The 72089-nt window shown below is 45.5% G+C and overlaps 1 protein-coding gene across 1 annotated transcript; it reads left to right on the top strand.

Annotated features, from left to right (window-relative positions):
• The first annotated feature begins 12628 nt into the window (after nucleotides 1–12628).
• R3HDML (R3H domain containing like) lies at nucleotides 12629–52760 on the top strand. Its single transcript, XM_073683067.1, has 6 exons — nucleotides 12629–12941; nucleotides 15550–15876; nucleotides 20508–20626; nucleotides 22186–22318; nucleotides 39477–39592; nucleotides 49002–52760. Exons 2-6 carry the CDS (start codon nucleotides 15616–15618, stop codon nucleotides 49132–49134), a joined length of 762 nt encoding a protein of 253 aa, XP_073539168.1. The 5' UTR covers nucleotides 12629–12941; nucleotides 15550–15615; the 3' UTR covers nucleotides 49135–52760.
• Nucleotides 52761–72089: the final 19329 nt, after the last annotated feature.

The raw sequence follows: 72089 nt of genomic DNA, 5'->3' as shown, positions 1-72089 counted from the left end.
AGACCAGAGGGTGAAGAGTTGGCAACAGGGTACCGGATCCCAAGCTGGCAGAGGCTACAGCACACCTTAGCCAGGAACCGGAGGCCGTGGGCAGAATCTGCCACGGCCACCCACTATATCCACCCGGAAGGCAGACCACGCATAGGGTCAGGGAACCCAGAGACAAGGGTTCGCCAACAAGAGGCCCGAGGGAGCCGGACATAGGTGGATCCCTGGTGGGGAAGGCCAGAGACGAGGACAGGACAGAAAGGGAGCTCAGAACCACGCTCCAGAACTACTTGGGGGTTGGCCGAGTCCAGGACCTGGTGGACGCAGCACGGCTCGGGTGGTCACTCAAGGCCGGAGTGACCGGTACAAGAACAGCAGTAAGTAAAGAACCCTGAACTGCACAACCCGACTCTGACTCTCATTACCATCTTCCCTGCACTTCCACAACCACCATCCTCTTCACCTGACCCCCTGAGGCTATACCCCTCCCGTTGGGGGTTATACTACCTAAGCTGCACACACATCACCAGCCTCAGTGGACCCTGCTGCAGCGGCGGCCGTATTGACCGCAATTCAACGGGTGGCGTAGTCGACATAAAGAACTTTAGTAACATCAGTAAGGACTGCCACACACTGAGTTTGACACCCTGGGCACGGACCGGGTCACAGCCACTCGGAGACTACAACCCCCATCTGATCCGGCTCCGGGTAATCCCCTAACAACACTGGCCCAGGGGGCGCGTCAACTTTGGCGTAGTCGGCAGGATAACGTGCCCGCAACAACCGGGTACTGCGTGCCTGAAGAAAAGTACACCGTTACCTTAAAAAGAAGTCTCCTGCCGGTTCCGGAGGGTCCCCGCCATCGGGCCCCATCACAGGTCGTTTCCCGCCGGTTGTCCGCCATTTGCAGCTTTTTCCCGCCATCCATGGAGTTTCCCGCCACTGGGAGACGATTCCCGCCATTTCCGAAGATTTCCCGCCTTGGAAGAGCGGACGCCATTATGGGCGTGCCAGAGGGTGGCAAGAGGTCACCTCCCATCGTGGGCCAGGTCGAAGAATGGCGCCAAAAGCGGAAACCGCGCCCACCAACAGAGACTGTGATGCTGGAAGTGTCCATCAGCGTAAGAGGACTGCCCCTGGAACTGAAGTTGCCCCGGGACCACCCTCAATGTGGGCGGAGACAGAACAAGAGAACAAAGATGGGTGTCGCCTGGAGCAGTCTGGAGAGAGCGCACCCGGAGACGAGAAGCCTGGAGAAGAGTCCAGAGAAAGCACACCCGGAGATGGAGGGAGAGCCAGGCAGCACCGACCCAATGGTCAGGAGCCTGATGCGGGCCGCCACTCCAGGCAGCACCGACCCAGTGGTCAGGAGCCTGTTGCAGGTCGCCACTCCAGAAGGCCTGCTGGAGATCCTAACACAGCTCCCCCGAGACCGGGAGTGTGCACAGACCGCGCTGGAGGGCCTCGCACAGAGGTTGGCCCGGGTGCAACGAGAGACGTTGGCGGAGTGGAGCCGAGAGATGGCCCAGCAGACCGAGACTCGTCAGCGGAGCACGCCACCCGAGACGAGGAGACAGACCGCCTCTGAGGATGGCGCAGGAGGACTGAAGGCCGGAGACGGCGCCGAGAAGGGAGCCGAACGAATGGAGGCAGGTAAAGGGGACGTCACTACCCCGAGCCGGGAAACCGCGTGCCTGCCCCAGCTCCCCGTCGCAGAGCCCGAAGTACCCCCTGCCGTGCCCGTCGCTGCAACGTCACCGCCGCAGACTAGGCCTCAAACGGAAGCCGCGACCCCTGTGACGTCACACGCCTCGACCCCGAGCGTGGCCAAGCAGGAAGTACCATCGGCCTGGTCGCAAGGCCTAGTACCCCCGGGCGACGCAATACCAACAGCGCCCCCTACCTCCGCGGAGCCCCCGGCCTGGTCGCAGGGCCAAGTAACACAGGGCGCCGCCGTTCTTACGGTGCCCTTTACTTTCAAGGTGCCCCAGGCCTGGTCGCAAGGCCTGGTTAACCCGGGCGCCGCTACCACCACGGCGCCCATAACACCTAAAGTACCGCACCTGGGTGAGGACCTGTTCGCCCAGCATACGTGCCCGGATGGGCAGCCCTTCGTATGGCCCCAGGAATACATCCAGCTGGAGCTGCAAAAGGCAAGGGCCATGTGCGAACCCCTGATCCCGGCTCCAAAGCCCATGAAGAGGATCTCGCCCCCGCTAGAAGAGACCCAGTTTGAGTGGGATCCCACCGGAGAAGACCTCATGGGGTTCACTCAGGAGACTCGGGCAGCCGCAGCGGAGCGTGCAGAGTGCTGCCGCCAGCAGCTCGAGGTCTTTGAGAGGGAGCGGAGAGAGAGGCGGGTCCGGGAACAACAAGCCCAAATAAGGAGCGCGGAGCAGAAGAGCCGGACCAGGAGAGACCCCCGTGCAGCGCATGGTCCCCGTACCATCGGGACTGTGATAAAGTTCAATCTGCAGCATGGGTGGGGTTTCATCAGGGATCACCGCACCCCAGGCGACGTCTTCGTGACCAGGAGAGATGTTGAGTCCCACCTACCGGAGGGACACGGAGGTCGTGACCTGTATTTAGGGGACGAGGTCACCTTCACCCGGCACAAGTGTGCCAAAGGACCCTACGCCCTCCATGTGCATCGCCTGACGGAGGAGGAGCTACGGTGTGAGGAGGAGCAAGAGGACCCGGACGGGTCTGAAACTGAAACTGACCACAAAGAAAGAGCAGGAGGACGCCGTCGTTGAGTACGGTAGTGAAGAGACTGTATAAAGTTACCCGTTAGGGTATATGCCATGCTGCTAATTTAAATATGGTCCCCGTTGGGACAAGTGTGAACTGTTCCAGTGTGTCCCATTTCCCCACTGACCGAGGACTGAGAGCGGTCATCCCTTTCCTAATACCTGGCAGAGGACTGAGAGCGGCCATATTCCTTTGTATATAGTTGCGCTTCCTAAAGCGCCCCCTACTGGTTTTATAGGAAAACCGTGTTTCTTCAAGAGACTGTCGCACTTTACCCGGTCACAAGTTGCACCGTGACCGGAGGTACCAGAAGACAAGAAAGTTTATATGAAAAGTTTATGCTGATATATATGATGTTTTATATGTTTTATATGTTTATGTTTATGAAAAAAATTGTATGTTTTGGATGTTGTTTATATCTTACAGCCCGAGGACGTGCTGTGATTTACCAGGGGGGAATGTAGCACCCTGAGGATTCGGCTGCTACAGGGGTATTGCACCTCAACCCAGAGGTGTGATATTCCACTCCCGGGTAAGGATGGAGTGTGGAACTGAGCTCAGTTAGCTGCATGCACTACACACATCCCATTTCCGGAGGACGGACCAATGGTACTCCCACTTAATAATGTGCAGGTACGACCGAGTCTGTCCTTGGCTGGAGTGGGAGGGGGGTGGAACATCCCAGTAGTGTAGGGGCAGATAGGGGGAGCAGCCTGGGTAAAGTTAGGAGCTCATTGGGTGCTGGTCACCTGAGCTCACACATAGAGGGAGTATATAAGGTGGGCACCATCTTAGATCAGGGTCAGTCAGTCAGTAAGTCTTTTGCAGAGCAGTGGAGGAAAGCAGAGGAGCAGAGCAGCCCCAGAGCCAAGAGTGAGAGAGGAGAAAGAAAGACCCAGAGGGGGAGACAGAAGGAACTCCAAGAGCCCAAATTAGACCAGAGGGTGAAGAGTTGGCAACAGGGTACCGGATCCCAAGCTGGCAGAGGCTACAGCACACCTTAGCCAGGAACCGGAGGCCGTGGGCAGAATCTGCCACGGCCACCCACTATATCCACCCGGAAGGCAGACCATGCATAGGGTCAGGGAACCCAGAGACAAGGGTTCGCCAACAAGAGGCCCGAGGGAGCCGGACATAGGTGGATCCCTGGTGGGGAAGGCCAGAGACGAGGACAGGACAGAAAGGGAGCTCAGAACCACGCTCCAGAACTACTTGGGGGTTGGCCGAGTCCAGGACCTGGTGGACGCAGCACGGCTCGGGTGGTCACTCAAGGCCGGAGTGACCGGTACAAGAACAGCAGTAAGTAAAGAACCCTGAACTGCACAACCCGACTCTGACTCTCATTACCATCTTCCCTGCACTTCCACAACCACCATCCTCTGCACCTGACCCCCTGAGGCTATACCCCTCCCGTTGGGGGTTATACTACCTAAGCTGCACACACATCACCAGCCTCAGTGGACCCTGCTGCAGCGGCGGCCGTATTGACCGCAATTCAACGGGTGGCGTAGTCGACATAAAGAACTTTAGTAACATCAGTAAGGACTGCCACACACTGAGTTTGACACCCTGGGCACGGACCGGGTCACAGCCACTCGGAGACTACAACCCCCATCTGATCCGGCTCCGGGTAATCCCCTAACAACACTGGCCCAGGGGGCGCGTCACTATGATGTAATGCTGATAACACAGACTTATTCTCAGGTATCTACTGACTTAAACCCATGGGCCTGGCAGAGATATCAAATATCAGGGTTACCCCTGCGTCAGAGTGTTGAGCATTCAGTTTGGATTTGTAACTTTATGATAGCTTACTACTCCCAAGAAATAATAGGTTAAGGTTAAGCTTGGCTAGGTTCCATCATTCTATGTGTCACATCTCCACCTGAACCTGCTCCTGCGATGTCAGCTTCTGTCACCAGGTGCCATCATATTCATTCTGTGGATGATGTTGGTGATGGAGGTGATGTCATGACCAGAAGCTCTAGATGGCCCAGACTCTGCACAGTCAGAGATTTTATGTTGGCTGGGACCTGTAGTGCCGACCAGTCTAGCAATATAGGTGTGTGCTGTCCAGCAGGAGTAACCAATTCCCTGATGCGGCCAATGGGACAGCAACATGCCCCACTTATGTAAGGTGCCCCAGCGGGGTAGTCATGGGCGAGCTGTGGCACATGCTTGCTCTGGCACCCTACAAAGTATATCCTCCCTCTGATGTGCTGCGGTGTATGTGGTGTTTCCCACTTACTTCTGAGCAGCCAGTCTATTCTGTCTCCAGGGATTTCTCTTATGGAACCAGGGCAGCAATGAATTCAGAGGACACAAAGTTCATAACAATAACTGGGGCTCTACTGGGTAACTGGGAGTATTTACAATATTTACAGGCAGATATAATGGATAAGGCCAAACGGGTTGTCATCTTTCCCACAGGTACTTGATAGAATTTCACCCCTGGTTCCCAACTTAGGTGAAGCATCTCTGTTGCTCTGTTCTCTAGCCCTAGAGAATCTTCCTCACCAGTGACAGTATATCTGTATCTTAGTTCTCTCGACATACTAGCCTTGAGTCCTAACTTCTTCTGCAGCCCTGCAGACAGAATGTGCCCACTGGTCCTCGACGACTCTTTCGAGGTTCTCAGGACGGCTAAGGGGGGGGACTCTTGTGGAGGGATTCTCCTGTTGGATGATCCACTGTCTGAGGTACTAGGCCCATGTCTACCCTAGCAGCCAAAAATAAGGCCTGTCAATACTCTGAGGTACTATACGCTACTGAACTGTTCACTTCCTGCACTCAACAACAGCACTGAGTTTCCCCTTCCTCTACTGGACTGGATTTTCACAGCTAACCCCTTAACTGGACCTAACTGCAGCCCAGAGAGATCCAACTTTTGGGACCACGCTTCTTAATCCCTTTTTAGTGTCAGAGGGAAACTACTTCCTTCACCAATACTAAAATTAAACGCCCAGCATACTGTTAGTAGTTTCCATTTATACTTGCTCTGGTTCTCTTCTATTACTCAACTCCTGTTCAGTCTGGTTCCCATTTTAATCTCGGCCCAGATCTCTATACAGGGGTTAACGAGTAAAGACCAAGGAAATCCCTGTGATCTGGTAGACTGAATGGCTAGCAGTTAGTCTGTCTAAGGAATCCTTATTAAAGGGAACCTGTCACGTCCTAATTGCTATGTACACTGCCCCCATTGCTTTGTTAGTGATGCCATAGCTGACTTTGTCCCTTTAAGGAGGTCTGTCAAAGGGGCGCCTATCATGGCGAAGTTAGGGATGAACCGGCGGTAGTAGCCCACGATGCCCAGGAAGGCTCTGACCTGTTTTTTTGAGAGAGGTTGTGACCAACCCTGGATCGCTTCAATTTTATTTATTTGGGGCTTGATCACGCCTCTGCCTACGACATAGCCCAAATATCTGGCTTCCTCCATGTCCATGGCACATTTCTTTGGGTTGATGGAAAACCCCGCCTTCCGTAGAGCATTGAATATCGCCTGAACTTTGCTCAGATGGCTTCCCCAATCCTGACTGTAGATCACAATATCATCCAGGTAGGCCGCTGCATACTTCTTGTGGGGAGCTAGGATCCGTTCCATGGCTCCCCTCAGCGATATGTCCGGCGGCCATCTTACACCCTTGACTCCGCATTATTTATATGCCTTCTGATATACCATACCATGTAATCACTCTTTAGTCCCATGCAGACCTCATTTCATCTATATACAATGGTGGATTTTCTGCATACTTCACATGGTTTACACCTTTTCCTTTTCATCCTTTCCCTTCCCTCCCCCATTCCGTCTGAGGGCACTTATATATCATCTGTACAATAGGGCGGCACCTGGATACTACCATCGGTATTATACTTATGAATTGACTCAATCCGGTGACAGTACATCTCTGGTCTCTTAGTATTTCATACGCCATTGTGTACGACTTTGATTGTACTGACATACACTATATGTATTGCTTATCTTTGAGATATACTGTTTGTACGTGGTGGTATGTAATCTAATATTTATCTGACATTGTATGATATATTCTAAGTACTGTCTATGTACATTTTCCCCTTTGTGGTCCTCCATTTCTTTGTTGGTGACACTTTGTTCTTTGATTTATAATATTTTAGTACGGGCACTCTTGTGCATGTAGTGCCACTATAATCATTTGTCCAATAAAGGTTTTTTATCCTTCCCAATAATTGTCTTGTTGATTGTTGGACCCAACATTCGGTGCTTCTCTGCTAGCAGAGAAATTAAAGGAGCTGGCTCATAAATAATACAGCAAAATAAGACTTTGCCAGCAATGAATAACCTTGTAAGCCCTCAGAATCCTCCTGGATGGAAAAAGAAGAATGTTGTGAAGAAAAAACGGAGAGTGGTGGTCATGGGGGATTCCCTGTTAAGAGGAACAGAGGCCGCTATCTGCAGACCAGACATAACCTCAAGAGAAATGTACTGTCTTCCAGGAGCAAAAATTAAAGATGTGTCTGACAGGATATCAAGACTCTTCAGACCTACAGATCACTACCCATTCCTGCTAATACATGTGGGGACAAATGACACCGCAAGAAAAGACCTGGAAACCATCTGCAGTGACTTTGAAGACTTAGGCAAGAAAGTGAAAGAATTGGGAGCGCAGGTGGTCTTCTCATCCATCCTCCCAGTGGATGGCCATGGAACAATGAGGTGGAATAAGATTCTACAGGTGAACAACTGGCTACGTCGATGGTGCCGTCAACAAGGATTTGGATTTCTGGATCACGGAATGAATTACCTATACGATGGACTACTTGCTAGAGATGGGGTGCACCTTACGAAGACTGGAAAACATGTATTTGGAAGTCGCCTTGCTACACTCATCAGAAGAGCTTTAAACTAGAACAATGTGGGAAGGGAAGCAAAAGGCCAGAAAAAGCCATACAGCTGACAAATACTATTGAGATCTCTGCTACTGGAAGTGGAAAGGAAGAACAAAGACAAAACAATTTAAATAATAAAAATATGGGAGGAAGAGAAACCAATCACAAACTAAAATGTTTTTATACAAATGCACAAAGCATGGGCAACAAACAAGGAGAATTGGAACTACTAATGCAGGAAAAGGAATATGATGTCATTGGAATCACTGAAACTTGGTGGGACGATACACATGATTGGAATAAAAGGCTAAAAGGATACAACTTATTTGCAAGAAACAGACTTGATAAACGAGGAGGAGGTGTTGCATTGTATGTTAGAAAAGCGTATATCTGCACAGAGATTGAAGCTTCAGAGACTGGAAGTTCTGTGGAAACTGTTTGGGTAAGAATACAAGGAGAGAACAACGGAAAGGACACCATTGTAGGCATTTACTACAGGCCACCTGGGCAAGCTGAAGATATGGATGAACTCTTTATGTATCAAATGACCAAGTTCTCCAAAAAATATGATGTAGTGGTCATGGGAGATTTCAAGTATCCAGACATTTGTTGGGAATCTCTCTCAAGTAAAACTAACAGGTCAAGCAAATTCTTATCCTCTCTTGCTGACAACTTTATCTTTCAAAAGGTAGGGGAGAAAACAAAGGGATCTGCTACTTTGGATCTAATCCTTATAAACAGGGAGGAAATGGTTGAGGAGGTAAAGGTGGCTGGGACCCTAGGAGGCAGCGATCATGCTATTATAGAATTTTGGATAACTAGAGGAGGAAGACATGTGAAGACTCAAACTTCAAGGTTAGATTTTAGAAAGGCAGATTTTAAGAGACTCAGAAAGAGAATAGGAGGGATCCAATGGCTGGATGTCCTTAAGGACAAAAATGTCCAGGAAGGATGGGAAATTTTAAAAAATGAGATTCTCAAAGCACAATCGTTAACAATCCCGAAAAGTAGGAAGAATGGGAAGCATTTAAGGAAACCAGGATGGATGAACACAGAACTTAAACACATGCTAAAAAGAAAGAAAGAAATGTTTATTAAATGGAAAGAGGGAGGCATATCTAAAGAAGATTATAATGCAGTCTGCAGATCCTGCAGGGCACGTATCAGGTTAGCTAAAGCTGACAATGAATTAAGGCTTGCAAGAGATGTCAAAAGCAATAAAAAAGGATTTTGGGGGTATGTCAAAAGTAAAAGAAAAGTCAAAGATGCTATAGGATTTTTACAGGATGAAAATGGAGAAATGGTAAGAGAGGATGTTGAGAAGGCCGAACGTTTTAATTCTTATTTTGCATCTGTTTTCTCTCAGAAAGAAAATGTAACATCAACTGATCTCCACTGTCCTTTTAAAGGAATAGAGGAATCCAAGTTATCTGTAAACAGAAAGATTGTGAGGGAATATTTAGCTAACATAAATGAGTTCAAGTCTCCAGGTCCAGATGAATTACACCCCAGAGTACTGAAGGAGATCGTAGAAGAAATTTTAGAACCACTCTCCATAATCTTTGAAAATTCTTGGAGAACAGGAGAAGTCCCAGAAGACTGGAGAAGAGCAAATGTTGTTCCTATCTTCAAAAAGGGGAAGAAGGTGGACCCAGGGAACTATAGGCCGGTGAGTCTGACTTCTATACCAGGAAAGATCTTTGAACAAATTATTAAACAACATGTATGTAAGTACATGGATAAGAATGAAGTGATTAACCAGAGTCAGCATGGGTTTGCAACTAACAAGTCATGTCAGACTAACTTAATTTCCTTCTATGACAGAATCACTGACTGGGTGGATCAGGGAAATGCTGTAGATATAGTATATCTTGACTTCAGCAAAGCATTTGACAAAGTATCTCACACCATCCTTATTGAAAAAATGACCAAGTATGCAATGGACCAGGCAACTGTTAGGTGGATTCATAACTGGCTTAGTGATCGGACTCAAAGGGTGGTTGTAAATGGCTTCACATCCAGCTGGATGAATGACTCAAGTGGGGTACCACAGGGCTCCGTCCTGGGACCTGTATTGTTCAACATCTTTATCAATGATTTAGATGAAGGAATTGAGGGTAAACTGATTAAATTTGCTGATGACACAAAGCTAGGAGGGATAGCTAATACTAGAGAAGAGAGAGAGAGGATTCAAAAAGACCTAAATAAACTGGAGCAGTGGGCAGCAACCAACAGAATGGTTTTTAACAGGGAAAAATGCAAAGTACTACATCTGGGCAATAAAAATGAAAAAAGCATATACAGAATGGGAGGAATAGAGCTAAGCAACAGTACATGTGAAAAAGACTTAGGTATACTAATAGATCATAGACTGAACATGAGTCAACAGTGTGATGCAGCAGCAAAAAAGGCAAATACAATTCTGGGATGTATTAACAGAAGCATACAGTCTAGATCACGTGAAGTCATTATCGGTCTTTACTCCTCTTTGGTCAGACCTCATCTGGAATACTGTGTACAGTTTTGGGCACCACATTTTAAAAAAGACATAGACAAACTGGAGCAAGTTCAGAGAAGAGCGACCAGAATGGTGACTGGTCTGCAAACCATGTCCTATGAGGAACGGTTGCAGGATTTGGGAATGTTTAGCTTGCAAAAAAGAAGACTGAGAGGAGACTTAATAGCTGTCTACAAATATGTCAAGGGCTGTCACATTGTAGAAGGATCATCTTTATTCTCATTTGCACAAGGAAAGACTAGAAGCAGTGGGATGAAACTAAATGGGAGGAGACACAGATTAGATATTAGAAAAAACTTTTTGACAGGGTGATTAATGAGTGGAACAGGCTGCCACGAGAGGTGGTGAGTTCCCCTTCAATGGACGTCTTCAAACAGAGGCTGGACAGACATCTGTCTGAGATGATCTAGTGAATCCTGCTTTGAGCAGGGGGTTGGACCAGATGACCCAGGAGGTCCCCTCCAACTCTACCATTCTATGATTCTATGATTCTATGATCACAACAACCTAGCACCTATGCACAGGATAGGTGATATGTTGCTGATCTATGGGTGTGCTTTGTAGTACAATATTTGAATGGAGAAATGATTGAGCATTCATTGTCTATGGGCCTGACAGAGATGGTTGACTACACCCAGTACCATAAACAAGACCGTTCAATCACTCAGTGTCCCGTACTCAGGATCAGTGAGGGTCCCAGCAGTCAGATCAGCTCCATGATTAATAACTGATCTTGTGGATAATGCATAAGTTGCAATATTGGGCCTGCTCCTTTGGACCAAACCCATTGCAAGTTTTCTCCATAGAAATAAGCTAATTGCTGGTTTTCTCAGCAACAGAAAACACTGTGTTTTGTTTGTTTGCAAATAAATATCTTTTTATTAGAGTATACAACTCCTGTAGGCTTATGCTGTGAAAAGCTGTGCTGAGCACCACTACAGCTTGGTGCTCGTTTTTTTATTCCAGAGCTGGAGTGGTGCCACTAATCTAAGTTCCCTAGTTCTCTAGTATTATACTTACCAACCACTGTCTTCAGCTGTTCCTGGCACTTCTCCGGTCCCAATCTGCCATCTTTTGACCGAAACTTCTGACTTGACTGCCTCGAAGAAAGGGTAATGGTCACAAGCTCTCTATGTAAGTTTACAAGAACCTCTTTCTGGTTCTCATAGACTTACATTGAGTAGTCACTTCCGGCTCACCCAGCTAACACTGGAGCGATCCTGCAGGTCACAACTTGCAGAAAACTTCTGGAGTCACCGATAACAGATGAAGACGTAGACTTTCATTAGTGACACCACTCCACCGCTGCAATAAAGAAAAACCTGGAGTGGTGCTTTAACTGTTATAGTTTATGTGCATGTAGATGCCCTCTAGTCTGTATTGTATGACTTCTCTAGTTTGTGTGTTCTCTTCCAGTAATCCTCTATGTTATGATGATGCAGATAACGGACGCTGTATGGCTTAAGTAATACAGTTAATTCTCCCCCAATATCTGAGTGCTGATAATTCTGCTGAAAGCTAAAATTCGGCAACACTTTTTTGGCAACAAAAATTGCAAATAGTGGAAAACACTTCTCTAGTCTAATATAAATATGGTAACCATGGAAGGCAAGTGCTGCACCAATTGATGATCATTTTTAGAATTACAGCTTTCCAAGCCCAAATTCAAATACATTCTTAAGGGAAATTAAACAATTTAGCAGTTAGAAGAAAAATGAAATATGAGTGTATGGACTGGCAGAAATATGGGCCAGATAGATGATTTCTTCCAAGCGTCAAAAAAGATGCAGACATTGCCCAGTCATGAAACTGGCTAGTGTTAAATCCAACGAGGACCATATCAGGTTGGATTTTCTGACCAAATACTTGTACTTGAAAAACTTGTTTCCAAAAACTTCTCTATATTGTTTTAGTTAGTCCAGAAAGCTTCAAGGATTCCAAAACCAATCCATTATTTTTGTAATCTAAATGATCCATCATATTCCAGGCAACTCAACATTTTGCCGACCTGCGCCAAGACAGCCTGATGTCTCTAAGCTAAAAAGCCATAGATCATCTGGCTTGAGGGCCGTTATTTGGCTTGTCGAGACGTCGTTCATTTAGTGAATTTGGATCTCGGAATCTGCATGAGCTACTGTCATACTCTAGGTATCTGCAGATGTGATTTGTCAGCCTGGACACAGGACAAGGCACTTCTGGTAAAATGTTCCGATATTGGGTTTGGGTTTTTGATCATCTACCCCCCCAAAAAAATATTAATGTCCTTTCCATTAAATAATCTGTAAAACTTCAAGCTTGGGACTGTCTGATCTGCCAAGGCTTCTCTCGCAAATTTACAGATCCTTCTGTTTCCATTTAGGGGATATTTACAATGATGTTAGGGTCATTTAAGGGGAAACACAATCGTCATATCAAAAAAAAAAAAAAAAAGTTGAAAGCTGTACAACAAAGGATTTAACTTCTTTCTGGTGGAATATTACTGAATTTCTAATGAATCCCAGTCGGCGCTCTACACACTGGGGTTTCTACAGCAGCAGAAGCGTGCTCAGATGTGTGTGTATATATATATGTGTCACTGTTTGCTAACACTGAGAAGGCACTAAATCACCCACCCCATCTCCTCTCCAACTCCAAGAGATTCCCCAGAGGGAAGAGTTAAGATGCAGATTCAGTTGCAGATGCCATCAAAGACTTGTAGGATTTGCCCCAGTTAAAGCTTTCTGCTACTAGTGGATGAGCAGGTTATTTGCTGAGGTCAATCCTCCAGTACTACTGCTGCTGCTAACACTTCTCAGCTGTTCCTGACCCACTGATCCAGGTATGTAGACGTCTCTGCTCTACTGCACCAGTCTGCAGCTATATACATGTGTATATATATTGCATATACAGTATAAATACATATATATCTATGTAGATATCTATGTATAGATATCTATATATATATATGTATCTGTATATATAGATATATAAATTTATATATATATAATATATATATATATATATATATATATATACTGACTGTAATATACTGATTACACTGATTGATACGGATTATACTCATAAAATATATATTAGTCTGTAATATAACGATTCATTTGCTGTCAATCATATTCTTTTAAGTAATGAGCATTTTAAAGATGTGTGTGATATTTAATCTATTTATTCATATATACAGTATATAAAAAAAATCAACATGGTACTTAATTGTTATTTTATCGCATTAATTGAATCATTTTCTTTATGTTTTGCTTAAAGCATTGGATTTTTAAAAAAATCTAATTTAATTTTTTTTTATTCTATGATGGAATTGAATGACGCAGCTTATTAACAAAAATAGCGATTTTGAATTTTGCTTTTCACTTTTCCTGCATAGTTAAATAAACGTTAGCCTCGCTAATAATTGTAATGATAATAATAATGTCATTTAATTTATAGTATTATTACAGAATATGTTTTCATATTATTACTAATTACATTATTACAATTGCATAAATGATTCAATACAATACAAAATGATGATACAAATACGCTATTCTACATTCTAATATATTTTGTATAATTTATTATTAAAGAATACTTCATCTATGTAATGTATTAATGTTAAAGGTGTTCTTCCCAATATGGCAAGTTATCCCCTATCCATGGGATAGGGGATAACTTGCTGATCACTAGGAGTCCCACTGCTGATACTCCTTTGGATCTCTATTATCATTGTTTTTATTACTGTATTAATAATAGATTATTTTTAGCATTATATATACTATAATTTTAGTTTCAAAGTTTTTTTTACTGTTTTAAATGCAAATTTAGAAATAGGAAACTGACAATGTATAATATAATTTTATACTGTATATATAATTACTAAAATTAAATTACTTACCATGCAAATAAATAATATATAAAATATAAATATACTACATTCTAATATCTAATACATAATGCACAACTGTTTTGACTGGCTCACATTTATCATGCAGTTTTTCTATGAAATGCTAACTTTCCTTCTCAAATTTGTAAAGTGATGAGAAAAGTGGTTGTGGTCTGCAAGGTGGTATAGTTGAGACCACATTTAGTACGTGACCACAAGCTGTCGCGGACTTATCTGTGCCAACCTGCGGTGGGCCAATAGCTGCACGCTTGCACGATGCCTTTGGCTCACTGTGGGTGGGCATAATTTCGTCCATTTAGTCAACCGCAGCATGTGACTGCCCCCTTATAGGACAAAAAATGTTTCAAATTTTGGTTCCATCTTGTTATAGACTTCATTTTTTGACTGGTAGCAAAAGTTCATTAAGAGACATGCACATTATAATAAATTGATCACACCAGTTATCTCCTTTAGGTCTTATTCAAATGTCTGTGACTCATGTATGTGTTTTATCCGTGATTTTCTCCAAGATCACATACCTGGTATATTCTATGGAACTGTTCATATGCCTGTCCGCAAAAACATATATGATGGAGAAATGACTGTTTTTGTTCAGAGTCACAAATCAAAATTACCCATACAAGTCTATGGGTCTGTGATAATCACAGACAGCACATGGATGGCATCAGTGTAAAATCCAAGCTTTGTCATTTATTTTTTAAATCAGTGATTTTCACTGATGAAAAACTGACCAAACGCTGATGAAACTCGTTAAGCACTTTAAAAATGGCAGACATTTAAATGAGGCCTTAGGCAATGGTGGCCATGACACTGCTCCCTGACGAAGATTGCTGTATGCTGCTTCTACATGCAGCATAATGCAAGTGAATGGTACCCACAAATGACTACATCTGTGACAACAAAGTTGCAAAAAGTCAGATTTATTTGGTTTTTTTTGCGACTTTCTTGACACAATCAAGGTCTTATACCTTGCAGGATGCATTGTGACTCGATTCACTTGCATTATACTTGGATGTAGCAGCGGCATACAGCAATCTTTGGACATGCGACTTGAATCCTACCCTTACTTAGGACTGCATAAAATACGCCAGTATTAGTAAATATGGACTATTGTAGATCATCTATGTGTGATTTTGCCATAGACAAACCAGATACCTGCTATGTAGACAGTACTGTAGCTATGGTGGGTGCTATGGTTGCAGTTGATTTTGGAGGCACATGGTAGGTGGGAGCCATGTTACAGTTTTTGCTTTAGGTCAAAGTTACACCTCTGTAAATCATATTTGCCAATTTTATGGCAAGCCTTTCTGGGAGGGCAGTTCTTTACGAGCGTCCGATTTTGGGGAATTCTGCGTGCACCTGGGAGATTTGCCAACTCTTCCTGGAGTCTAGAAGGTCTCACCCTTTTCCAGGAAATTTGGCAAAGATTGCTGTACATAGGTTTACGACTTCACTACAAAAAAGAAGTTGTAAAGTACAGTATAAAAGTACAGTCACTAAGATTGACTTAGAGGAGTAACACATTTCTGATTTCCAGGAAAAGGTCTTGGGAAGAGAGAAGTGCGGAGTGATCAGTAGCTGCGGCATCTTCCAGAGCACAGACATGACATTGATACACATCCATCCTTTCCTCCCTGGCTTGCTCCTGTGGATTATACAGCTCTCCCGTTCTTCTGTGCTGGCCAGTGCTACTGAACTGCTGCATCCTTCCAATAGCTCTGACACTGACCTCATGTTTGGCATTGGGATTCCTAGAAACAGGCGGAAACGTTACATATCTCCCAGAGACATGAGCGCCTTGTTGGACTATCATAACCAGGTTCGTTCCAAAGTCTTCCCCCCAGCTGCTAATATGGAATACATGGTAAGTTTTAGATAGGATTCAAAACATGTACAGATGTAGTAGACTTGAGTTTGATAGATACAGTAGTACTCTGCTATATCTGTAATTAAAAAAATAGACCATTTTTTTCTAATCATGGGTAACTCATTTAAAGGGAATCTGTCAGCAGGTTTTTGCTACCTCATCTGAGAGCAGCCTGATATAGGCAAAGAGACCCTGAATCCAATGATGTATCACTTAGATTACTGGGTGCAGCTGTTCTGACACAATCAGAGTTTTTAGATTTAGCATGAAGCAGAGCTGAGAAAGGTAACCCCGCCCACACCATGCTCTGTATATACAATGTCCATAGACAGCAAGGTGCCTATCACAGGAGGGGGCATGTTGGACTAGCATGCACAAGCTGCTGTGTCCCAGCAATGATATGCTCCTGGTGCTAAAACAGTCATTGCAAGCAAACAAAATCACGGAACTTGATAAGAGAGGCATTGCTGAAATCTGTGTTTTAACCCCTACCTCATGCTGTCTTCAGATTACAAAGCAAAAACCTGCTGACATATGCCCTTTAAATGTACTTGCTGTGTATACAACATCTGTAGTTCTGCTTCTGACCACTTGGTGGCAATGCACAATTTTCATTATTATACCACATAGAATGTATCTGAGCAATGCATTCTTGACTATCGCTTAGGAGTAATAGTATATACTGCATATGAGCATTAATTGCTGTGCTTTATGACATGCCCTGAAATGATTGATCCTGATAAAATTCCAGCTAAAACTAGTTTTAGTGCCAAAGGCATAACACAATGTGATTTTCCAGCTGTATGTAAATAATGTATCTGTATAAGAAGCTAATGTACTAATTGGTTTGATTCTTCACAATTTTCAGGATCTCTAATTGCTATCAGTGAGTGGAAATATTTATTGTGCATTGAGTCAGCATCAGGCCAGCCTCTGAGTGTAAAACAATATGAATATTTCTATTCACTGACAGTGAGTAAAGATCTTAAAATGAGTGAAATTGAAAAACAGCTCCTGGAGACAAGTCAGTGTTTTTTGAGAGCATCAATAGTTGTTAAAAAGAGAGCATTACTCCTTATTTCAACTTGAAGTCGGGAGCCTTGAAACCTCCAATCACTAGTTGGTGAAGGGGTGAGGGGTGATTCATTAGACATTCACATAGCCCTGTAGGATAGCATCTGTCCAGGAAAGAAGAAAAAAGGGTCTGCTTGTTCATTGCTTGTGGCTTTTACAGCATGTTATATATGGGCCTTAAAAAGAACATGTAAGCAGGATTTTGTGATGTACAGTATATATATGGCTGTAATGGCGCTGTAACACTGATTAAATTGATATCTTTGGTGAAGAAATCCACTCTGTGGTTCTTCTGTAATCACCATTTTAAGTTTTCTGCTATTTAGAGTTTGGTGCACAGGGGCCGGACTGTGCACTGGGTCTTCTCCTCCCTGTCTGTGATTCCCCGGCCCCTCCACCTGCCTCTGGTCTGTGATTCTCCAGCCCCTCTACTTGCCTCCAGTCTGTGAAGGCAGGCGGAGGGGCTGGGGAATCACAGACCAGAGGCAGGCAGAGGGGCCGGGGAATCACAGACCGGAGGCAGGCGGAGGGGCCGGGGAATCACAGACAGGGAGGAGAAGGCCGGCCCCTGTGCACCAAAATCTTCAAGTGGTGATTAATGAAGAAAAACAAAGTGAATTTCTTCAGTGAAGGTATCAATGTAATCAGGATTACAGCGCCATTACAGCCACGTCTTTACTTTACATTACAAAATCGTGCTGACAGTTTCTCTTTAAATGCAATACCTGACCCATCCCAATGAGAAGGGTGGCACTGTTTCTGGTAAAACACAGACACTTTTAATACAGCAACAATTCAGAGCATGCTGGGTATTGCATTCAGTCAAGTCTTAAAGTACAAAGGTCATGGGGCATATGCGGTACGCGAGTGCTGGCCACAAGTTTTCATTCTTTTGACTTTTGTAATCAAAAAATTCTAATACTTTAGTATATAAGGATAGATTTGAGGTTGGTCTATGAAGATTAACATTTTTTGGTAGCACCAATGACAATATGACACTTGGTTTCCTGCGTGGTATTATGGTGACATCTAGGGGTCAGCGTTAGTACACTATATCTCACTGTAGATGTGAGGATCAGTATTAGGCTATGTGCACACGTAAAGATTTGGTCCATCTCTTGGCAGGAAAAACAATACATAAAATAGGCCCAGATTTTACCCCACTCGTTAGTATGAGTGAAATCTGCAGCAAAAACGCTGAAAGAATTGACATGTGGCAGATTTAAATTGCCACCAAATCTGCAAGGAAAAAATAAGCAACATGTGCATGAGACCTCAGGATTCTCATTCACTTTGCTGGCATCAGGAAACCCTTAATAATAATAATAATAATTTTTATTTATATAGCGCCAACATATTCCGCAGCACTTTACAATTAGGCGGGGACATGTACAGACAATAAATCCAATACAAGGTAAGACAGTTTAAACAGTTACATCAGGAGTGAGGTCCCTGCTCACAAGCTTACATTCTACAAGGAAATGGGGGGACACAATAGGTGAAAAGTGCTTGTTATTTCAGGTCTGGCAATTATAATAAATAGGGATTTTCATATAAAGCTGTATGATCCGGTCATCAGCCTGTATGCTGATAATAATCAAGTATTGAGTGCAGTTATCGTGTGCATGGAGGGTGTGGAGACAGATGAATAGTAGGGTACAGATTCTGAATAATATTTAGAAGGAGGAAACAGAGAAAAATTAATTTACTGAGTTGAGGTGGTAGGCTTTTTTAAAGAGATGGGTTTTTAAAGCGCGCTTGAAGACGTGGTGGCTAGGCATCAGTCGGATCGCCTGGGGTAGTGCATTCCAGAGAACTGGCGCAACACGAGAGAAGTCTTGGAGACGTAGGTGCGAGGTTTGGGTTATAGGGGATGTCAGTCTTAGGTCATTTCAGGTTATGTGACAAATATGTGCAGAAAAAAAGTGACAAATGTGCAACATGTGCATAGGCCCTTACAATAATCAGTTGTAGTCTATGCTCATATTGAATTTCCATCAGAGGTTATGAGGATTGCTGATGAAAGGCTCTGACATGTGCCGCTCTGCTATATAGTCATACAGTTATGTACATCTTCAATAGGCTCCCACATAACTCCTAACTTTGAAAGACAGGAAAAAGGGACACATAGCAAATTGTTTTTACACTTACACACCCCTAACGCAGCCCATAGAAATAATGCCCCTAGTAAAGTTCCTTAGTGTTCCCACATTTTACGGCACTCACACGGTATGATGCCCTCACTAGGCCCCTCCAGACTGTTTGAAGTCTTCGCAGTGCTTATACCACACAGCCTTTCAGCCTCTATAATGTATACCCCACACATTATGATGACCCCAATTTGCCCCCAAAACATGATGCCACCAACAACATGATGCCTCCAAATTGTCAAACACATGATCATATCCCCACAGCACAGCATTATGCCTCCACAGTGCCTCCTTTTCACATTATGAAACCCCACAGTGACACACTGCACAATGATACCCCCACAGTGCCCTCCACACATTTATCATACTCTCAGTGCCTCCCCTGCACAGTATGTTGCCCCCATAGTGCTCTTCCACACAATGATGCCCTTCACACAGTAGGACGCCCCCACATTCTCCCCACACACAGTATGATGCCCCCACACAGTATGATGCTCACACATGATGCCCTATAGTACCTCCTTCATTCATCCCCAGTATGGTCCTTCTCCACTCCAACCCTATGTCAAATAAAAATATAACCCCCTAGTCACATTCCCATGAATAGCAGAGCTTCCCTCATCACCATTATATTCACCTGTATCTGTTTCTTAAAGACACAGATACAGTAGAGATAGGGCTCCCATGATAAAAATCTATGTGCGGCAGTGGGATATACTGTTGTGTGCAAAATACATTGTGCAAAACAGGTGAAAAAGGCCTGTGGATGTTTGGACCATGTATGTAAGAAACTGGCATGTTCCGCAACAGTTACACCTCAAGTTGGAGATCTAGAACAATGGCACTAATCTCTGAAGCTCTAGAAGATGTCATATGGTTATATGCTGACACTTGAGACTGTTCGGCTGGATTCAGCACATTGCAGCCACAGCAATTTTACAAAATAACTGCAATACAGCAGCATTTCTAGGAAACTGCAGCAAAAAAAAATGTACTGTACCATATAAACCCTGATGTTTGTGTTCTAGAACAATGATGGATTGATTCCAGAATAATGACATGCTGAGACTTAATCTAGAAGAGACATGTATGAGTTGACTCTAATAACTCCTGTCTACATGACCTATTTAGACACCATAAAGGGGGAACCATCTATGAGTCAGATTGGAGGGACGCTAATTCATGGAATAATAGAGACATCTAATATCTACATAGACAATATGTAAAGCAGTGGACTACAGGGGTGCAGAAGGCTGATCATCGGCTGTCATCTGATACCTCATCGGCTGTCATCTGATACCTCATCGGCTCTCATATAAAAAAGTGTAATGAGACTATCCCTTATCTCAGTCATATATATTGTCTGTAATTGAATGTCTTTCCTGATTTCTTTGCTTCCTGAAGGTGTGGGATGAACGACTAGCCAAGTCTGCAGAGTCATGGGCCAACCAGTGCAAATGGGACCATGGACCTAACCAGCTTATGCGCTACGTGGGTCAGAATCTCTCCATTCGTTCTGGAAGGTAATTAATTTGCCAGAAATGACCCCCAGAGACATGTATAGCATATTGGAAATAGATGTCAGAACTTAAAGATGTATTCCCATCTCCAAGATCCTATCCCAATATGTAGCATGTGTAATAATAATAATATTAGCAAATACCTCCAATTAGAAATGTAGTATAGTTCTCCTGATAACCTATGTTGCTTACACTATGTGCAAGGCATTGGGTATCCATGGTTATTACCACTAGCAACTAACTAACTGTCAGTATATGAGTGATCGTAACCATAGATACCTAAGCTAATGCAATGACCTGCACATGGGGTAAGCGACATAGCGAATCTGAAGAACTATACTACATTTCTAATTGGAGGTATTTGCTAATATTATTATTATTACACCTACTACATATTGGGATAGGATCTTGGAGATGGGAATACCCCTTTAATACTTGGACAAACCCTTCCTAAATGCTTTAGTAGGCCAAGTCCCCTGAGGAAAATAAGAAAAGTTGATACTCAACTCCGATACTGGGTCTCCCAGCACTCGTGTGACATTGTTATGTCATGTGAGTGCTGCAGCCAATCAGTGGTCGTTGATTGACTGTGGCACTCCTGTGATATAACAATGTCACGTGAGCGGTCAGAGACTTGGCACCAACATTGCTGAAAATGGCTCCGGTATGGTAGGTGAGTATAAGCTTTTCTTATTTTACTTAGGGGGACTTGCACAGTTATAAGTAGTGGGCAACCCCTTTAAAACTTCTGGGCCCCAAATCTTGTAACAAGAACCCCCATTTATCATATGCCATTTATAATTTTGGTGTTATCCTATGTGACAGAGGGGCTTCTACACCCCCAATAGCTATGTCTCTATGGACATTTGGTAATCTGTTATCTAATCAAAACATTTTGTAGGAAAGATGGTTGGTAACAAGTATTGTTAACATTACATCAGCTGTCATCCATTTTTCCTGGTTGCTTGACAAAATTAGGTGACCTTTCGGGAAAGCTGGGGGACAGTTGTAATAGAGTATTGGGTGTCATTCAGCTTTTCCAGATACAAAATAACTAACAAAAAATGTGTTTAAAGGGGACATGCCCTTTAAATGCACCATCAGGTCGCACCTGTGACATTATCGGTATTCCAGCCTATCCTCCCTGTATAAGTAAATAGAGATAAGCAAACAGTGATCTAGGCAGAGTGGCAGATGTAAGATCAGTACTTTGCAGCTATCTATACAGTATGAAGCTGGTGGATGATAAGGGTTTTCATCATATTTCGAGGTACGTTACAAAACACACTGCTGATCTACTACCATGGCAGTGAGCACCATGTCCATGTTTTACTGCAGAGGTCCTCAATCTGTGGCTGTTGTGAAACTACAACTTTCAGCAGAGGCAGACTATAGGCAGCGAGAGGTAGGGTCACATCTGGGTCCTGATGCCTACGGAGGCCCATAGATCCACCAGTATTCTAGATAACATTTTGCAGGTGGGGGCTATGTTGCAGATTTTGCATTGGGGCCAAGGAGCTTTCAGTGATGCCTCTACCATCTTCTATGGCTTTTTCTTGCAGGTATAGATCTGTAGTAGACCTGGTAAAGGCATGGTACGACGAGAGGCAGCATTATTCTTTTCCTTACCCGCGAGAGTGTAATCCCAGCTGTCCAAGTAAATGCAGCGGCTCGGTCTGCAGCCACTATACACAGGTATGCGACAAATATGTTCCACTGATGCATTGATCTCATTAAAGGTGTTATGTGGGACGATTTTATTTTTTTACTATGGACCTAAGAACTAATAGGTAGGTATTTGCCAACTACCTGCCCATTCTGTCCATCGCCGATCTCTGCTGGCTCAGAGTGGCCACAGACCGCTTCTGCCAGCGATTCTGCATCTTCCGCTGACGTCACGTTGACAGAGCGGCTGGTTGTCTTCTGCTCTGCTCTTTTGACAGGGTGTGACTGCCAGATATCATGTTGATTGACCGCCGGCTCCCTGCTGCCTAACTGCTGGGAACTGGCAGTCAATCAGCTTGACATCAGCAGTCACACCCTGTCGACGGAGCAGCCCAGAAAAGGAAGAGCTGCTCTTTTGACGTGAAGCAGCAAATCGCCAGCAGGAGCGATCCATGACCACTCTGAGCCGGTGCTGGGCAGGACAGGCAGATAGCATAGTTCTTAGGTGTAAAGTAAAAAAAAATAAACAAGTCCCGGATAACTCTTTGAAGAGGTTATCCATTACTGTACAACCTCTTATTCATGTTCCCAGGAAGGTGTAAAAAAAAAAAAAAATAAATTATACTAACCTCCAAGAACTGCGTTGGTCCTCCATACTCGGTGCAGATGCAGCATATGGAGTAGTGGCATTGGTCCAAAAGCTTATTTTCATTTTTTTTTCACCTTTCTGATGACCTAATTTATTGTATACTAATTTGCACAAAACTTTGCCCCTTTTTGTGATCTGTATGTCAATTGTTTGGATGGCCCTACAATAAGACTGATGCCTGCAAATGTTGAGGTATGGAGGTCCTGTTTTGGGGAAAACATTTGTTGTCAAATGGGCACACGTTGCTGACGCGCCCCCTGGGCCTGTGTTGTGCAGGGGAACCCGGAACCGGGCCTGTTGTAGAATGCTGGGGGTTGTAGTCTCCATGTGGCGGTGACTCGGTCCGTGCCCAGGGTGGTCAAACCAGTGGCAGTCTTAATGTATAGCAAATGTCCGACTACGCCACCCGTGGATTGCAGTCAGTGGGGACCGCCGCTGCGCTGCCGACCGCTGAGGCTGATGTTGTTTGCGCAGCCGAGTATGGGATAACTCCCCAGAGAAGTATTGCCTCAGGGCAGCTAATGTGAGAGATGATGGGAGTGATGGTGTGAGGGTCCCAGTGCTAATGGTGCTGGTGCGGCAAGGAATCACAGACACGTGAGGTGCAGTTCAGGGTCTTTACTGATGGTACAAGGCAGACCCTCCCGGGAGTACTGGCTAGTATAAGGGGCCTGGTCAGTCTGCGAGCAAGCAGGAGTTCCCCTGGCCAGGTGGAGTTGTAGGCCTCCTCGTTTATCTGCACTCTTCCTGGCTACCTTGCTGTCAGCGGTTACAAGTAGCCCACGTCCCTGAGTATACCGTGTGGTGCTCACCCGTATGGCTGGTGACTTGGGGCCTTCTGTTAGCCTCCGCTCCTGGATGGCGGCGCTGGTCCCTTCTTTGTGACTGAGCCTCTGGGCTTCTATGGCCAGAGGACCTGGAATCCCCTGCCGGTTGGTTTCTGCTGCTGGGTATATATCAGTCCCCACAGCCTCGGACTCCTGTGTCCGGTTTTAGTAACTTCAACCAGGGCGAGCTATATCTCTGCTCACAGCCCCTGGCCTTCAGCTGCTGCTCCTACAGAGCTCCTGATGTATCTTTTCCTGTGTCTGCAGCTTCACTCTAGGCTCTGACTGCTCTGCTTGTTCTGCAGGCTCTGTCTCTGTCTCCTCTAATCCCGCCCCAGACCCAGTTTATAAGGGCAGATTCCTCCCCTCCCAGGTCTGGGTGGGCCGTGTTGCATGCTTAGGGCTCCTGACCAGAGAAACCTCCCACTTGCTCTCAGACATAATATCTCTATTACTGTGGCAACCAGACCCCTGGGGTGTCACATTCCCCCCTAGTAAATTTTAGTACTCCGGGACTAAACACATTTTTAAAGAAACATAAATACAGGGTATAAACAATAATACGATAACATATTTACAAGAAGCTGTAGTTCTTTAAAGGTCACGGCGTGTCCGCAACCGGGTGTCCATATCACCCAAGGTGAAGTTTTTGAAACAAGAGGGTGTCCATGTCACCCAAGGTGAAACTTTAAGCGAAGTAGGGGACCTGTCCAAAGCAAACCCCTTGCGTTGGCCTTGGGCGTGGCTGCAAGGGTAGACTAACTACTTTGGGCCGCAAGGAGGCCACGCCAGACAGGTTTTCTCTTCCGCGGCTGTCTTCGCAAGAGGCACCAAGGTGCAACTATCTACAAAACTGTTCCGGTTATCCAGCGTCCATAACCTGTTAGTCCATAAAAATCTGCAGGGTAACTGTGAAATATAATTAATAACAGGCAACAAACATAAACCATAAACAGTTAACAGATAAATTCACAGTGCATTAGTTTAGATTCTCCAGCGAGCGGGCATCTGACCTCTAGTGACTCTAGTGGACCTACGGAGCTCACTAACTGGTTCTGCACTACAGGGTGTAGGAGGTGTTATGGGTAAGCTGGGCAGCTGTCTGCGCACTCTTTGGCTCACTAGGGGCACGGCAGGCTCACTACTAGCAGAGGGACCCGGTCCGTGCCCAGGGCGTTCAAACCAGTGGCAGTCTATTGGTGTTATAATAAGTGTCCGACTACGCCACCCGTGGATTGCGGTCAGTGGGGACCGCCGCTGCGCTGCAGACCGCTGAGGCTGATGTAGTTTGCGCAGCCGAGTATAGGATAACTCCCCACGGGAGAAGTATTGCCTCAGGGCAGCTAGAGTAGAGGATGGTGGTAATGGTGTGAGCGTTCCAGTACTAATGGTGCTGGTGCGGCGATGAAACACAGAGACGTGTGGTTGCAGTTTCCAATGCTTTACTCACAGTTCTTTACTGGTCCTAGTCACCTTGGTACCGGCGGTGACTGCCCAAGCCGTGCTGCGTCCACCAGGCAAGGGGCTCGACCAACTCCCAGGCAATTCCAGAGCGTGGCACAGGGCTCCCTTCTCTTCCTTTCTCTGGCCGTGCCCCACCAGTGACTCTACGTTTGTCCGGCTGCCTCGGGCCTTCTCTGGGCACGCTGATCTCTGCGTCCCTGACCCTATATGGTGTGCCTTCCTGGTAGGTGTAGTGAGGGGTCGCACCGAGATATAGTCACGACCGCCGGTCTTTGGCTGAGGATTAGTCGCCTCCACCAATTTGGGATCCGGTACCCTGTTCTGCCAACCCGTCACCCGCAATCTCCTGGGTCCTTAAGGTTCCTTCTGCCTTCGTGTCTCTGGGCCTCTCTTGGTGTTCTGTTCCTTTCTTCCTTTCCTTTCTGTTCCTGTCTTTTCTGCTGGCTCTGGCCTCACAGGCTAGGCCCGCCTCCGGAGCAGAGCTCCACAGAGGCCCTGCTCTGTCACTTCCTCTCTCAGACTGAACACTGTTCTAAGATGGTGCCCACCTTATATACCTCCTTCTAACACCCGAGCCCAGGTGACTAGCAACCAATGGGCTCCTACCTATGCCCAGAGACCCACCCCTATCTGCTCCTACACCACTGGGTTTTCCTCCCCCTCCCCACTCCAGCCAGGAACAGATGCTGTCGTGTCTGCACTTCTGTCTAGTGGGAGCACCGTTGAGCTGTCCCTCGGAAATGGGGTGTGTGTGGTGCATGCAGCTTACTGAGTCCTGGTCCACACTCCATCCTTACCCGGGAGTGGAATACCACACCTCTGGTTCGAGGTGCAATACCCCTGTAGCAGCCGAGCCCTCGGGGTGCTACATTCCCCCCTGGTAAATCACAGCATGTCCTCGGGCTGGAAAAGAGCAAAACAATTTAAAACATACAAATTTTTAGAATGCATTCGCATATAAGACATTTAACCAAAAACTCATCCCTTTATGGGAGGTACTCTTTTCTTTCCAACGTTACTGGTATAAACATTATAAGACTTTCTTCACACACACATAAAATACCATAAACTCTTTTAGCAGCATATGAAACTTTTTCAGTATAAGACATTCTTAAGTAAAACATTTTTTTTTTTTTCAAAAACACATTCTTGAGTTCTGGCCGTGGTGCGACTTGCGACCAGGTGTTCTTTCTTCTTAGGGGAATGGCTGCTCTCAGTCCCCAGCCAGATTAGGAAAAAGGGATGGCTGTTCTCAGTCCCCAGCCAGATAAGGGATATAGGGGGTAACTTCTACACAGTTCTATATCAGTCCCAACGGGGACCACACTCCACTCAGTAACAGTTTCTATACCCTTACGGGTAACTATATACAGTTCCATTTACCGTTCACTGGTAACGGTGTCCTCCTGATGCTTCCTTCTTGTACTCTTCAGACTCGTCCGGGCCCTCAGGGTAGTCCATGTCTGGGCGGTACCGCAGCTCCTCCTCTGTTAGACGGTGGACATGGAGGGCATACAGTCCTTTTGCTCCTGGGGAGTTCAGGCCTTGCGACCGGGCCTGGAGAGGGCCGCCGTTGATGACGCCCGGGATCAGAGGGTGCGACTTTGGGCCTGGGCGCGGGCTGGTGGTGGCAGCGACCATGGCTGGAGGGCTCGGCTGCAGGGCTTGTTGCGGGGTCTGGAGCAGGTCGGTGTCTGCAGCGCCCGGGATCGGCAGCTCCACCAGGGGGCCCGGGAGCAGGCTGACGCTGGCAGCGTCCGGGACAGGGAGACTCCTCTTACCTGCTCCCGCAACCGCTCCTGCATCACGCGTCTTCTCCTGGCGCTGGTCGGGGCCCGCGACGGCTGGGGCACTGCCGATGCTGGGCAGCTTGGTCTGCTGCCGGTCCGCCATCTTGCTCTCCGTTCCTGGTGTCCTCCTCCCCCCTCCCCCCTAGTGGACCGTGGCCTACCTTGCGTTGATCTTCCTCCGTAGGCCGCGGCTCCGCAGTCGATCGTCGGGGTTGAGGACCTTGCGTCGCGCTCCTGTGACGTCAGCGTCGCTCCCTCTCCCTTCCAGGACCTTACGCAGCGTCGGTGCGTGGAGCGGAGCTTCAGATCTCGCGCGCTTTCGGCGTCCACGCCCCTCTTCTTCCCGCGCGGCGTCCCGAAGATGGCGCCCGATGGCGGGAAAACGACTGCGGATGGCGGGAAGACGGCGGGAAACGACCCAAGATGGCGTCCAATGGCGGGAAACGGTCCAAGATGGCGTCTGATGGCGGGAATCGGCTCCGGATGGCGGGAAACGACTCCGGACGGCGGGAAACTTCGGGAGACTCCTTTTCAAGGTACATGTACAAAAGTCTTTTTCAGGCACGCAATACCCGTTTGTGGCGGGTTGGTCTCGATCCTGCCGACTACGCCAAAGTTGACGCGCCCCCTGGGCCTGTGTTGTGCAGGGGAACCCGGAACCGGGCCTGTTGTAGAATGCTGGGGGTTGTAGTCTCCGTGTGGCGGTGACCCGGTCCGTGCCCAGGGTGGTCAAACCAGTGGCAGTCTTAATATATAGCAAATGTCCGACTACGCCACCCGTGGATTGCGGTCAGTGGGGACCGCCGCTGCGCTGCCGACCGCTGAGGCTGATGTTGTTTGCGCAGCCGAGTATGGGATAACTCCCCACGGGAGAAGTATTGTCTCAGGGCAGCTAATGTGAGAGATGATGGGAGTGATGGTGTGAGGGTCATAGTGCTAATGGTGCTGGTGCGGCAAGGAATCACAGAGACGTGAGGTGCAGTTCAGGGTCTTTACTGATGGTACAAGGCAGACGCACCCGGGAGTACTGGCTAGTATAAGGGGCCTGGTCAGTCTGCGAGCAAGCAGGAGTTCCCCTGGCCAGGTGGAGTTGTAGGCCTCCCCGTTTATCTGCACTCTTCCTGGCTACCTTGCTGTCAGCGGTTACAAGTAGCCCACGTCCCTGAGTATGCCGTGTGGTGCTCACCCGTATGGCTGGTGACTTGAGGCCTTCTGTTAGCCTCCGCTCCTGGATGGCGGCGCTGGTCCCTTCTTTGTGACTGAGCCTCCGGGCTTCTATGGCCAGAGGACCTGGAATCCCCTGCCGGTTGGTTTCTGCTGCTGGGTATATATCAGGCCCCACAGCCTCGGACTCCTGTGTCCGGTTTTAGTAACTTCAGCCAGGGCGAGCTATATCTCTGCTCACAGCCACTGGCCTTCAGCTGCTGCTCCTACAGAGCTCCTGATGTATCTTTTCCTGTGTCTGCAGCTTCACTCTAGGCTCTGACTGCTCTGCTTGTTCTGCAGGCTCTGTCTAACCTAATCCCGCCCCAGACCCAGTTTATAAGGGCAGATTCCTCCCCTCCCAGGTCTGGGTGGGCCGTGTTGCATGCTTAGGGCTCCTGACCAGAGAAACCTCCCACTTGCTCTCAGACATAATATCTCTATTACTGTGGCAACCAGACCCCTGGGGTGTCACATTGCCAGTAGGGATCACACCTTCAGGAATCTCATATTGATGGTAGGAGTAACTGAACAAATCACCAGTACTGAAATATCTTTTATACAGAATATAAAAAATAGGCTTTCCATAAAAATTTTTTAATAAAATCCAGAAAAATGTAATAAAAATGGATAACTCAACTGATTTTCAAAAAAAATCTTATTCTGCAATTGCAAAAATAGATTTTTCTCCCATTCCTCAAAAAAATCTGCTGAAATTGCTTGTAATATTGGACCATGGTCCAGGAGTCTGCCAATACTTTCTAGTAACTTCACTGCTCACCGGCCTTCCCTCCCCCGTCTCTGGCACCTCACCGTCCATCTGCAGGCAGTTAAATATTTTTCCATAAACGGTTTTCCTGCGTCCGATCTTACAGTCAGATATTTATTTTCTAGGGAAGAACGGCTTCCTCTCACATTTCACTTTCCCTTCAGCAGAGAAGTGTTAAGTGACAGCTGGCAATTCCTGCAGAAATACAGATGTTTTTTAGTGGTCGGCCTGGGGTCTTGTTGCGTCCTGGGTTTCTGCTGAAGGAGTTTGCAGATGGTGGAGCTCGAGATGTATAAAACACTGCTGTATTGTGTTTCAATGCAATCAATGAAGATGCACCCATTCAGACGTCCATTTTTATGTGCATGTTTTATCCGTGTTTCTTAACGATAGACATATGAACTGTCCCATAGACTATATTCAGGGCTCGTCTCTGCAGAAAGTAACACACAGACATCTATAGGTGATCTCTTCTAGTGCTCCCTCCCCACTACTTCCATCACTTATACACTGTGCCAGATAAAGAAAAAAATTGCCACATTCCCACCCTGGTACACTGTACTGTAAACAGTACCTCCCTTTTGTTCCTTCTATAATAACAGTATTTCCCAAAATGAAATATATTACAGTAGTGATGACAGTAGAAATGTTCCCCTCTTTGGCCTCCAGACAGTGTTAATATATATGTCCCCTTTTTTTCCCTAGTACAATAAGAAAATTCCCTTTGCACGCCCATACAGTAGCAATTTCGAATTTTGTGACCAAATACAGCAGTAATGAGCCCACTCTCCAATGTCACCCATACAGTACTCATATACAACTTTCCTGCCCTCATACAGTTATAGTGTCTGTCCACCTTTATGCACCGATACAGTGGAAACATCCACATTTTTTGTTTCATTGTAATAGTGCACTATGAGTGAAAGCCTGGCAACGCTTAATAGGGATTCCACGGACAGACTTTGCACATGCCACTCTGCTTAGCAAAACCCAGAGGAAACCTGGCCTTCACAATCAACACCTAGTCAGGGATCTACTCTGGATTTACACAGGATCCCCCTGGGTTACATTTATGGAATAGAGCTGGCAGATAAAAGGGTCGAGTCGTTACAAGGCGATCAGAGTCAGCGACAGAATCGACATACAAAAAGGTAGTCAAAATATAAGCCAAGGTGATGTACAAAACACCAGGAGATTCAGAATAAGGACCAAACTGAGAAAAAGACGTGGTGTGGTGCTGTCCCATTGGCCATAGCATGGAGCTGATTACTCCTGTTAGATAGCATACACCCATACTGCCATACTAAGCAGCACTTATGGTCCCAGCCACGCCAGTATCTCTGATTCAACAGAGCCTGTGCCACCCAGAGCTTCTGGTCATAATGTCTCCTCCATCACCAGGGCAGCCCACAGAATGAACATGGCTGCCGCTGGTGACAGAAGTAGAAGACTCGTGACAGGAACAGGTCCTGGTGGAGATTTGACACAGATGCATTAATAATAATGTATTAAGCCAAAAAGGTGGACATTGCTACTATATGGGGCCACAATAGGTGACTCTATTTGTGTATGGGGCCACAAGGGGTAACTTCCTTATTATTATTAATAATAATAATTATATTTATATTGTACTAATATATTCTGTAGCACTATAACATATTACAATTCTGTAGAGAGCCACTTTGGGAGACTTTACTAATGTATGGAGCTACAATGGGGAACATTATGCGTGACACCAACAGGCCCCCCTTGTGTTCCAGGCCTGGTCGCACACTCTGTGACTGCGATCATTACACCCCTGGAACTCTCGTGAAATGAAACTTGCACTGTGATTGGTTGCTATAGACTACAAAGATAGGTTTTGGAGCTAGAAGAGGAGACTTTGGAGGAATATGTAGTAAAGTCCAATGGAGGAACCGCACACCAATAGGCACAAGCATGCTGAAGTGGTTTTATTAGTTTTATTAGTTTTTTCTCATATCCAAAAACATCACACCATTTCAACTGAATGTCATAAAATCACAGTAGGGTGCCTTGATGGCTTGACTGACATATGGTAACAGTAGTGTAGCAAAGTTTTGGGTTTTAACTCTTCATCAGGATATGTGAAGACCAGAAAACATTAGTAAGATAACAGAAAAAAATTAAGTACGCAACAATTACATTCTAAAACATTGTAGATGAGAATCACAAATATAGCAGTAAATGCTTGTACACTTACAGGAAGTTTACATATAAAAAGTTGTATTATCTATGTAATAATAATCATAATAATGGACAGAATATGCTGGCAAAAGATGCTACAATATGATGTATCCATGAGTATACAGATATCTAATGAGGATACGTTGTTAGAATTTAATGAATGGGTCTCCTAGAATTCCTAGAGTCAAAGGTAAGTATAAAAGTAGAAGGGCAAGAGATCATTGATGGTGTGATGTTTTTAAATATGAGAAGCAACTAATTAAACTACTGCAGTATACGTGTGCCTACTGGTGTGCAGCTCCTCTAAATTACTTTACTACATAGATGAAGCACAGTGGTCTGCTCCAGATGAACCCGCACCAACTATTTAACCTACAAACCAGCTAACTGAACATGAGGTTCTTAGTTAACATTATGATCAGAATCTATGAAGCCCACTGGCACATCATAGCAAACATAAAGGTGCGACTCCCATCGGCGTACACTGCCAATATGCTACCGTACCAGCAGGGGGAGTGACCCAAGTGCCCACAGAACTCATGCTGCAAGTCTCCACGGCTCAAGAATACACCACCCCAAAGACACAGCACTACAGCAACAATGGCCACCACACATCACCAATACCAAGTGAAAGGATCTAAAAAACTCACCTTCTCCAGGGTCTCAGTCTATGTCTTTCCTTCAGGGAGTTCTGGCCACCATCTTTTAATGATGACACAATGAAGTAGTCTACTACATGGTATACTACTGTAACAACACTGTTTGGGTCCCTGCATGGCTTCCCATACCCCACCATGAAGGGACACTGACATACTCACCACTTCAGGCTGTGCCTTGTCCTCTGCTTGCTGTGTGCAGGGAGCTCCGGGTCCTCTGCTTGCTGCGCATGTTTTCTGGCTGCATACTTAGGGTTAACACTCATGCACTTTCTGATTCTTAAAGAAATGCACATTCCTAATGTGTCCCCAGCTTTTCTGTTTCTGTTCCTGTTTTCATGGGTGTGTATGCCCAGGCCTGAACCCTGAATCTGTACCTGTATCTGATCTAGTTTGAGTCTGCTATCCTGGGGGGCTGAATGCCCAGGCCTGAATCCTGAACCTGTACCTGTGTCTGTTCTTGTCTGAATTAGGACCTATTCCTAAACCTGTTTGTATCTGTGTCTTGATTTATCTTTAAAAGCTGCAGTGTCTGAACCTGTACCTATCTCTAAAACCTGCAGTGTCTGAACTTGTGCCTATCTCTAAACCTGCAGTGCCTGAATCAGTACCTATCTATAATCTGTTGCCTCTGTGCAACATTAGTGATTTGCTTGTACACTTGCTACTTCATTGTAAGCACCTTGTGAGAATCTGGCTCTGTCTGTCCTGTCTGTACTTGTCCTTATGTTTGTCCCGTGTGAACCTGACCCAGTTTGTTCTATATGAACCTGCGGTTCCCTGCCTGACCTCACCTGCAATTTCCTGCCTGTCTGCACCTGCTGTCCAGTACCCCTTTGCCAGAAACTCAGTTTTTCCTGAAGCCATTCCTGTCCATCCAGTCTGAACTGGGTCCTACCCGTTCCTGTATTCAGGTTGTACCTGCCAGTGACCCAGTTCTTCCTGAAGCTGTTCCTTCCCATTCAGTCTGAACTGGGTCCTACACCTGCCTGCCTGTGAATCAGCAGTGCCAGTCTATATACCAGTGTGAGGGTCAACCGCCGTGCATCCGAGGTCTGTCCTGGGGTAGTCCTCCCGGGCTCTCCTCGGATTGCGGCAATGTCAGCTGCCGTGCATCCGAGGTCAGTCTCGGTGTGGCACTTAGTCACACCCCTCCAGGCTCTCCTTGGTCCATGGCACAGTAGGACCACAATCTACACTCGCGCTTAACAAGTCCGAGAGCGAGAGTAACAACTACGTTATTGTTTCTGGCTAAAAAGAGGGATACTGCCATATAAAGGTCAAATGAAATCTAACGTGGCAAGTTTTAGACTCCGTTTGCCTAATTAAAGTCAATGGTTCCATTATGGTCATGTCTGAATTTCTGTTTTTTCGGGAGTCAGATAGAAGCCCATAACTGAGTCAAGAATGGGGTAACTGACAGTCTGAGACTAGCTTTACTTTGAAGCCAGGTGGCTCATTATAATACAGGACTTTATCTTCAGCATTCAGTTATCATCACTACTTATTGCTAATTTAAATTTCCCTGTCCAGTGGCAGGTTCCTAGCCATTCAATTTGAGCTATTTTTGTGTTGAGGTTGGCTTCTCGCCCTTTTGAAGGTCATCGAGACCCACCACTTTTGCAAACAGCTAATTTTTCAGCAATCCTCGCCTTGAACCTAAAAAAGAATAGAAAACATTTGCTTTGGCTTGTGAAACTAAATCGTCTTGAAGGAATTATAAAACTTGCATTATTTTTAAGCAGTTTTTTCTTCCTTCAGATATTATAACATCAAGTAAAAAATAAACCATTACAACAATTTTTTTGCCAAACAGCAGGAATATGAAATCATCAAGTGCAGATCTTGACGCACAAGTCTTGATCCGAGGATCTGTGGTGGGTGTCATATAAACGTATCTATTGCAGTGTTTTTGTTGGACCTAGACCTTCAGCCCACAGCTGGCTCTTCTGCCTCTTAGCCTTTCATTAACAGCTTCACTCCTCCGGACCTTCTCTTGAAACTGAACTTCTGCTCAAGGACGACAAATCGACAATTAGTCTCTGTGGACTCGTTAACGTCAATGGAGATCAAGTTTTGTTTAATTTGGGTTTTATGTAGGAAACCAACCGCAATCGTTACAGTCTGAGTGATGGATATCTGCTCATATCGCATCCAGAAGTATTTGAAGGAAAAATATGACATGGAGTATGCAAAATCTAAACCAGTCCACACCCCCAACCTATCTAGGCCATTTATAATACAGGTTTGTTTTTTAGTGGCAGCACCAGTGCAGGGTTGTGACTACTATTTCTACACCTCGTAAAGCTAATGGACTAATGCAACAGAAAGGAGGTTATAGAAAGAAATGGGCTATGGAAAGGGAAAGCAATCTATACAGAGGAATAAAAATTAATAAAAGTCAAGTTAGAATTTTTGGGAGAATAATCCTTGGCATAACCTGGACTATAGTCAATTTTTTGCAAAGTTTCTTGCTGATACAATAGTCATTGGGCTGTACCATCCAATGCAATGGATGCTAATAACATAGGGCTAGAGGATGCAACAACGCACCCCAAATGGCCCCCCTGAACTCATCATGCCAACAAGACCAGCAGAATGGGTCATTTTAGAAGTAATTTTAACTCCTGCCTAGTAATCTTCACTTAAGAGTTTGTTCACATATTCCTCACCAAAATCTACACAAGTCTATACATCTCATGCATCTGAATTGGTTTTAAACAACAACTTTCACACGTTATGGAAAATTTCTGCACAGATTTTTGTCCAACACGCTGCATGAAGGATATTAGCAACAGGTAACCCAGTAACATATTGGTTGTGAACATAAGGGTGAGTGCAGTAAGCCACCAACAGAAGACCACTCCAAAATAGCTAAGCTAAGACAAGAGGAACCGGGGTATAATGGTACAAATATCAAAATGTTTATTATTAAGAAAACACACTAAACATGTAGATTAAAATATGTGAATAGGACAGACAGATAGATTTGACAGCCATGAGTCATCTGTAATTGGTAATGCCTCATAAGCAGGATAATCGAAAATGTATAATGCTTAGGAGGAAATATTAAGCCACAGTAATGGGAGATGTTTTGAGGTGTCAAAAAATAAAGAAACGAGTGCATATCAATGACTCCCACACACTAAGTCCAATGCTATGTGTCACGCCCAGTGGCAGTGATGCATATACAGATAGGTATAGCACATCTTACCCAGGTATGGCTGAGGGTTCAGGCTGGCAATAACCGGATATAAAACAACTCCCGACGCGCTTTTCGCATGGTTGTAATCCTTGCTTTCTCAAGGAGAAGTTGTGTAAAAGATGGCCAACAGGACCTATTGTATCAATAGTAACTGGTCACATGGAATTCCATGTGATCTCTGACTAACCAATAGCGCAGCTCTCATGGCGCATGTGCGCCACACCGACCGCATCACTCGGTCGCCGCCCAACCATCAAGTCCGAGGCGCGCATGCGTGGAAAGATTCCAAGGCTCCCAGTTACATATTTTAAACTACATGTTTAGTGTGTTTCCTAATAAAAAATGTGATATTTGTACCATTATACTCCGGTTCCTCTTGTCTTATATACAGTTGTGCTCAAAAGTTTACATACCCCGGCAGAATTTTTCCTTTCTTGGCCTTGTTTCAGAGAATATGAATGATAACAAAAAAACTTTTTCTCCACTCATGGTTATTGGTTGGGTGAAGCCATTTATTGTCAAACTACTGTGTTTTCCTTTTTAAATCTTAATGACAACCAAAAACATGCAAATGACCCTGATCAAAAGTTCACTTGCCTTGGTAATTTTGGCCTGATAACATGCACAGAATTTGACACAAATGGGTCTGAATGTCTACTAAAGGTAACATCCTCCCCTGTGACCTGTTTGCTCGTAATCAGTGTGTGTGCATAAAAGCTGAGTGAGTTTCTGGGATCCAGACAGACTCTTGCATCTTTCATCCAGCCACTGATGTTTCTGGATTGTGAGTCATGGGGAAAGCAAAAGAATTGTCAACGGATCTACTGGAAAATGTAGTTGAACTGTATAACACAGGAAAGGGATACAAAAAAATATCCAAAGAATTGATAATGCCAGTCAGCAGCGTTCAAACTGTGATTAACAAATGGAAAATCAAGGGCTCTGTAAAAACCAAACCACGGTCAGGTAGACCAACAAAAATTTCGGCCACAACTGCTAGGAAAATTGTTCAGGATGCAAAGAAAAAACCCACAAATAACATCAGCTGAAATTCAAGACTCTCTGAAAACTAGTGGTGTGGCCGTTTCAAGAAGCACAATAAGGAGCATGGTCAAGTCGCCAGAAGAAAGCCATTACTGCGCAAATGCCACAAAGTATCTTGCCTACAATACGCCAAACAGCACAGAGACAAGCCTCAAAACTTCTGGAACAAGGTAATTTGGAGTGATAAGACCAAAATGGAACTTTTTGGCCACAACCATAAACGTTACATTTGGAGAGAGGTCAACAAGGCCTATGATGAAAGGAACAGAATTCCTACAGTAAAGCACGGAGGTGGATCACTGATGTTTTGGGGATGTGTGAGCTACAAAGGCACAGGAAACTTGGTAAAAGTTGAAGGAAAGATGAATGCAGCACGTTATCAGCAAATACTGGAGGCAAATTTGCACTCATCAGCCCGGAAGCTGCGCATGGGACATACTTGGACATTACAACATGACAATGATCCAAAACACAAGGCCAAGTCGACCTGTCATTGGCTACAGCAGAACAAAGTAAAGGTTTTGGAGTGGCCATTTCAGTCTCCTGACCTTAATATCATTGAGCCACTCTGGGGAGATCTCAAGCGTGCAGTTCATGCTAGACAGCCCAGGAATTTACAGGAACTGGAGGCTTTTTGCCAAGAAGAATGGGCAGCTTTACCATCTGAGAAAATAAAGAACCTCATCCACAACTACCACAAAAGACTTCAAGCTGTCATTGATGTTAGAGGGGGCAATACACGGTATTAAGAACTGGGGTATGTGAACTTTTGATCAGGGTCATTTGGATGTTTTTGGTTATTATTAAGATTTAAAAAGAGAAAACACAGTAGTTTGACAATAAATGGCTTCACCCAACTAATAACCATGAGTGAGAAAAAGTTTTTTTATCATTCATATTCTCTAAAACAAGGCCAAGAAAGGGAAAATTCTTCCGGGGTATGTAAACTTTTGAGCACAACTGTATGTGCATGAAGGATGTAGCAGACCACTTATTCAAATGGATTTTACATTGAAAAGCAGGTGGATTAGCCGCAGTGAGCTAATCCACAATGAATGGGGCTAATCCTTACCCGCATGTCAGATCCATAGCAAATCATACTGTACATCTGTAATGGAAGGATGAATGTCAACCACAGATTGCTGCCACAGATCCTGTAGTCAGTAAACATGGGAACATGCCCTAACTTAATTTATGTCTGATTTAGCTTTCAAGTGGGCCAGTGATGAGCGTGGCTATATTATAGATAGGGCACAAAAGGAAAATGCCCAGTTTGAAAAAGCAGGGAGTGTCCATATCCAGGCTGATTGTTCTGATCTGATCTCACCCAGAAATAGTTGAGAATAACTGTTCTCAAAGACAAAGCCACATTTATCACCAGATGACAAAAGCTTATTATTCTGAGAGTGAAGTCAGGCAAAAGCCAAAACGAGGTAACTATGGAATTCAACTGTTCTTAGAGTCAAGTGTCACGTATATTAAAGAAAGAAAAAGAAGGTTATGGAACAGCTGACAAACCTAGAAGTGGACGACCGCGGAAAACTTCCTCCAGAGTTGATCACATTATTAAGAAAAAGTCAGTATCTGATGTCCATAAAAGTGCTGCACAGATTTCGCACAAAATTAATGAAGGATATGGGGTCAAAGTGAGTCGCCAAACTGTGGTGTGATGGCTAAGAGCAGTAGGGCTGAATGTACAAGTTCCAGTCAAGAAGCCATTCATCTCTGCAAAGAACCGGGAGGTCCGACTTGAGTTTGCCAAAGAACACAGCCAGTGGAAAGAGACCGATTGGTCTAAGGTATTGTGGTCGGATGAATCCAAGTTCCAATCTGTTTGGTAGTGATGGCAAGCACTATATATACCGCCCAATTGGAAAAATAATAATGTAAGGTACCAAACACCTACAGTGAAACATGGTGGTAGCAATGGCATGGTTTGGGGCTGCTTTTCTGCATCTACCATTGCCCCTGTGCATAGAATTGATGGAAATATGAATGTACCATGTGCAAGGATATACTGGAGAATGTAATGTTGCCACATGGTAAAACCAAAGTAGGCAGGTGATGGAAATTCCTGCAAGACAATGATCACACATCCAATTAAGGTCTTGCATGATGGCAACTTCATGCACTTTCAATTCATCACCAGGGAAATGGCATCACAACAACCAGACCAAAGTAATCACACTTTTAAAAAAAAATGCAAAGCTTTTGGTCGCCACTGTATAATGACTAAGTCTCCATAGCTCTCATAGATTTCAGTGAAGAGGACATCATCCCCTATATACAGTACATAACTGCCATACACTTCAATGAAGACGATATCCTCATTGGTGTATACATGTGTGTATGTATGTGCTCTCTGTATACATGTTTGTGTGTATGTATGTGCTCTGTGTATACATGTGTGTGTGTTATGTGTATATACATGTGTGTGTATAACATGCAGTGTGTGCAACATACACTGTTTGTATCACATGCTGTGTGTACATGTAGTATCCACATTTATAAATCCTGGCAGTGCAAACGAGAGTTCATAGGTGTAAACATGTCGGCAATCACCCAACGAAAGAGAAAAATGCTGCTCATTCAACAGGTAATTGGATTGTTTATGCCAGAACAAAAATCATTGTATTCAGCAAGAAAGATTGATTTACTAGTGATCGTTCTCTGCCCATCATTCTTTGTCAGCCTGTGTAAAGAGGACGTAAAACAAGCGCTGAATGACTTGAATATTGCCGATCGCGCTTGTTTAACGGCCTCAGTTCATCTCATGTAAATATAACCTAAATATTTGTGTGTGATGGTGCAATATGTGCGCATTTGGGACCTCACTTTTACATTTATGTCAATGGTTTCACTTGGTCTAAAACCGGTCCTGCCACGCTTAAATAAATAGCTTCCATGGGGGATTATGTGGGTAAGATGTGGGCTACCCCAATCTTAATGCGGGCCGAATAGGGACTACTGATATCATGTATGTAAAATTTTCATGGTATTGGTGGTTCCTCTGTAGCAACAGCTCTATGTCCTAGCATTAGATAAAATAGCTCTTTATCTCTCCCTCTCAGCAGGAAATCCCAGCACATTCAGAAACACCAACAGCAGTGAGCGATTCACTGCCTGTAAATGCAGCCACATCTCTATATGTGGGTGCAGCTTGTGAAACTTGGTTCAAAAAACTTTTTAAAGAATAGTGCTATGAGAGAAATTAAAATAGTCACCACTTTGATACACAGAGCCCTTTATTGGCTCTAGTTTTTCATATTTGGGCCCAATCCCAATACTGTATGTATTTTACCATGATAATATATGAATTTATCAAAGGACTCTTGTAAGTTTATTTTCAAAATTATTAAAGTGTCCTGTTTTGCAGATGGTGTGGGCATCGTCCAACAAAATAGGCTGCGCCATCAACACTTGCAATAACATCAACGTGTGGGGAAGTACGTGGAGACAAGCTGTCCTTCTGGTTTGCAATTATTCCATAAAGTAAGTGAAAATGTGTCTTTTTTCCATTTCATCTGAAGAAAATAAGAAGCTCACATGAACTAATCATAACAGGCCAATGTCAACCCTGGTACATGAGGGGTTTGTTAACAAGGCCCCTTTTATTCATTTCTGCTATGTAGACTTTTCGGTGAGGATTCAGAAAAGATACAAGTAGGCTTCCATAGTTTCACACTTAAAGGGATATTCTCATGTTCGGAAGTAATTCCTTATCCATGGGGATTTAATCATTAGGACTCCCACTGACTCTGAAAACTGGGGCTCTAAAGACTCCCATATGAAGGAAGCTGTGGTCGATCATGCGCACTGCCGCTCCATTCATTCTTAATATGACTGCTGAAGATAGCCGAGAGCTGCACTCAGCTGATCCCTGGTACTCCCATAAGAATGAATGGAGTGGCAGTGCGGATGCTCGACCACAGCTTTATTCAGATGAGGCTCTCCAGAGCCTCCATTCTTTGAGTCAGTGGGGGTCCCAGTGGTTGAACCCCCAGTGATCGGGAAGTTATCCCCTATCCCATGGATAAGGGATTACTGCCAAACATGAGAATACCCCTTTAATGGGTTATTTTTTAACAGTAAGTGTTAACTTACTGATCAGTGGGGATCCAACTACTGGGACCTCCACCAATCCCGAGAACATGGGCTCTAAAGTACCCTTTTGGAGCAGAGTGGCCAATTGTCAATGGGACTGCTGGAAATGGCCAAATAAAGCACTCTGCTTTCTCTTACAGTCCCATAAATAATTAATCAATGAATGGTCATAGCTACATTCTGACACGGCATTTCAGACACATTTTCTCCATTAGTGGGGGTCCTATTGGTCGGACTCCGCTGATCAGCAAGTTATATGATTGGTTGATAGCTTGCAATTTTCGGAATAACTCTTATTTATGAAAAGTCTTCAAATATGTACACAAGTGGTCAAAATTGTTGGTACCCCTCACTTAATGAAAGAAAAACCCACAGTGGTCTCAGAAATAACTTGAATCTGACAAAATTAATAATAAATTAAAAATCTTTGAAAATGAACAAATGAAAGTCAGACATTGCTTTTCAACCCTGCTTCCACAGAATTAAAAAAAAAAATAAACTCATGAAAAAGGCCTGGACAGAAATGATGGTATCCCTGAAAATAATGTGACAAAAGGGACATGTTAAATCAAGTTGCATCCACTAATTACCATCACAGGTGTCTACAATCTTGTAATCAGTCAGTGGGCCTGTATATAGGGCAACAGATACTCACTGTGCTGTTTGGTGACATGGTGTGTACCACACTCAACATGGACCAGAGGAAGCAAAGGAAAGAGTTGTCTCAGGAGATTAGAAAGAAAACTATAGCCAAGCATGTTAAAGGTAAAGGTTACAAGACCATCTCCAAGCAGCGTGATGTTCCTGTGACCACAGTTGCACATATTATTCAGAAATTTAAGATACATGGGACTGTAGCCAACCTCCCAGGACGTGGCTGTAGCGCCCCGAGGGTTCGGTTGATACAGGAGTGTTGCACCTCAACCAGAGGTGTGATATTCCACTCCCAGGTAAGAATGGAGTATGGACCAGGGCTCAGTTAGCTGCATACACACACTCACTCCTCATTTCCGGGGGACATCTCGACGGTGCTCCCATTTATATATATGCAGGCACAACTGACCATGTCCCTGGCTGGAGTGGGGAGGGGGGAGAGAACCCAGTGATGTAGGAACAGAAGGGGACGGTTTCTGGAGCGTAGGAAGGAGCTCATTGGGTGCTGGTCACCTGAGCTCAGACACAGTGAAGCAGATAAAAGGTGGGGGCCATCTTAGGAGAGTGTTTAGTTCAGTGAGAGAAGTAGTTCAGCCAGAGAGAGCTGACAGGGAGCTGTGGCTCAGCCTGAGCTCAGCTCCACGAGGCAGGCCTAGGGTGAAGGCCGGAGCCAGAGAGGAGAAGAGAAGAAGGAGAAGGAAGGAAAGAGGAGAGCCAGAGGAGTAGAAAGGCTCCAGAAACAAGAAGGCAGAAGGGACCCTAAGAACCCATGAGATACCGGGTGAAGGGTCAGGCAGAATAAGGGTACCGGATTCCCAAGTTGGTGGAGGTAAATCATCCCTCAGCCAAAGACCGGAGGTCGTGATCATCTATTGGTGCGACCCCCCGCCAAACCTGCTAGGAAGGCACTATATAGGATAGCGGGAAACGGGGCCCACGTTTGCCCACATAGATCCGCGGCAGCTGGACAGAAGTTTGGTCACTGGTGGGGCACGAGAGGCCAGAGAAAGGACAGAAGGGGTCCTGTGCCATACTCCTGAATTGCCTGGGGGTTGACCGAGCCCCTCACCTGGTGGACGCAGCACGGCTTGGGCAGTCATTGCCGGCAAAAGTGACTCGGATAACAACTGTGACTAAAAGACCCTGGACTGCATCACTGACTCTGTGTGATTTATGCTGCACCTGCACCATCACCCCCAGCATCTTATTACACTGCCCTGAGGCTACACTCTTCCCGTGGTAAGTTATCCTATCCCTGTGCTGCATACCAACATCAGCCTCAGCGGTCTGCCTTGCAGCGGCAGTCATCCCTGACCGCAATCCACGGGTGGCGTAGTCGGACATTTCATAGCTCTAAAAATAGACTGCCACAGCATTTGGTCTGACCACGCTGAGCCACGGGATCGGGCTGCCACTACTACCCCGATCATCACACTGAAGCCCGGTTCCGGGTACCCCATGGCCCAGGGGGCGAGTCATGGCCACATGAGGAAAATTGATGACAAATCAAAGAGACGGATAATACGAATGGTAACAAAAGGATAACTTCTAAAGAAATTAAAGGTGAACTTAAAGCTCAAGGAACATCAGTGTCAGATCGCACCATCCGTCATTGTTTGATTCAAAGTGGACTTCATGGGAGAAAACTAAGGAGAACACCATTGTTGAAAAAAAATCATAAAAAAGCTCGACTGGAATTTTCCAAACTACATGTTGACAATCCACAAAGCTTCTGTGAGAATGCCCTATGGACAGATGAGACAAAAATGGAAGTTTTTGGCAAGGCACATCAGCTCTATGTTCACAGACGGAAAAATGAAGCATATCAAGAAAAGAACACTGTCCCTACTGTGAAACGTGGAAGAAGCTCTGTTATGTTCTGGCACTGCTTTGCTGCATCTGGCACAGGGTGTCTTGAATCTGTGCAGGGTACAATGAAATCTCTATCAGGGATTCTAGAGAGAAATGTGATGCCCAGTGTCAAAAAGCTTGGTGTCAGTCGCATGTCATGGATCTTGCAACAGGATAATGACCCAAAACACACAGCTAAAAACACCCAAGAATGGCTAAGAGGAAAACATTAGACTATTCTGAAGTGGCCTTCTATGAGCCCTGACCTAAATCCTATTGAGCATCTTTGGAAAGAGCTGAAACATGCCGTCTGGAAAAGGCAAGCTTCAAACACGAGACAACTGGAGCAGTTTGCTCATGAGGAGTGGCCAAAAGACCTGTCGAGAGGTGCAGAAGTCTCATTGACAGTTAGAGGAATCGTTTGATTGCAGTGATTGCCTCAAAAGGTTGTTCAACAAAATATTAAGTTAAGAGTACCATTATTTCTGTCCAGGCCTATTTCATGTCGAAGTCGCGGTGATCGCATTAAATTAATGGCGCCATCTTACCTCAGGGTAGATGGCGCCATCATCCTGGGGGGTGTCGCAGCCCCCCCGCTACCACGATCGCTGTGATTGACTGTTCAATTCTGAACAGCCAATCACAGCATTTCTCACTGTTTCCGGCAATCAGATTGCCGGAAACAGTGATGTGCAGCCTAGGATCGGTGCTCTTAAGAGCACCGATCCTAGGCTGTTGCTACGAGACCCCAGACCTGGCCCCAAACTGCTATGATCAGTGCGATCGCTGATCACATCGATTGCACCGATCATAGTGGGACCGCGCGGTAACAGGGTGGTCACAGGGTGGTGACCGGCTTGTGACTTGCCTGTCACCGCCCCATGACCCCCTGTGATGTCATAGAAGCCCCCAGCCAGCTCTGATTGGAGCGATCGATGATGACATCGATCGCTCCAATCAGAGTACCTGAACATAGGTGACAGGGGGGTCACAGGGTGGTGACTGGCTTGTGATCTGCCTGTCACCTCCCTGTGACCCCCTGTGGTGCGTGCCCAGGCCCCAGCCATCTCTGATTGGTGCGATCGATGTCATCATCGATCACACCAATCAGAGTACCTGACCGGGAGGTGACCGGGTGGTGACCGGCCTGTGACCTGCCTGTCACCACCCTATCACCCCCCTTTGACCGCCCTGCAGATCCTCACACTTGGTGAGGATTTCTACAGAGTGGTCACGTCTGATCTGCGCTGTGCTGGGCCTTGTAGTGCCACATAATTTTCTGTGACACTACAAGACCTTTCTCCTACCTGCTCCGGTGTTCGGTCTTCTGGATCTTCTCCTCCGGTGTCCTGCTGCTGCTCCGGTGTCCTGCTCCAGTCCTGCTGCGGTGTCCTGGATCTCCTGCTCCGGTCTGCTCGGGTCTTCGGTCTCCTGCTGCTGCTCGGCTCCTGCTGCTGATCCTGCTGCTGACCCTGCTCCTGATCCTGCAGAAAAAAAGAACAGAGAAGACTCTTTGGTAAGTCTATCTCTGTTCTGTTCTTTCTGCCACCAAATACTGATCATTACTTGATCGCTCGACTTTTGTCTTTTTTTTTTCGTGCTTTCTGCAGCGGCTGAGCGCTGATTAGTGACCACAGATCACTGATCCGCACTCCCCCTCATTTGCACCACATCCGCGCGCACACCCAGCAGCTGCCGAGAGTTGATTGGTGACATAGTTCACCGATCCGCACTCGTGCTCGCTGTTTTCACCACCTACGTTTTTACCAGAAAAAAAAAAAAGTTCACATAAAGCACACTGACACACACACACTCTAAATAAAGTACTGACATACACGTACCACATACACAACAAAAAATGTCCCGCTTATCCCAAACTCGCTATTCAGTGGAGGAGGCATACGCTCTCCTTGCCTCCAACACTGACAGCGAGGGCGAGGATCCCACATTTCTTTACTTTTCTGATTCCTCGTCTTCCTCCTCTTCTTCTTCCTCCTCCTCTTCCTCCTCAGGTGCTGCTGGACCGCCACGAAGAAGCCCCAGGACAGAAGATGAACCAGCGCCCCCCCATTACTGACCCCGTATGGACCTCGCCCCCCGAAAATTATGAGCCCCTGATTCCTGATTTCGTGGCGGAATCAGGAATCAAGTTTGACTCCACTGGCCTCACAGAAATAGACTTTTTCAAAGTCTTTTTCTCTGAGGATTTCGTAAACCTCATGGTGGGCCAAACTAATTTGTACGCTCATCAATTTTTGGAACAAAACCCCTCTTCATCATTTTCTAACTGGTCTCCTGTAGACGCAGAAGAAATGATGAAGTTTTGGGGCCTGGTCCTTCATATGTGGATCCTGAAAAAAACAGAACTTCGGCAATACTGGAGTGTTGACGTTTTGTATAATAACACTCCAGTGTTCCGAATGGTCATGACCCGGAGTCGCTTTGAGGCCATCCACAAGTTCTTGCATTACAACGATAACGCAAGGCATCCTGCACGCGATGACCCGAACTTTGATCGTCTTTTCAAAGTTCGGCCGGTCATCGAGCACTTCAACAATAAGTTTGGTGAAGTGTATGTGCCCCAAAGGGACATCTGCATGGATGAGTTCTTAATCCATTTTAAGGGGCGGCTTGGATTCCGGCAGTACCTGCCCAGTAAAAGGTCAAGGTACGGAATCAAGCTGTATAAACTTTGTGAGAGTACCTCAGGGTACACTCACAAGTTTAGAGTTTATGAAGGGAAGGACTCCCGGATTGAACCCCCTGAATGCCCCCCTGTCCTGGGAGTGAGTGGGAAAATTGTGTGGGATTTGGCGCACCCACTGCTAGATAAAGGTTATCACCTGTACGTGGATAACTTTTATACAAGTATCCCACTCTTCAAGTCCCTCTCTGCGCGACGTACCGCAGCCTGCGGTACTGTCCGCAAAAATCAGAGAGGCCTCCCAAAGACGCTAATTGGGCAGCTGCTCAGAAGGGGTGAGAGCAGAGCCCAATGTAACGACCACCTGCTGGTGGTCAAGTACAAGAGTGATGTCCTTCGCTTGACCACCATACATGGTGATGGCAGCACCCTCAGCACTGTACTAGGTTCCACTACACAGGTTGCCAAACCAGACTGTGTAGTGGCGTACAACAAGTACATGGGGGGAGTTGATCTCTCTGATCAAGTCCTCCAGCCGTACAGGTATGGTGTAAAAAGTTGGCAGTGCACCTTGTACAGATGGCAATGCACAACGCTTTCCTTCTGTCACAATGTGCAGGCCAGACTTCTGCTTCGTACCTTCACTTTCAGGAGATAGTTATCAAGGCCCTGATATTTGGCAGTGGTGACGGAGCGGGCCCCAGTACTTCTGGAACTGAAGGACCTCGAATTGTACCAGGCCAGCATTTCCCGGGAGAGGTCCCTCACAGTGGAAAAAAAGGTAAGTCACAAAAGAGGTGCCGAGTGTGTTCCAAAAGGGGAATACGCAAGGACACCATTTATCAATGTGACACCTGCCCCGACAAACCTGGCCTGTGCATGAAAGAATGCTTCAAAAGGTACCATACTTCTATGCACTACTAAATTAATTTCTGACGTATGACAACCTGACGAACACTACACAACTGAAGTAGTGTTCGTCAGGTTGTCATATGTCAGTTGTGTAGTGTTCGTCAGGTTGTCCTACACAACTGACGTATAACACTACATTATAAAATTCACAAATTGGGTATCAGTTCCAAAAATGGGGCACCTATTGGGCATTTCCACTGTTTAGGCACATCAGGGGCTCTGAGAACGTGACATGACGCCTGTAGACCATTCCATGAAAGTCTGCATTCCAAAGCGTCGCTCCGTCCCTTCCGAGCCCTGACATGCGCCCAAACAGTAGTTTTCTCTAACACATGGGTATCAGCGTACTCAGGAGGAATTGGACAACAGATTTTGAAGTCCATTGTCTCCTGTTACCCTTGTGAAAATATTTTTTTTTTTACATTTTTGTGGAAAAAATGTTTGTTTTTTTTATTTTCATAAGTCAACGTTATAATTTTCTGTGAAGTACCTGGGGGTTCAATGGGCTCACCACACATCTAGATAAATTCAATGAGGGGTCTAGTTTCAAAAATGGGGTCACTTGTGGGGGGTTTCCACTGTTTAGACACATCAGGGGCTCTGAGAACGTGACATGACACCCGCAGACAATTCCATGAAAGTCTGCATTCCAAAGCGTCACTCCTTCCCTTCCGAGCCCGGCCGTGCGCCCAAACAATGGCTTTCCCCCACATATGGGGTATCAGCGTACTCAGAAGAAATTGCACAACAACCTTTGGGGTTCAATTTCTCCTGGTACCCTCGTGAAATTAACAAAATTGCGGCTAAAAGATTGTTTTTGTGGAAAAAAAATATTTTTTTTTTCACAACTCTACGTCATAAAGTTTTGCGAAACACTTGGGGGTTCAAAGTGCTCACCACACATCTAAATAAGTTCCTTAAGGGGTCTAGTTTCCAAAATGGGGTCACTTGTGGGGGGTGTTTCCATTGTTTAGGCACATCAGGGGCTCTCCAAACGCAACATGGGGTCCGCTGTCAACTCCAGCGAGTTTTACATTGAAAACGTCAAATGGCGCTCCTTCCCTTCCAAGCCCTGCCGTGCTCCCAAAAAATGGCTTTCCCCAACATATAGAGTATCAGTGTACTCAAAAAAAATTGCACAACAACTTTTGGGGTCCAATTTCTCCTGGTACCCTCATGAAAATAAAAAATTTGGGGTCTAAAGTAAAATTTTAGCAAAAAAAGTTAAATGTTCATTTTTTCCTTTCACGTTCAATTAATTGCTGTGAAGCACGTGAAGGGTTAATAAAGTTCTTGAATGTGGTTTTGAGCACCTTGAGGGGTGCAGTTTTTAGAATGGTGTCACTTTTGGGTATTTTCTGTCATAAAGACCCCTCAAAGTGACTTCAAATGTGATGTGGTCCCTAAAAAAATGGTTTTGTAAATTTTGTTGGAAAAATGAGAAATCGCTGGTCAACTTTTAACCCTTATAGTGCCCTAACAAAAAAAAAAATTTGTTTCCAAAATTGTGCTGATGTAAAGTAGACATGCGGGAAATGTTATTTATTAACTATTTTGTGTGACATATCTCTCTGATTTAAAGGTATGAAAATTCAAAGTTTGAAAATTGTGAAATTTTCTAAATTTTCGCCAAATTTCCATTTTTTTCACAAATAAACGCAAGTGATATCGGAGAAATGTTACCACTATCATGAAGTACAATATGTCACGAAAAAACAATCTCAGAATCAGGGGGATCCGTTGAAGCATTCCAGAGTAATTACCTCATAAAGTGACAGTGGTCAGAATTGTAAAAATTGGCCTGGTCATTAACGTGCAAACCACCCTGGGGTGTAAAGGGGTTAAACCAGGGGTACCAACAATTTTGATCACGTGTGTAATATTGCCCATAAGGCACAATGTTGAAGAAGTTGCATTCTTGCACATAAGGACAATTTTATAGTAATGTTATTGTACATAGAAGGCAGAATTATAGTAGTTACATTTTTGCACATAAAGGCAGTATTATAATAGTTATATTCTTCTTCATGGGGGACAGTATTAAAGTAGTTATATTGCTGCACAGAGATGGAGGTATTATAGTTGTTATAGTCTTATACATAGGGGCAGTATTATAGTAGCTGAGTCTTCTACATAGAGGGCAGTATTATACTGGTTATATTCTCTTACATAGAGGGCAGCATTATAGTATATTCTTGTACTTGGGGGGCAGTATTACTGTAATATATTCTTACACATGGGGGCAGTATTATAATAGTTTTATTCTTGTACATAAGAGCAGTATTACAGTAGTTACATTCTAGTGCATATGAGCAGTATTATAGTAGTTATATTCTTGTACATAGGGGACAGTATTATAGTAGTTATATTCTTGTACATGGGGTACAGTATTATAGTAGTTATATTCTTGTACATAGGGAGCAGTATTGTAGTAGTTATATTCTTGTACATAGGAGCAGTATTATAGTAGTTATATTCTTGTACATAGGAGCAGTATTATAGTAGCTATATTCTTGTACATGGGGTACAGTATTACAGTGGTTATATTCTTGTACATAATGAGCAGTATTGTAGTAGCTGAGTCTTCTACATAGAGGGCAGTATTATAGTGGTTATAATCTTGTGCATAATGTACAGCATTATAGTAGTTTTTTTAAAAGTCATCTATTAACAAAAACAATCTTCTTAATATATCACAGAATTTTTACCAGTAATACCTGTGTTTTCTCTTTCTAGGGGTAATTGGATAGGAGAAGCGCCTTACAAATTGGGAAGACCATGCTCGGCCTGTCCCCCAAGCTATGGAGGCATGTGCAGCAACAATATGTGCTTTTCTGGTGTTAAGTCCAATAAGCTTAGCTGGTTTTAGGTTTATGCCGGAAGAAGGTCCATAGCTGTTCCTTTATTCAATAATGAATGTTTAATATTTGATTAGTGGAAGAGAATTTGTTCGGTGTTGCCTTACAGACGGCCAGACATGTCTTTACTACAAGCATAGCAATTTGCTGTGCTATGTCAAAAAATGGGATGGGTTCGTGTTATACCCATCATCTGCTCTGCCGGTGATTTTTGCCACCAGGTCCATACATATTAAAGTCTTGACCTTGCACAGGGCCTTATTATTATGATTACTCAATGATAAGCTTCCAAATCGCTGCTTTCAACACTATGATGTCATTATTAACCATATAACTGCATAGAACAGTTACCATACGGAAAAGCATTGTGTCTAAATACAATATTAACTTTTTTAATCAGGCAGTTTCCAAAGAGAGGGACTTCATGGTAATTGTCCCTTTTTTGTTTGTTTTTTACAAGTGCTTGCATGTCATTTTATCAGTGATCATGATCCTAGTAACATGATTGTTTTTGTCTGAAACAGCACCACTTTTGCCTATGGCTATATCTGGTACTGCAAACAATGCAATATGTTACTTATGTAACATCAACATATTCTCCAGTCCAGAGAAGTCCAAAAGTATTACTATTATTAATCATTTTAATTAAAGCCAATAGGCCAGCATGTTTTTGGCGTGGGAAAGCAGAGTACCTGGAGTGAACCCATGCAAACACATGGAGAACATCAAATTTCATGCACAGAACACAAGAGTGGTGCTATTTTAGTAGAACACGATAGACTTCTTATTCTGATCCGAAACAGATCCTTTATTTAAGCCAATCCATTGTTTACAGGTGTTTTTTTAATTAACATCATTTTTGGCTATGGTGCTTAATGGGGAGCTCTACCTAAATACATTCACTAATTGTCATCTATTTTTATGTTTTAAAAGTTTTCAAAAAGGATGAATTAAGGTGGCATTTGCCTTTGAAAGCATAGGTCATGGATTTTCAGTGTGGGGTTTGTGTTTGGACTTTCGACTTGTAGGGTGCGGTTTAGGTGGATCTGAACTTTGGTGGATCATGGATTGGACAAAAGCGTTGATGTAAACTAATTAACAATGATGTCACTAGGCTATACAATTTTGCAAATCATTAGTGATGTCCTTGGTCCAATATAAATGAGTTGGTTATGTTATCCATGATGTCACTGGTACTGAGCAGATTGATTGGCTGTATTATTATTATTATTATTATTATTGGTTTTGCTGTCTTTTTATAAATTTGTTTTATAGTCAGTGATGTCACCCTGACTTGTAAATCAATAGGTTGTATTGCTAGTGATGTCACTTTCTTATAGATCTTTTGATGGCATAGTCAGTGATGTTACGGCCTTATAAGTTGATTGATTATATCATCAGTGATGTCAGCTCTTCCATATCCATCGACTAGTTGTTTCGTCACCGGCTTGTATGGTCACTGCCTTGTCAAGTGATTAGCATTCTGGTCAGTGATGTCACTGCTTTTAATAATTCTATTCATTGTATCATTGGTGATGTCACTTTTTCCTTGTACATTGACTAGTTGTATGGTCATTTGATCACTGCCTGTTAAATTGAGTGGTTGTAGGGTTAGTCATGTTCCTTATTCCATGTAAACCAATTGGTTGTATTATCAGTGACGTCAGGGGCATAGCTATAGAGGGTATTAAAGGGGTTGTCCTAGACTTTAACATTGAGGGCCTCTCCTTAGGCTAGGTCATTAATGTCTGATCTGTGCTGGTGTGACTCCTGTCACCCCAGCCGATCAGCTGTTCCCGGTGTCGGTGGCCAGAACTGCTCAGTTGCGGAGCTGCACAGCTCCATCAATGGAATAGTGGCTGCACATCCACCCCCTATTGATTTGAATAGGTGACGGATGTGCAGTACCCAGCCGCGGCCACTATACAGTGCTGTGCAGCTCCGCAACTGAGCAGTTTCGGCTGGCGCAGATACCGGAAAAGACGTCGCGGGTGCCAGGAGTCACACCCTGACCAATCAGACATTAATGGCCTTTCCTAAGAATAGGCCATCAATGTTAAAGTCCTGAACAACACCTTGAAGGTAGCAGTTGTCCCTAAGATCTGGAATATGAGAGCTGCTAAAGTAATCACCAGTATTAAAAATGGTCCTTTTACAGATTTTCTACCAGGGCCCAAAAGGTTATACATCTGCATGATTAAACTTTTTCTATGGAAATAGACTAGTTGTAGTGATGTCACTGCTTCCGTGTAAACTGATTGGCTGCTTTTTGGTTCAGCCCAAGTTTAACGTTCTGAAGTGTGTCCACATCTGACCATTTTTGGCATTGACTTACCATTCGTAAAGCTGTGAATTTCTGATTTTTTTTTTACTATTATTCACATATGATATTAAAGCACTTATATGTTTAACTTATATGTCAGCTACCCTATTCCCAAGCAGTATACCAGAGTTCAGCCTAGCTGCAGTGATATGCTATTAGTTGTAATTACTGAGACGTAACTTCCTTTCTGATATCGTGCAGACCCATTTATTATATTGATCATTTACACTATTTTAGATGTATTGTTGCTTTTTTTATGTGTAATGACTTGTATTTCAATGACAACTATTAAACAATGATCAAATAGTAGGTGATATGTAAATAAAGCACTTTGCTAAGGGGGGTCCCCATTCCAGAACCATCGCTGTTGTAGATAATGTCTGGATTTATTGAGTGTTTATATAGCCTACAAACTGTATGAATATAGCTGAAACTGGAAAATTAAAGTGTAACCCCACCTCTATGTATATAGATAAGTATAGTTTTGCAACCATATTCTTTATTAGCAGAATATTAGTGGAAATAAGTGGCAGAGGAAGGGAGTACCTAACACATGGCTGCAGGATCAAACTTCACACAGTAGTTTCTAATCCATAACCAAGAAGATATAAAGGTCTGCCTAGCTGCTAAAATGGTAGATTCCTAATAAAAAAAATATATAGAAAGGTTGCAAATAGTCTATTTTTTGCAAGGGATGTATATGAAAGGGAGTGTAACTGCAGAATCAGACTACATAGGGTTTGTTTGTAGTCTGTATCTATGGAGACACATAGATCAGTATAATAGCTGTAGACCCTCACTATTGGAGATTTAAAAAGGAACATTTTTTCAAAAGTTGTTCCTTTTTTAATATTTAAATGCATTAAAAATTGCTGATGTAAGTCAAGTATGAGATACGTATTTCCAGAATACTTGGAAATTTAAAGGGGTTTCATGAGCTTAGAAGAACATGGATGCATTCTTTTGATAACAGTACCACTCTTGTGAAGTGGTTTTGTCTCATATTGCAGCTAAGTCCCATTCACTGTAATAAAACCAAACTGCTATACCAGACATAACCACTGCACTAAAGTGGCACTGTTTCTAGAAGAAACTAGTCATGTTCTCCTTGTCTCATGCAACCAAGAAGGGAAAATTCAGGTCACTGCAATGTTGTTCTAATCTTTATGATTTTTAAGAAATGTGCCAACATCCAAGAAGATCCGTGCCTGACAATAAAGCACAAATGCCATCCTTAGCCGATGTACAGTTTACAGTTTGTTTTGTATATACCATTTCTTCTGTATATGAATCTTGTGAAATATAGTATTGTATGGCTGCAATTTTGAGTGTTACATGTCTTAATAAAAAAATAACCTCATGGACTTACGGTATATATTCACTCCCTTTTACTTGTTTTTTTTTCTTTTTTTAAAGACGTAGTATGTTTTATTTATTGTATTTTTTTTAAGTAAAAATACAGTGTTACATTGAGACTGTGTATAATGCAAAAGTGACTCACATTATGCAAAAAATACAAATATTACATATCATGTAAGATGATGCGTCTATGTATAATGTGGCAAAAAACAGAAGAGCACATAAAGATCCATATACAATTAAATGGCAAAGCATAAATAATAATGATGATAATAATAATAATACATATGTTTTTTGTTTATATAACTCCATCATATTCTACAGCACTTTACAATTCAATAAATAATACAAACATAGTTTTAAAAAGAGATGGATGGATAGACAGATAGATATTTAGACAGATAGAATGATCGATAGATAGACAGACAGACAGACAGATGGATAGATAGAAGGATATATAGATCAACTCCAAATACATACTGATAGGGAATTTAGAACATGAGCCCCAATGGGGACAGAGATGATGATGTCTGTAAAGCGCTGTGGAATATGATGGCGCTATATAAGCAAAGCAAAATAAAAAATAATACTAAATAAATAAATATTAGAAAGAGAACCATTGGGTTCTGTCCAGGTTTTGTCGGTTGTGTGTGTGTGTCCTTAAAGGTAATCAAACAAAATAACAAAATTACTAATATGTTATTTGTTAATTGGCTTTACCTTCTTTAAATGTAATTACTAAATTCCCAAAATGTAGTCACAAAATAATTATGATAGATGGAAATATAGATTAATTGATAGATATGAGATAGATTAGATAGATAGATAGATATATGAGATAGATAGATAGATAGATAGATAGATAGATAGATATATGGGATAGATAGATAGATAGATAGATAGATAGATAGATAGATAGATAGATAGATAGATAGATAGATAGATAGATAGATAGATATATGGGATAGATAGATAGATGAAATTCTCACCAGATGTCGGTAACAACCCATCCAGTCCACACAGGCAAAGAAATCACCATAGATGTCCAAAAATTAAGTTATGTGTATGAATGAGAAATGACACAAGGAAAAATTATTGTACACATGAAGAAAGAAAGGTGCAAAAAGCCATGAAAAGTCATGACACCAGCTGAAATCTATCAGTAGTTAGAAAGCAATCCTGCCACTTAGTGAAAAATAATATCAGCTGGTTTGTAATATTAATGCCAGCGCCCCTGCATGGTTCCCCTTCCCCCTCCATGTAGGGATGTGACATACTTACTGCCCTGGCCACATGGCGTGTCCCTTGGTGTGCTCCCTGCTTCCTGGTTCTCTGAGTTCCCAATGACGCACCTAGTTTACTTAAAGGGCCAGCGCGCACCTGCTAAGATGCCCTCAGCCAATAGCTGGGAGGCATCTTGTATAATAAGCACCCTGCCCAATAGGGAGGTGCCAAAGCAACGTTATATCATTAGTGTGTAGTGGAACTAGTGAGTTGTAATGTCCCCTGGTCCTTGCGTGGCCAGTGTCCAGAACCTGACATCCCTGGTCCTTGTGTGGCCAGCCCTGAGTCCGTAGTCTCTGGTCCTTGTGTGGCCAGTCCTGAACCCGTAGTCCCTGGTCTTTTTGTGGCCAGTCCTGAACTCGTAGTCCCTGGTCTTTGTGTGGTCAGTCCTGAACCTGTAGTCTGTGTCCATTTTGCTAGAGGATCCAGAACCTAATAGTCTGAAAGGAGCCCGAGTCCGTATCCATGTCAGCTATCCCTTTGCTTAGCTGGCCGCTTTGATAGCTGAGGCACTGCAGCCTTGTGAGTATCGCACAAGCCTTCTCGGGACTAATCCCCGTCCGTATAGTCCTCCGCTTCTTGGAGGACTTGAAGGAAGCCACACAGCTACCTCTTCTAGACCGTAGATCCCGAACTTGATGGGAAAGTCTTGGTCCGATTTACAGGCCGATAGTACTCAGCTGCTGGACCGAGCGTGCTGCTGCTCTCTTCCCTAGTTCTGCAACCACTGCCCTCACACAGTCACTTCCTTGAGTGCCCACTGTCCTGCTCCTCCCACACTGGAGCAGCTCCTAAAGCTTTAACTATTTCCTGGGTAAACTATATACCTATATGTTAAAGTGCCAACCTCTATACTACAGTACTTATACCTATCATGTACTATCCCTATAACTAACATGTCCGTCAATTGTCACATGCATGTTCATCAATATATACAGTACAGACCAAAAGTTTGGACACACCTTCTCACTTAACGATTTTTCTGTATTTTCATGACTATGAAAATTGTACATTCACACTGAAGGCATCAAAACTATGAATTAACACATGTGGAATTATATACTTAACAAAAAAGTGTGAAACAACTGAAAATATGTCTTATATTCTAGGTTCTTCAAAGTAGCCACTTTTTGCTTTGAAGACTCCTTTGCACACTCTTGGCATTCTGTTGATGAGCTTCAAGAGGTAGTCACCGGAAATGGTTTTCACTTCACAGGTGTGCCCTGTCAGTTTTAATAAGTGGGATTTCTTGCCTTATAAATGGGGTTGGGACCATCAGTTGTGTTGTGCAGAAGTCTGGTGGATACACAGCTGATAGTCCTACTGAATAGACTGTTAGAATTTGTATTATGGCAAGAAAAAAGCAGCTAAGTAAAGAAAAACGAGTGGCCATCATTACTTTAAGAAATGAAGGTCAGTCAGTGCGAAAAATTGGGAAAACTTTGAAAGTGTCCCCAAGTGCAGTTGCAAAAACCATCAAGCGCTACAAAGAAACTGGCTCCCATGAGGACCGCCCCAGGAAAGGAAGACCAAGAGTTACCTCTGTTTCTGAGGATAAGTTTATCCGAGTCACCAGCCTCAGAAATCGCAGGTTAACAGCAGCTCAGATTAGAGACCAGGTCAATGCCACACACAGTTCTAGCAGCAGACACATCTCTACAACAACTGTTAAGAGGAGACTTTGTGCAGCAGGCCTTCATGGTAAAAATAGCTGCTAGGAAACCACTGCTAAGGACAGGCAACAAGCAGAAGAGACTTGTTTGGGCTAAAGAACACAAGGAATGGACATTAGACCAGTGTAAATCTGTGCTTTTGTCTGATGAGTCCAAATTTGAGATCTTTGGTTCCAACCACCGTGTCTTTGTGCAACGCAGAAAAGGTGAACGGATGGACTCTACATACCTGATTCCCACCATGAAGCATGGAGGAGGAGGTGTGATGGCGTGGGGGTGCTTTGCTGGTGACACTGTTGGGCATTTATTCAAAATTGAAGGCATACTGAACCAGCATGGCTACCACAGTATCTTGCAGCGGCATGCTATTCCATCCGGTTTGCGTTTAGTTGGACCATCATTTATTTTTCAACAGGACAATGACCTCAAACACACCTCCAGGCTGTGTAAGGGCTATTTTACGAAGAAGGAGAGTGATGGGGTGCTACGCCAGATGACCTGGCCTCCACAGTCACCAGACCTGAACCTAATCAAGATGGTTTCTGCTGGACTGCAGAGTGAAGGCAAAAGGGCCAACAAGTGCTAAGCATCTCTGGGAACTCCTTCAAGATTGTTGGAAGACCATTTCCGGTGACTACCTCTTGAAGCTCATCAAGAGAATGCCAAGAGTGTGCAAAGCAGTCATCAAAGCAAAAGGTGGCTACTTTGAAGAACCTAGAATATAAGACATATTTTCAGTTGTTTCACACTTTTTTGTTAAGTATATAATTCCACATGTGTTAATTCATAGTTTTGATGCCTTCAGTGTGAATGTACAATTTTCATAGTCATGAAAATACAGAAAAATCGTTAAATGAGAAGGTGTGTCCAAACTTTTGGTCTGTACTGTATATTCAACAGAGCATTTTATATTGTGTAGACAGAAGAGGAGATGAACATGACCATTCGGTCACACCCTTACACCTGTATCGGCAGTTGAACTACCAGCAAGAGAGTCAGGAAAAAAAATGGTTTCATCTGCAGACACTAAATGCCCAATTGGAAGCCCTGACATCAGCTGTGCCTGCCCAAGTCACAGTACCTATGGCCATGTCTATTCAGCCTACAATTTACTCTCCGGAAGTGGAACCTATCATGTCTGATCCATCATGGTAAGATGGGGATCCGAAGCAGTGCCATGGCTTCCTAGAGCCATGCATGCAGCACTATGAATATTGAGGAAATCAATTTTCTTCTGATCAGGTTAAGATGGGATGTCCTACCTAGCAGGAGATGCCGCGAGAACATAAAATGTATATCTTTATTTTGTTTCATTAAAACACACCATTGCCCGTGTATTAAAAACCAATGTGGCAACTATCAATATTCAATAATGACATTACTCCCTAAGGAGGATAAATAATAAGGACTTATATTGCCGTGATACAGCTCTATTCTGAACCTGCCTGACGCGGAGGTTGGCACCCTAATAGCGTATTTGGCGCCCCCGCTCAGCGGCGGCTGTCCCTTCCTATCTCTATTGTGCCCTAGCAAGTGAACTAAGCACAAAAGGATAAGGTGACTGCCTATTCTAGTACAGAGGTATTCCTAGCATAAAAATAATCCAGAGTAGAGATATAGGAAATAGATAAATGAACTTATCTTATATTTAGACTTTGCCTCAACGCGTTTCTCCAATCATTATGGTTCAGATGGCTGAATTTTATGCCCTGAATGGATAAAGCTGCATATTGTAGGTTGCTGCAGGATAGGTAGGGTTGCAGTAGGATAGCTGGCTATGGAACAATGTCCAGAGCCAGGTTTAAATATCCCCCTTAATTGATATGTTAATGCATACCCCACTCCCCTCTGATATATGGTCCTATATAGCGCATTATGATTCCCTGTCCTACTCTCACGATTGCGCATGTCTGACATTTAGACCCTAGAGGTCTATAGTCTAGTGCCCATGCGCAAATGCAGTGACGTCACCGCCGGGTCCGGAAGTATTTCTCCCATCTATGATGAAGCGTGCGTCTGGTTGGATATGTACCAGGAAATGACGTGTGTGTTCCACAGTGGAACGCACACCAGCGCTAAGCACAGGTCATGATGACACTAAACCGGATGTGCCTTTCACTGGTTGGCTATACACCCAGAAGTGACGTGTGCGTTCCACAGTGGAACGCACACTGACACTATGTGCAGATAATGATGGCGCTAAATCAGAAGTGCCTTTCCTGGAATTGACGTCTTATTGTGGTTATATTATGGTTACCGCAGCAATACTGGACAGGTACAATTCTCCATAGAGTGTATGCCCACGGGAAAATATAAAACCATTGCCATGGGTACTAAAGTTGCATCAGGAGTACTGTGGCCACAGTAATTCTTCATATTAATAAGAGAGTAGGTTACAGGGCTTCTCAAGATTTTAGTCATCCATGACCATAAAACAAAATTAATAAAGAAGAAGAAAAAGAAGAAAAAAGGGGGATATAAAGGGAATATGTCATAGACAAATGATAAATGGCACCGAATAGGGGTACCCATGATATGTGTATGGAACTGAGTCCAGTGTGACAGTGTCCCTGTCATTATACACTGTGTTCCAAATTATTATGCAAATAATATTTTCTCAAATTTTCCCAAATTACCTATATGAATTGCAGTCATTGTAATTTTCCAGTCAAATAACTATTAGAGTACAATTGAAAGTTTTTTGTACAAACTGCCTATGATAACAGTATATTTTAAAAAAAAATAAAACACTCAAACTGCACTCAAAATGCATGTTCCAAATTATTATGCACAGCAGAGTTTTCAACCTTTTCATTTTAATAAAGAACAAAAAAATGGTCATTTTTGAAATTATAAGCATTAGCAGGTTATTACAAACTGAAATCAAACAGTTTTCAACTCAAAACTTTATTCTAGGTGATGTTACATTTGCACATAGGACTGCTTGTTCGAAAGGAGCTTCTGAACTCTCTCGTCCATTGAATTTGTCAGGTTTTGGATGGTTTCTGCTTCAATTGTTTTGCATGAGGACAGAATACCCTCCCAGAGCTGTTGCTTAGATGTGAACTGCCTCCCGCCATCATAGACACTCCTTTTGATGATGCTCCAGAGGTTCTCAATGGGGTTGAGGTCAGGGGAGAATGGATGCCACACCATAAGTTTGTCCCCTTTTATGCCCATAGCAGCCAGAGATGCAGATGTGTTATGTGCAGCATGAGACGGGGCATTATCATGCATGAAAATGATCTTGCTGCGGAATGCACGGTTCTTCTTCTTGAACCATGGAAGGAAGTGCTGTTTGAGAAACTCAACATACATTATGGAGTTCATCTTTACCCCTTCAGGGATCCTAAAAGGGCCAACAATCTCTCTCCCCATGATTACAGCCCAAAACATTACTCCACCTCCTCCTTGTTAGCGCCGTAGCCGTGTTTGCATGGGGTGTCCATCAACCAGCCATCCTCCACTCCATCCATCTGGACCATCGAGATCATTTCATGCATGATAATGCCCCGTCTCATGCTGCACATAACACATCTCCATCTCTGGCTGCTATGGGCATAAAAGGGGACAAACTTATGGTGTGGCACCCATGCTACCCTGACCTCAACCCCATTGAGAACCTCTGGAGCATCATCAAAAGGAGTGTCTATGATGGCGGGAGGCAGTTCACATCTAAGCAACTGCTCTGGGAGGGTATTCTGTCTTCATGCAAAACAATTAAAGCAGAAACCATCCAAAACCTGACAAATTCAATGGACGAGAGAGTTCAGAAGCTCCTTTCGAACAAGGGGTCCTATGTGCAAATGTAACATCACCTAGAATAAAGTTTTGAGTTGAAAACTGTTTGATTTCAGTTTGTAATAACCTGCTAATGCTTATAATTTCAAAAATTACAATTTGTTTTGTTCTTTATTAAAATGAAAAGGTTGAAAACTCTGCTGTGCATAATAATTTGGAACATGCATTTTGAGTGCAGTTTGAGTTTTTTATTTTTTTAAAAATATACTGTTATCATAGGCAGTTTGTAAAAAAAACTTTCAATTGTACTCTAATAGTTATTTGACTGGAAAATTACAATGACTGCAATTCATATAGGTAATTTGGGAAAATCTGAGAAAATATTATTTGCATAATAATTTGGAACACAGTGTAATGAACACTGGGCCGTTTCTGCACATAATCTCTACAATGAAGCGACCACTAATAAATTGGTCAAAAGTTAAAAAGAGAAAGGCTAAACCAGACTGTAAAGATCTGAGGTTGTAGGTTGTAAGTAATCACCTAGGCAGGTTAACGAAGCAACAATATTTTATTGATCACAGCCATGGTAATAAAGCAATTCCAGGTAAATGGCTAAAATACAGTTCTCTCAGTCCTCAAGTTCCCAATCTGGGTTCAGTAGTTCCACTGGCTTTGTATAAGGTCATATTCACTGTCTCCCAACTTTTGGTTGGCCCACAGATTTCGTATCTCCAGCCAGTATAGTCTGTAGCCACAGCTCCCCCAGATTACATTCTTTCATGGTAGCAGTTATTGTATTTTGTGTATTACTCACCACAGGTGGGGGGTTAGTCTGCAGATAGTGCCGCTCCCTCTCGGCTGAAGCAGTGAGAACTGGTCCTTGGCTTCCGGTTACAACAATGGCCCAGTGGCACACCAATCCTCCTCCTAGGTTGTGATGTGGGCTAGAATGTTCCCAGCATTCCCTGGCAAAATGTCCGATGCGTCCACAGTTATGACAGTTTAGCCCTCCTCACCCCAACACGGGCTGTACTTGGGGGCTTGGGAAACCTCCACTGCTTTGTGAAGTCCGAAATCCCTGCAGTTCCTCATCTGGCCGGTCCATGGATCTTGCTGGCCTCCCTGTAAGCTCCTGTTCCCGACTCGCTGGGGCTGTACTTCCACGTAGCCCTTGTCGATTAGCAGACCAGTCATCAGCCAATCTTGCAGCCTCATCTAGGCTGAGTGGTTTTCTATCCGCCACCCATTCTTTTAAATCACCTGGGAGTTTGGACATAAATTGTTCCAGCATGAAAATTTCCACGACATGTTTTGCTTCCCGAGCCCTCAGTCCTTCTATCCACCGAGTTCATGCTGTACGTAGTGTGTTGGCAAACTCCCGATGTGTGTGTGCAACAGGCTTGTCAGTCTCCCGAAACTTCCTCCGGTAGGTTTCAGGAGTGACGGCATACCTCTCAAGTAATGCGCTGCGAATGGTAGAATAACATCTCTGATCCACAGAAGACAAGTTATTAAAAGCTTCTCTAGCTTTCCGGTCAGGCCAACACTCAAAAATCTGGGCCAGTCACTGACTGACACCTCATGTAGCAGGCAGAGGTTCTCAAACAACCAGAAATGTTCATCAATATCCGAGGTGTCCTCATTGAACTGTGGTATATCCCGGTACCTTAAAGAGGCAGGCCCCTGACTCGCCCCCTGGGCCAGTGCTGTAGTGCGGCGTGCGTGCGCGCGGGGGATACCCGGAGCCGGATCCGATGGGGGTAGTAGTCTTCGTGTGGCGGTGACCCGGTCCGCGCCCAGGGTGGTCAAACTAAGTGGCAGTTATTGGTATGATGGTATTAGTGTCCGACTACGCCACCCGTTGAATGCGGTTATGAAACCGCCGCTGCAGGGCAGACCGCTGAGGCCGGTGGTATAGGTGTGCAGCAATGTTGATATAACCCCCAACGGGAGAGGTATGGCCTCAGGGCAGCGGATGTGGGTGATGTTGGGTGTGATGGTGTGGATGTCCCAGCACTAACGGTGCGACAAGGAAGCACGGAGACGCGAGGGTACAGTTCAGGGCCTTTACTGATGGTACAAGGCAAATTCGCCCGGGAGTACTGGCTAGTAGTTGGGGCCTGGTTAGTCTGCGAGTAAGCCGGAGTTCCCCTGGCCAGGTGGAGTTGTAGGCCTTCCCGTTAGTCTGTACCCTTCCTGGCTACCCTGCTTTCGGCGGTTACAAGTAGCCCACGTCCCTGGGTATACCGTGTGGTGCTCACCCGTATGGCTGGTGACCTGGGGCCTCCTGTTAGCCTCCGCTCCGGGATGGCGGTGCTGGTCCCTTCGTTGTGACTGAGCCTCCGGGCTTTTATGGCCAGAGGACCTGGAATCCCCTGCCGGATGGATTCTGCTGCTGGTTATATCTTAGTCCCCACAGCCTCGGACTCCTGTGTCCGGTTTTAGTACCTTCTCCCAGGGCGAGCTCTACACAGCTCCAGCCCCTGGCGCTTCTCCTTGGCTCCTACAGAGCTCCTGATGTCTCTCTGTCCCTGTTTCTGCGTGTCCAGACCAGACTCCGTCTCTGTCTGGAACTCCTCTCTCTAACCCTGCCTCAGCCCCAGTTTATGTAGGGGAAGTTCTTCCCCTCCCAGGACTGGGCAGGAGGTGTGGCATGCTTAGGATTCCTGCCCAGGAGACCTCCCACCTGCTCACAGACGTAATACTGCTATTACTGTGGAAACCAGACCCCTGGGGTGCCACATTCCCCCCTAGTGAAATTTAGTACTCCCGGACTAAACATAAACATAACAGGGTATAAACAATAACAATTAAATACATGAGATGGTCACGGCGTGTCCATAACCGGGAAGCAATAAGGGTGTCCATTTCACCAAAGAACAGGGAGCCGTAACCAGGTAGGGGTCTGTCCTGCCCCGAGTCTTTAACAGTCTTTAGTCCATTCCTGGGTTACGCTCCAAACATATTTACAACAGAGTTCCGGTTACTCACTGTCCATAACCTGTCAGTCCATATAAAGAAATCTGTAACTGAAAAACATAATTAGCAACGGCTACAACAAAACAGGTAAACATAAAATAGTTAAAGCAACTAGCCAACTTAGATTCTCCAACGTACGGGCATCTGGCCTCTGGTAACCCTAGTGGACCTACGGAGCTCACTAACTGGTCCTGCACTACAGGGTGTAGGAGGTGTTATGGGCAGGCTGGGCAGCTTTCTGCGCACTCTTTGGCTCACTAGGGGCACGGCAGGCTCACTACTAGCAGAGGGTTGATCCTCCTGTACTGCTGGCGTGGACTCTTCTGCCTCTTGGGCCGGCTGCTCTTCCAGCTCTACTGGTTCCTCTGTAGGCACTTGCGGGACCGGCTGGAGAAAGGTGAGGACGGGTACCACGACAGCACCGTTTACTTGTGTCCAAGACCGGGGGAAGTCTCCGAGTACAGTCCTGATCATTTCTTCCCTTTCCTCTGCGGGTCGAGGGTTTTCTTGATCTTCCTCTTCAGGGTTTTGCAGCTGCTCGGGACACTTCTTCAGGTGGTCTCTGGAGACAACGGCTGTGGTTTCTCCTCCATCCTTACTGATCACGCAAATCTTTGGGTTCTCATGGCTTGATGGCAGTACGGTGTACGGGTCCTTCTCCCACTGGTCGTCCAACTTGTGGAGCCGTCTTTTCCTCTTCAAGACCTGCTCTCCAGGTACCAGGGGAACAGCGGGAGCATACTGGTTATAAGCCTTCTCTTGCCTTTCTCTAGCTTGAGACAGACTTCGCTCGACGCTTTCCTGTACCTTCCGATACTGCTGCTGCCGTTCTGTATCCCAGTCTGCCTCTGGCGAGGTGTCCTCGGGCGTCAGGACTCCCATATCCAGGTCGATAGGCAGCTTACCAGGCCTCGCTCTCATTAGGTAAGCCGGGGTACAGTTGGTAGAACCTACAGGGATGTGGTTGTATAGGTCCACCAGATCAGGCAGCTTCTCAGGCCACAGACTGCGTTCTTCCAGGGGCAATGTTTTCAGGAGGTCTATCACCACCTGGTTCATCTTCTCGCAGAGTCCATTAGTTTGTGGGTGATAGGGCGTTGTTCTTATCTTCGTGCAGCCATACAGGTTGCAGAACTCCTGGAAGACTTCCGCTTCGAAGGCTGGCCCTTGGTCTGTCAGCACTTGGTCCGGGTACCCGTGTGGACGGCAGAAGTGCTGCTGGAAGGCTCTAGCTGCTGTTTGAGCCGTTAAGTCCTTGACCGGGACCACCACCAGGAACCGGGAGTAATGATCTACGATTGTGAGGGCATAGACATACCCAGATCTGCTTGGAGCCAGTTTCACATGGTCCAGGGCTACCAGTTCCAGTGGCTGTCGGGTGATGATGGGCTGCAAGGGAGTCTTCTGGCTGGCACGGTCCTTCCTTCTTAGGTGGCACGGTCCACAGTCTCTGCACCACCTCTCGATGGCTCCTCTCATGCCTACCCAGTAGAACCGTTCACGCAATAAGAACTCCAGCTTCTTCCACCCGAAATGTCCTGCTCCGTTGTGGTACGCCTCCAGAATCATAGCCGCGTCTCGCCTGGGGACCACTACCTGCCAGGTCAACTCATGTGTTCGAGAGTTAACCATTCTCCGGCACAACTTCTCCCTGTAGAGGAACAGCCTACTTTTCTCCTTCCACAGTTGCTTAGTCTCCTCTGGGGCGTCTGGGTCCAGACTGGCATCGGCTTGGGTCAGCATTTCCTTCACCAGACGGACTGCAGGATCACTATCTTGCGTCTCCGCCCAGTTGTAGTGGGGCAAGGGATTGAACGTCGCGGAGCGTCTGTCCTTCACACAGTGGGAATACAGGGTAATCCCATGACGGTGGAACGCAGGGAGCTCAACTTCTTCCAGATCTTCTGGATCTTCCCCTACGTCCGGTAAGTTCGGCATTCTAGACAGGGCATCCGCGTTGGCATTTGAGCGTCCTGCCCGGTATTTGATGGTGAATTCAAAGTTGGACAGGCGAGCCATCCATCTCTGTTCCAGAGCACCGAGCCTTGCAGTGTCCAGGTGTGTCAACGGGTTGTTATCCGTGTACACGATGAATTTGGAGGAGGCAAGGTAATGCTTGAAACGTTCGGTCACTGCCCACACTACTGCCAGGAACTCCAGCTTGAATGAGCTATAATTCTCAGGGTTCCTCTCGGTGGGTCGTAGCTTTCGGCTAGCGTAAGCGATTACTCGTTCTTTTCCTTGCTGGATCTGGGACAGCACGGCTCCTAGCCCGATGTTACTTGCGTCCGTGTGGAGGATAAAGGGCTGGCTGTAGTCTGGATATGCCAGGATTTCATCCCCCGTGAGGGCCAACTTCAGCTGGCAAAAGGACTCCTCTTCCAGCTTTTCCCACCTGAGGGGCGGCTTCTGGTTTTTGGCTTTTCGAGATTGACCTATCAGGAGGTCCTGCATAGGGGCTGCCATTTTGGTGAAACCGGGAATGAATCTTCGGTAGTAGCCTACCAACCCGAGGAACTGCCGCACTTCCTTTATGCTGGAGGGTCTTGGCCAGTCCTTAATCACGGTGATCTTATCAGGGTCAGGAGCCACTCCGTCAGCACTCACCACGTGTCCCAGGTATTGCACCTTTGGTTTCAGGAGGTGACACTTGGAGGGTTTCACCTTTAGGCCGTAGTTTGCCAGAGCTTCGAACACTTCTGCCAGGTGTTTCAGGTGGTCCTCGTAGGTCTTGGAATAGACGATGACATCGTCCAGGTATAACAGGACCGTCTCGAAGTTCCGGTGTCCCAGACAGCATTCCATCAACCATTGGAAGGTTCCTGGTGCGTTGCAGAGCCCGAACGGCATACAGTTAAATTCGCTGAGACCCATCGGGGTGGTGAATGCGGTCTTCTCTCGGTCTGCCTCTGCTACAGGAACCTGCCAGTACCCGCTAGTGAGATCCAAAGTAGAGAAGAAGTTAGCAGATTTTAATGCAGCTAAGGACTCTTCTATCCTTGGTAACGGGTACGCATCTTTGTGTGTGATACAGTTGACCTTCCTGTAGTCTACACACATTCTCATAGTGTTGTCCTTCTTTTTCACTAAGACTAGTGGAGCTGCCCAGGGGCTACAGCTGTCCCTGATTACCCCATCCTCCTTCATGTCTCTAAGCATCCCCTTGGCATGTTGGTAGTGTGCAGGGGGTACGGGTCGGTATCTCTCCTTTATGGGAGGATGGTCTCCCGTGGGGATGTGGTGTTCTACCCCCTTTACTCGCCCGAAGTCTAACGGGTGTTTACTAAACACTCTCTCGTACTCTTGAACCACCCGATAGACTCCTTGTTTCTGGTGTGAGGGAGTGGAGTCAGTACCCAGATGTAGTTGCTGACACCAGTCTTCCACTGGTTTCTTAGAGCCGTTACCTTCCTCTGGTTGAGATGGAGGCAAGGGTTCCACGGCCTGTACAGAATTCTGGTTTATGGTGAACAATTTAGCTAGCGTGGCATACCGGGGCAGGTGTACTTCTCTCTCACCGATATTTATGATGCGAACGGGCACCCTCCCATGGCGTACATCGACCACCCCCCGTGCTGTCAAAATGGTGGGCCTACTGTCTGAGTAGACGGGTTCTACCATTGCTTGGTAGTCTCTACCTCTCAGACCAATAGCTGCCCGGCACCAAATCATCATCTCACTTTTTGGGGGCATGGCAATAGGGAACGGGTCACACATTCTCACGCTACCTATCTCACCACCAGATAGTTCCACCTGTTGCCGCTTCATCAGTGCCCGGATCTCTTTTTGGAGCACACGCTGCTGGCCGGAACTGGCGTTCTTGGCAACCTGCTGTAAAATGAGAATCACCTCTGCAAGACAATTTTCAATTACATTGGTTCCCAGGGTGATTCTAGGGTGACTCTCATGACGGTCTATGTCCACTATAATCAGTCCTTGTGCCGCCAGTTCGACTTTACCGATTTTAATGGTCACCTCCTTGAATCCCACCTGCGGCACGGGCTGACCATTGCTGGCGATGATACTCAGGTCGTCGTCTGGGTAGCGGGTTATGTCCGAATCATTCCAGTACTGCTTGAAGAGCACGTACGGGATGGTGGTGACCTGTGACCCAGTGTCTAGTAGGGCACTCATAGGAATGCCATCCAGTACCACAGGCAAGATTGGACGTCCCCCTACGTATTTATCACGCCAGTTTGATGGGCCTGATGGTCTTATGCCTGGGGGTTGGCCCTCTACCCCAGGTTGTGCCCGTTTAAATGACAGTACCTTGCCACATGTCCGGGTTGATTGCAGCGGCGGCAAATAGGTCGTCCGTCCTCGTTGTACCGATCGCTGGGTCTTCCTCTGGCCGGTGGGGTCCTCCTTGGTCGGCGCCACGGGATGTCCTCCGGTCCGGATGCCAGCTCGATCTTCCCTGCAGTAGAAACCTGTAAAGACTGCACAGTTCGGGTTAGCGCGGCTACGCTTTTAGTTAGCTCTTGGACCTGATGGTGCAGGTCTGTAGCCGGGTCACTGTTTAAAGCCTGCGCATCAGCTCCCACAGGCCCTGCAGACAAGGGCGCCGTCTCCTGGTGATAAGTGATAGCAGGGCGCCTGTGGGTCACAGCGCCACCTGGTGCCGGTTCTCGGAGTACCCGGATGGCTCTGTCCTTGAACTGTGCAAAGTCCAGGTCAGGGTCCTGTAAGGCCATTGCCCGCAACTGGGTTCGGTGGGCATTGCACAGTAGACCCTCAATGAATTGTTCAGTCAACAGCTTATCTTCATTTCCCACGCTGTCAGGGTCTGCCTGCTTAATGACTCTCAGGGCCTCTTGTAGGTTTAGAGCATAGTCTCTTATACTCTCATGTGCCCGTTGTTTGCACCCATAAAATCTTAGTTTTATTTCGGCTGAGGTGCGGGTGTCAAATGTGTCTTTCAGCCAGGTTAGTATGTCTCTGACAGTCCTCTTCCTCCCAGGTGGCCAGGACTTTACCTCCCTTTGGGCTGCCTCGATTAATTGGGCCACCAGGATGCTCACTTTTTGCGCCTCCGTGAGGGGATACACCTGGAAGAGGCTATCCAGCCTTTCTCTGAAGTCATTTAGGGTATGTGACTCCCCTGAGTACTGGGGTAGCCAGGCTGCCCCCGGGATATAGGGCATGGTGAAAGGCATGACCGCAGCAGCGGTGGCGCTGGCGGCGGCTGTGGCGGTGAAGCTCTCCTCCGTATCCGACATCCTCCTCCCCCCTAGTGGACCGTGGCCTACCTTGCGATGGTCCTCTTCCGTAGGCCGCGGCTCCGCAGTGGATCGTCAGGGTTGAGGACCTTCCGTCGCGCTCCTGTGACGTCGGCGTCTGCTGGGCTCCTTCCAGGACCTTACGCAACGTCCGGACGTGAGGCGGGGCTTCAGTTCTCGCGCGCTTTCGGAGTCCACGCCCCTCTTCTTCCCGCGCGGCGCCCTCAGGATGGCGTCCAATGGCGGGAAAACTCCACGGATGGCGGGAAGAAGGCAGAAGATGGCGTCGGATGACGGGAATCGGCTCCAGATGGCGGGAAACGACTCCGGACGGCGGGAAACTTCACCACAGGTAAGTATAAAAGTCTCTTTTTTCAGGCACGCAGTACCCGGTGGTTGCGGGCACGTAATCCTGCCGACTACGCCAAAGTTGACTCGCCCCCTGGGCCAGTGCTGTAGTGCGGCGCGCGTGCGCGCAGGGGATACCCGGAGCCGGATCCGATGGGGGTAGTAGTCTTCGTGTGGCGGTGACCCGGTCCGCGCCCAGGGTGGTCAAACTAAGTGGCAGTTATTGGTATGATGGTATTAGTGTCCGACTACGCCACCCGTTGAATGTGGTTATGAAACCGCCGCTGCAGGGCAGACCGCTGAGGCCGGTGGTATAGGTGTGCAGCAATGTTGATATAACCCCCAACGGGAGAGGTATGGCCTCAGGGCAGCGGATGTGGGTGATGTTGGGTGTGATGGTGTGGATGTCCCAGCACTAACGGTGCGACAAGGAAGCACGGAGACGCGAGGGTACAGTTCAGGGCCTTTACTGATGGTACAAGGCAAATTCCCCCGGGAGTACTGGCTAGTAGTTGGGGCCTGGTTAGTCTGCGAGTAAGCCGGAGTTCCCCTGGCCAGGTGGAGTTGTAGGCCTTCCCGTTAGTCTGTACCCTTCCTGGCTACCCTGCTTTCGGCGGTTACAAGTAGCCCACGTCCCTGGGTATACCGTGTGGTGCTCACCCGTATGGCTGGTGACCTGGGGCCTCCTGTTAGCCTCCGCTCCGGGATGGCGGTGCTGGTCCCTTCGTTGTGACTGAGCCTCCGGGCTTTTATGGCCAGAGGACCTGGAATCCCCTGCCGGATGGATTCTGCTGCTGGGTATATCTTAGTCCCCACAGCCTCGGACTCCTGTGTCCGGTTTTAGTACCTTCTCCCAGGGCGAGCTCTACACAGCTCCAGCCCCTGGCGCTTCTCCTTGGCTCCTACAGAGCTCCTGATGTCTCTCTGTCCCTGTTTCTGCGTGTCCAGACCAGACTCCGTCTCTGTCTGGAACTCCTCTCTCTAACCCTGCCTCAGCCCCAGTTTATGTAGGGGAAGTTCTTCCCCTCCCAGGACTGGGCAGGAGGTGTGGCATGCTTAGGATTCCTGCCCAGGAGACCTCCCACCTGCTCACAGACGTAATACTGCTATTACTGTGGAAACCAGACCCCTGGGGTGCCACACCCCTCTCTCCTGTTATCCACTGTCCTCTGCGCTGGGGCGGGTTGGGGTACTGCTACGTGCACACCCAGATATTTGCTTAACACTGCCGCCCGCTCTATCTCTGAGGCCCGCTCTCCTAGCGCGTCCAGCATCCGCCTCAACTCAGTCGGTCGATCCTCCATCTGGATGACAGCCCTTGGTTGTAGTCCCTCATACACATCTGAACTGACCTCCTCATGTGGTTGTTCCTGGTCCCAATCGTCCAAGTGTTGCATTAGGGTAGCGCAATTGTCCTCCGGCAACCACTCTAGTTCTCTCTCAGAGCAAAGGGCTCTCAGATCCTCCTTATTAAGACTCTTGTAGATGGAGTCTGCCATCTCTTCTGCCAAGTCAACTCTCAGTAACTTTCCCTGGTATGCTGTCCAGAGATAGGTGATCCCACCGCTTGCCACCACTTGTAGAGATCTGAGGTTGTGGGTTGTAAGTAATCACCTAGGCAGGTTAACGATGCAACAATATTTTACTGATCACAGCCATGGTAATAAAGCAATTCCAGGTAAATTGCCAAAATACAGTTCTCTCAGTCCTCAAGTTCCCAATCTGGGTTCAGTAGTTCCACTGGCTTTGTATAAGGTCATACTCACTGTCTCCCAACTTTTGGTTGGCCCACAGATTTCGTATCTCCAGCCAGTATAGTCCGTAGCCACAGTCCACGATCCTCTAGAAGGCAGATAAAACGATGAAAGCCCAGGTATCCAGTAGCAGCAGTCCTTTTAAGAAAGTGTAAATCCAAATGACATAATCCATAATGGTAACATGTTTATCCATTCATCCTTCCAAGTCCACGTTCTCCATCCTCTTCATTCAATCCTTCCACACAACTCTTTCTAAAACATGTCTCTCCTTTCTACCACTGGGATCAGTCCCCTCCCAGGTCAGAAGTGATCACAAAACCCCCCCCCCTTAAACATTCACTGTTCGCTAAAACAATGAAGAATATTCTAGAAGCCCTCATCTGAGACTGCCTGTAAGACCCCCTGTGGTGACAGCTCCACTGTGTCTACAATCTACACACACATAATGAGATTATTGGCTGTTGGAACAATGGACTCCTGAGATAAAGATGAGATTAGAGGAATGCTGGACATTTTACAAGTGAATCTTACATACTGACAAGTAAGCAGAACTATATAAAACATAACAAGTAAATCACTAATAATACACAATAATAATATTGACAAAAATGGTGGTCCGTTGCTGGAAAAGTATCATAGTCTTTAGTAAGTGGGCAGCTCCTCACACAGACTAATAGAGGGGGAGGAAGGGAAGACCACGAGGGAAGGACTCATAGGAAGCATGTGTATGATAGCTGTTCGTTCAATTGCATTCTGAAGATCCATTCGGATTCCTTCCTCAGAATCGCTCTGTCAAGGTTACCCCCTCTTATTTTGAGTCTGATCAGTTCCACCATGCAAAAAGATATTTCGTTTAGGCGGCCTCTATGGACTTCATTGATGTGGCGTGCAACCGGGGTATCCCGCCTGTTTCTAATGTCCCCCGGTGTTCTCCCACTCTCCTTCTAATCTCCCTCGTGGTCTTCCCCACATAGTCCAATGGACAGGTACATGTGGCCTTATATACCACCCCAGACATTTTGCAGTTACCATAGTCCCTTATAGAGAATATTTTCCCATGGATGCACTCTTGAAGGTTTTGCAGACATCCATCCACCCACAGTAACAACAGTTTCCACAGCGGAAATAACCACAGGGTCTCCTATCCAGCCTGGTCCCTGGTCTAGTAGGTCTTTGGTATAGGCTGTGTACAAGACGGTTCCCGATCGATCTTCCTCTTCTGTAGGTGACACTCGGGGAAGATGGAACTAATCCCCTGAGATTTGGGTCTGCCAATAATATATTCCAGTGTCTCCTCAGAATTTGATATACTTTTTGGGACTGATTGTCAAAGGTGCCAACAATCCTTGACATTTCTGTCCCTTGTTCTCTACCCTTATTTGTCAAAAGGAACAGTCTGTCACTGCTACTTGCATTCATATAGGAATTATCCAGGACCTGGCGAGGATACCCCCTATCTCTAAATCTCTTGTAGAGGTTATCTGTTCCCTGAAGGTACCGAAGTTGGAACAGTTCCTTCTAATCCTAAGGAACTGGCCCTTCGGGATGCCTCTCTTCAATGTTTCTGGGTGGTGGCTATCTCACTTCAGGAGGCTGTTCGTGGCGGACGGCTTCCTATATGTACTTGTATTAATAGAGCCAACTCTTTCTTTCTTAATCATCAGGTCCAGAAAAGCAATGTTAGATTTCTGACATTCAAATGTAAATCTGAGACCGAGAGAATTGTTAATAGTCTCCACAAAAAGCCCAAAATTGGCCTCTGAGCCAGACCAAAACACCAAGATGTCATCGATGTATCTGACCCAAAGGCCTATACATGGGTGCCACCACTTATCATCCTCCCCAAAAATTATGGTTTCCTCCCACCAGCCCAGGAGCAGGTTGGCATAGGTGGGGGTACAGGGGCTTCCCATGCTGTGCCCCTGAGCTGGTGTAAGTACTTACCATCAAACAAAAAATAGTTAAGGGTCAGGATGAACCACAATAGCTCTTGTATGAGCCTGTTGTGATTGGAGCATTCAATTACTCTTGTTTTTAGAAAATGTCCCATCGCCATGATCCCCACATCGTGTGGGATACTACTATAGAGGGCCTCCACATCAATGGAGGCCAAGATGGTATTCTCCTCGATAGACTATGGGGGGGACCCTAAGGGGGCTGAGGCCCTTATGGACTTTAGGTAGGGCATGAAACGTTGGTATCGTTCGTGAATTAGGTGAAAGGAATTTAAATTCATTGTTAGATAGTAGACCTTTGTCCTTACCATCTTCCAGAATCCCC

The sequence above is a fragment of the Phyllobates terribilis genome, unplaced genomic scaffold (assembly GCF_046119375.1).
Source record: "Phyllobates terribilis strain yellow unplaced genomic scaffold, ASM4611937v1 Scaffold_5__5_contigs__length_657084704, whole genome shotgun sequence".
NCBI classification, from domain to species: Eukaryota; Metazoa; Chordata; class Amphibia; order Anura; family Dendrobatidae; genus Phyllobates; species Phyllobates terribilis.
This window is presented reverse-complemented; position numbering and strand designations above follow the sequence as displayed.

Excerpts from the sequence above, each read along its gene's own strand:
- R3HDML (XM_073683067.1), top strand. The coding sequence starts at position 15,616 with ATGACATTGATACACATCCATCCTTTCCTCCCTGGCTTGCTCCTGTGG. Across the intron at positions 20,627-22,185 it reads CTCTCCATTCGTTCTGGAAG|GTATAGATCTGTAGTAGACC; the intron begins GTAATTAATTTG and ends TTTTTCTTGCAG. Across the intron at positions 39,593-49,001 it reads GTTTGCAATTATTCCATAAA|GGGTAATTGGATAGGAGAAG; the intron begins GTAAGTGAAAAT and ends TTCTCTTTCTAG.